At 39.2% G+C, this 60,948-nt stretch overlaps 4 protein-coding genes across 5 annotated transcripts in view; 2 read left to right on the top strand and 2 right to left on the bottom strand.

Annotated features, from left to right (window-relative positions):
* Positions 1–2,677, top strand: part of LOC104000177 (amino acid transporter ANT1) — a 3,595-nt gene extending 918 nt beyond the window's left edge. The window contains exons 2-3 of the mRNA XM_009422163.3: positions 380–1,060; positions 1,920–2,677. Of these exons, the coding sequence (XP_009420438.2) occupies positions 380–1,060; positions 1,920–2,321 (1,083 nt within the window). The 3' untranslated portion in view covers positions 2,322–2,677. The remainder of the gene's footprint in view (positions 1–379; positions 1,061–1,919) is intronic.
* A 27,771-nt stretch (positions 2,678–30,448) lies between these two features.
* LOC135629570 (uncharacterized) lies at positions 30,449–35,693 on the top strand. Its single transcript, XM_065137113.1, has 3 exons — positions 30,449–31,821; positions 32,888–33,574; positions 34,900–35,693. Exons 1-3 carry the CDS (start codon positions 30,694–30,696, stop codon positions 35,494–35,496), a joined length of 2,412 nt encoding a protein of 803 aa, XP_064993185.1. The 5' UTR covers positions 30,449–30,693; the 3' UTR covers positions 35,497–35,693.
* Positions 35,694–37,479: 1,786 nt separating this feature from the next.
* Positions 37,480–45,749, bottom strand: LOC135629571 (gamma-tocopherol methyltransferase, chloroplastic-like). Of its 2 annotated transcripts, none has more exons than XM_065137114.1 (6): positions 45,298–45,749; positions 38,792–38,964; positions 38,515–38,619; positions 38,125–38,328; positions 37,869–37,971; positions 37,480–37,786 (listed from the first exon to the last, which is right to left on the bottom strand). In XM_065137114.1, the coding sequence occupies exons 1-6, from the start codon at positions 45,653–45,655 to the stop codon at positions 37,683–37,685; spliced, it is 1,047 nt and encodes a 348-aa protein (XP_064993186.1). In that variant the 5' UTR covers positions 45,656–45,749; the 3' UTR covers positions 37,480–37,682. The 2 variants fall into 2 exon arrangements, with proteins under 2 accessions (XP_064993186.1, XP_064993187.1); XM_065137115.1 differs by having other exon boundaries at positions 38,792–38,961; positions 45,298–45,746.
* A 12,976-nt stretch (positions 45,750–58,725) lies between these two features.
* Positions 58,726–60,546, bottom strand: LOC104000306 (uncharacterized). Its single transcript, XM_018826855.2, has one exon. The coding sequence runs from the start codon at positions 60,544–60,546 to the stop codon at positions 58,726–58,728; it is 1,821 nt and encodes a 606-aa protein (XP_018682400.2).
* Between the last annotated feature and the right edge of the window lie 402 nt (positions 60,547–60,948).

Raw genomic sequence — 60,948 nt, forward strand, 5'->3', positions numbered from 1 at the left:
CAGTTAACGTAACCTGTTTCACTGGGACGTCGACAACCACCTCATGTAGTTCTCCATGACCTTACGGAAGCTTTCTGATTCCTCATGTTGCAACTCATGCCAAATTTCGTTTCAGTTATGTCATTATTGTACATGAGATTGAATTTTCTAATTTGGACTTGTTTTTATATTCAGTTGGAGAGTAACCATATGTGAAAATCATAGGAAAATAAGGAACTTTTTTTTCTACAAAATTTTCTGGTTAATATATTTGTTTTTGGATCTTCTATAGAATAATGTTCTTAGTTGACAGGACCATAGATTATCCAAGTTATCAGCATGATTATTTTATGTTCTTGTTTTTGAATTTACGTATTGCCTCCTTTCATTTCTTAAACAGGTGCAATGCAGAAAAAGATTATGGGAGGAGGAAGAAGAAGAAGAAGAAGAAGAGAAGGCAAATGAGTTGTTGCATTTACAAACTTATGGGGATTTGGGTGGGAAAGCCTTTGGGTCCATCGGTCGCTACATGACTGAACTTCTTATTCTTGCTGCCCAAACTGGGGGTTCTATAGCTTACTTAGTCTTCATTGGTCAGAATCTCTCATCGATCTTCACATCAATCAAAACCAAGGAACAACACATAAACCCGGCTGTCTTTATTTTCCTCCTTTTGCTTCCCCTTGAAATTGCTCTTTCTTTTATTCGGTCTCTTCCTTCCCTTGCCCCTTTCAGTGCTTTTGCTGATTTGTGCAACATTCTTGCAATGGCCATTGTCATCAAAGAGGACCTTCAAATCTTTGACAATTCCAGGAACAGGAGTGCTTTTAATGGGGCTTGGGGACTACCATTTGCAGGAGGAATGGCAGTGTTCTGTTTTGAAGGCTTCAGCATGACATTAGCATTAGAGGCATCCATGGCTGAGAGGCGAAAATTTCCCTGGGTACTCTTGCAGGCATTCATTGGGATTACTGTTGCCTATGTTTGTTTTGGGTTATTTGGTTATCTAGCATATGGAAATGAGACCAAAGACATAATAACACTTAATCTTCCGAACAATTGGTCTGCTATTGCGGTAAAGGTCAGTGAATTTTCCCTCCTTTGCTGTAATGTCTTGGTGCATGTGATAAATGCAAAAACACTATCCATTTTGAGCACATACTGAAGCACAAAATTTTAGTACAGAAGAAGCAAAATCTTTGGACACATAGATTTGATGGTCTACTTTCAAGTTGGATATATATACTGACTGCTTGGAAGATTCAACTGAGCTAATTTATTCTGGATGTAAAGATATTTCAGCGAGACATTTCGGTTCATTTACCCTTTTTATTATTATTAGATAATAATAATAACTAGATAATAATAACTATGACAAGCTTTGCTGCATGAAATGTTGCTAAAAGGTATATCAATGCGCTGATGCCACATGACCGCTATTTCTTTATATGTTGTTTTCTACCCACCTAAGATCTTGACCCATAAGACCTGATTTTGTTGTAGAACTTTCTACTTTACCTACCTGGCATTTGATGATCACTTATCCAGAAGAGTGATAGATTTTTAATGCCAGTTGTCATTCCATAAAGCATCTACAGGAAGAGAGCAGAAATGTAGAACTTAGTAGGATGCAACAGAAAGTGGATAGAGGAATTAAGGGAAAAGAAATACATCAGATAAGAAAATTGTGGAAGTGAGTAGCCCAACCGAGCTTGAGAATGATGAAATATCGTCTAATACATGTTATTGGTCGCAAGAATTGCAGAGTAAAAAACCATTGTAAAAATTCTGATTGATTGACCAGATAGCTGTATTCAATTGGAAAAGTTAGCTCCATTAACTTTGCACTTTTCTACATAATAATTGTTTGTTTTGTTTGTCTTTCACCAGTTAGACTTCATAGGATGATTTCTGAACTTCGTTTCGTCTTTGTCGGACAGGCTGGGCTCTGCATAGCTCTAGCATTCACATTTCCAATCATGATGCATCCGATCAATGAGATCATTGAGACAAGGCTGAAGTCAAGTAGATGGTTTCAGAAGCTTATTAACACTTTCCGATGTGCAGAGTGGTTAGGCTTGCACGGGAGCCGCATACTTGTGTTGGTGGTGCTGTCTATGTTGGCTTCTTTTGTCCCAGGCTTTGGAAACTTCGTCTCTTTCGTGGGAAGCACTGTTTGTGCACTGCTCTCCTTTGTTTTGCCAGCCATGTTTCACCTCACTATTATTGGTTCTGAAATGAGATCGTGGCAGAGAATTTTGGATTATTGCATAATTCTTATTGGTCTGGCTTTTGCTGGGTATGGAACGTTTAACACCATCTCAGGCCACTCATCCAAATGACATTTTGGCAAAGGAATCGCAGGACAGTTCCATCTTGGCCCAGTATGTATGATGGTGCCTAGAGTCACTAGTCATGTGTTAAGAGTGCCAGCTGAAGTGGGTGAACATGCATTGTGACTATTCTCCCATGCAAAAGAACGGTAGCCTTCATTGATAATTCATCCTTTAAATTTTATGTACTTCTTAATGGACATATAAATTAGTATTTTCATAAAATTTATTGTATAGGAAGCTGAATTATTATTCGGGCCATAAATATATTAGAAATGTGGCTCTTCAAACAAAACCACTCTGCTACTTGATCTTTGAACAAGTATCTTTGAAGTACTCGGTGGAAATTATGTGGTTTTTTGGCATATTACAAGTGTGGCTAATCAAGTTTTGCTGCTATCTCTTGCTATGTTGAAAGCACCTGTGACAGCTTTATGATCCAGCAGAATGTGCAACTCAAAGTAGTTGTTTTCCTCTGGTAAATTCGGACTTGAACTGTACAAGATAGTTTGGCCAACAGTAGGCAAAGGGAAAGGATATATGCTGGTGTTGATTATTGGATTACTACCTTCAGATATTTCATATTTGGTATATCTTTCTCGGTGATTGCTTCTTTCAGATATTGTAAGATCAATAATCTTTTATTTATGCCACATTTGCTAGTTTTCTTGATACAAATATTCTTCCGACTTCCTGAGATGTTCCTAATTGTGTTAAGCTATGGCGAGATTGTGAAAATTAGTCGGTGCTTGTTGAAATTTGACCTAACTGATATGCTGTGTGAATCATAATCATTTTCGTGAAGCTGTATGCATTTTTTTATTTCTTCAAAATTTAATACATCTATTACAATGATTAATTACAAAATTTAGCTTGGCCCTGAATAATTATTTAGCTCTTGCTTTCAGTATCACATTACCTTTGAATAAATCTATGATTATTTTTTTGCATAAATGACTTATAGTGGATATTATAAAGCTAAAAAGGAATGTAACAATATGTTAAATTCATATTAAAAAATATAATAAATCAATAAAAATATGTTTTCTAATGGTCACATATTGATTGTTTGTCGATGCAATAAGAAGGTATCATGCCATGTCTCTTTATCCATGCATGTACTTCAAATCCATATTACATGTTATTTATCTTTATTTTTTCTTTTCTTTATATATATATATATATATATATATATATATTATACGTGAAACATCAATGTAAGCATATTATTCAAGTTTAGGTATGTCTTTGATGAGTTTAGTAGGGTACCATGAATATATAGCATAACAAATATCTAAGGTTCATGTGGTCTTATTGTTATTAGTTTATTTATTTATTACTATTTATTGATCTATTACTGTTTTATTGCTATTACATCCTTACATTTTATTGCTATTATACTATTGTATTACTATTTTATTGTTACATTAAAACCATCATGTGACAAGTTGCCTAAGTATTACTATTTTATAGTTGATTAGTATTATGTTCTAATCATCTCATTTTAGGGATGATATTTTCAATTTCTAATGACATTGATAGTCAAAACCTAGGTGAGAAATCAAGGCTACTTAAAAGTGAAGTGTCTGATAGCTCACAAAGCTTAGAATTGAATAACTCATTTTATGAAGATACTGAAATTGGTGATATATTAGCAAATAAAGTTGCTAGAGAAAGGATAAGATAAGAGGTTAAATGTGATTGTTGATATTTATGGTCCATTTGATGTTATTGGTGAACGAGGAGTTTATTACGTCTAGGTCCCCTACAAAACCTAATTGTCTATATTACATGAAAATTTTTATGATGAAGGAATCAAAATGTTATTATAAAGAAATTTATAAAATAATTTTCTTTTTCTTTTCTAATAAAAAAATTATTATTTTTGGGTATGATGTCAAATCAAACAAAATAGTATATGTTGTGAAAAGAAAAAATTGGTAATCTATTCTCTTTTTCGAAAATAATGGCTTAATATAGTGCTAGCCAAGATGATAGTTTGTTATTAAATGTTATATTCTGAAGACGATGAATTTATCTCTAATGATCTTTTAATTGGTCAAGTATATGTAATATATATGTGTTATTATTGATATTATTTTATATAATATTATATAACCTAATTTTAACTTTCTGCGAGTACTTCGAGACAAAGATAAATTTCAAAAATAATTGAAAGAGCATGTTATTCATAGAAACTTTGAAATCAAACATGTTGCTAGTACAAGATATAAGGTAAAAGTCTGCTATATAGTTTTTTATTATGATTCGATTATAGTAGCCTACAGTGGAACCGATTGTTTTAAAATTATGAAATTTTCTAAAGTACACCTATGTAATATGCCATAAATAAATAGGGATGACATCGGAGAATCATTTTCAAAAGATTTTTTAGCCTTCAAAGCATGTCTTAGAAGTTTTAAGAGATCTATATAACCTGTTTTTGTTACGATCGTAACGACACTAAGAGGGAGTGTAAATTAGTGCTTTCGAAAAGTTATACCGATTTAAAGTGTGCTTGACTTAGAGTTGTTCGGATCGAGTCGGCACTAAGAGTGCTTGACTTAGAGTATGCTTGACTTAGAGTTGTTAGGATTGAGTCGGCACTAAGAGGGGGGTGAATTAGTGTAGCGGATAAAAATGATAAATTTAATCAATTTTAGAAAACTTCGTGCTATGAAAACTAATATCATAAAGATACTTGACTTAAAAACATATGGAAGATACTTGACTTAAAAACATATGGAAGCATATTGAAAGTAAGAATTCAGTTTACAATTAAAATGAAAAGCTTAAAGTAAATGCAAACCATATTTTTATAATAGTTCAGTCGTCTCAACCTTTATCCACTCCTGATTCCTCTTCTATTAAGGCCACCGGTATCTACTAACGATCTTCCTTCAATGGGCGAAGATCAACTACCCTTTTACACTCTTTCTCCTTTTCATGGGTTTAGGAAACAACCCTTACAAGCCTCTCTTTCTTAGACCTCACTTCTCCCTTTAACTTCTCCCTTTAGACAAACTTCTAAATACTAGGAAGAAGTGATCCTAAATCCTAAGAGAGTTTTTTAATTTTTTTCAAGTATTTTTCCCCCTTTTTTAACTCAATTTTATGCTCAATTCTTATTTTTTTATGCAAGAATAGCTGGGGTATTTATAAACCCAAAATGACTTCAAAATTAGAGCTAAAAAAGGTCTTATCCTAAGTTTCACAAGTTTTGGCGGTACCACCGCCTATGCTAGGCGATACCACCGCCTAGTCTGGTGGTACTATCGCTTGACACAGTTTGGGAGACTATGTTTAGGTGGTACGACTGCCCAGACTAGCGGTACCACCACTTGACACTAGGTGGTACCACAATCCAATCTGACAGTACTACTGCCTAACACAGTCTTAGAGATTGTGTCTTGAAGACTAAGCCACTGGTGGTGCCACCGCATGGATCGACGGTGCCACCACCTGATCCAACTTTTAGGTAATTGAATGAGTCTTTCTCTTTGCCTAAAATAGCCCAAACTTGAGTCTAGTTGGCTTAATTACATTCTAAATCAACCTAATTACGACCTAAACTAACTCGATCTAGATAAATTATTACAAAGCATGAATCATGTGTTGTCCGACATGTCATTGGTTCTTCCGACGCTTCGTCCGATCCTTCAGCGCATCATCATCTCCTTCGGCATATTGCCTAATCGGCATGTTGACACCCGCAACTTTCGATCTCCTTGGCGCAATGTCTGATCCTTCGACCCGATGCTCGAATTTACGGCATGAAGCCTTCTCCCGACACGTTGATCAATCCTCTAGCTTGGCGTCCAATCTTCTGACATGTTCAACTTCGGCCCAATATTCGATTCCTCCTGCTTTAATCAATTTGCCTCTCCTGATCGAAGCTAGTCCTCAATAACTCAAAACGTAGATTAGATCATAATATTATCAATTGATTTCATCATCAAAATCCGAGATTCAACAATCTCTCCCTTTTTTATAATAACCAATTGATGACGGAGTTTAACTAAACTCCCCCTATCAATATGCCATATTGATAGATCCTTGAATTCAAGTAGAGTTCAAGTCAAAGCAATTTTAATCATAAATCCAAGCAACATGTCATCATAAAATCATGCATAATCAAAATTTACATCATTCCATGCATGATTGTCATCATTATTGAATCTTAGATTTTGATGATGAAACCAATTAATAAGTGTTTATGATTTGATCTGTGTTTTGAGTGACGCAGGGTGCTTCGATCAGGGAGAGACAATTAAAGCAGGAGAATCATGTTGGGCCGGTGGAACATGTCAGAAGATTAGACGTCAAGCCGGAGGATCGATCAACGTATCGACAAAAGGCTTCGAGCCATGGATTCGGGCATCGGGCCAAGAGGAGCAGAAATTACGTCAAGGAAATCAGAGTTGCAGAGGTCAACTGACCGATTGGGCAATAGGTCGCAAGAGAGGACGATGCGCCGAAGAATCGGACGAAGCGTCAATGACCCAATGACATACCAGACAAGATGATTCAAAGCTTTATAATAATTGTCTAGATCGAAGTGGGTTTTCTGTGTGCAGGATTAACCACGATAGCAAGGCATAAAGCAAAATGAAGTCCCAAAGTCAAGAATGCGATTTCATTGGGAGTTCGAGAGTTCGTTAGAAGTCCGGACGTTCATCAAAAGTTCGGTCAGAATTGACCGAGAAGTCCAGGAGGTTGCCAAAGAAGCTCATCGGAACTTGCAAAGAAGATCATCATGAAGTCCAGGAGCTTGCCAAGAGTCCGTTGGAACATTGTCGAGAGATCGTCGAAAGTTCGCTAGAAGATCGCTGGAAGCTCGTCGGAAGAAACCTAGACTTACGGACTTGTTTAGCTTAGTAAATATCTTAAAATTCGTAGTTTGTATATAATTGGGATTAGAATTGGGCCAACCCATTTAGGGGATAGTTGGGCCCAAGTTTGGGTTGTGTTGGGCCAAGAGAAAGGCCCAAACAATGACTAAACAAGTGAAACCGTTGTGGCACAATCTTCGAGATTGTGTCAAGCGATGGTACCACCTAGACACAATCTTCTAGGTGGTGGTACCGCCAGACTAGGTGATGGTACCATCTAGTGTCAGGCTGCAGGCAGTGGTACTGTCTAGTGTAAGCGATGGTACTACCTAGTGCAGGCGGTGGTATCGCCCATACCTTGAAATTTCAAGGACTTGAAGTTTGGCTCCAAGTTTTGAAGCCATTTAGGGTCTATAAATACCCTAGCTATTCCTTCATGGAGTAGGAAGAAAAGTGAATAAAAAATCTATGTTTTTAGAGTTGAAAACCCTTGTAAAGTATAGAATCTCTCCCCCTAAAATTTAGAGACCATTCTAAGGGAGAGTGTGAGGGAAGCTTTATTGAAAGGGGGTGTAAAGGCTCTCTCTGCAAAAGGAGAATTGAGTTGTAAGAAGGAGGCTGATCTTCGCTTATTAAAGGATCATTAGTGGATGCTGATGGCCATGACGGAAGCGGAATCTGTGGAGTGGATGTAAGTCACAACGACCGAACCACTATAACTCGGTTTGCATTTACTTATTGCAATTTACATTTACTGCAAACTACCCTTCTTTACTCTCACTACTCTACTTCCTTATTACACACTTATGTAAGTGTTTTTAAGTTAAACATATTTTCGATCGGTTTTAATCGTACGAAGATTTTTCAAACCGATGTTTTTACCGCTGCACTAATTCACCCCCCCCCCTCTTAGTGCCGACTTGTTCCTAATAATTGGTATCAGAGCCTTGTAATTTCTCATTTGGTTTAACACCCAAAAGAAATGATACTTTTCGGCTTTCAAGAGTGTCACTTTCTCATTCGTCCTCCCATGTTCAATGGGACATACTACACATATTGGAAAACTCGAATGAGAGTTTTCTTGCTTTCTTTAGATTTGAATTTATAGAATATTGTCGAAAGTGATTTTCGAAGGTCTTCTCTTCCAATGAACCATTGGAATGATTTGGAGAAGAAGACTTTTTCTTTAAACGCTAAAGCTATGAATGCTCTATTTTGTGCCTTAGACAAAAATGAATTCAATCGGGTTTCTACTTGCGAAACGTCTTTTAATATTTGGCACGTTCTTGAAACCACACATGAAGGCACTCGTAGAGTAAAAGTTTTGAAGATTAATCTTTTAATGTATGACTTCGAATTGTTTCATATAAAACCAAGCGAAACCATTGGAGACATGTACACCCGTTTTACGGATGTCGTCAATGGTTTAAAAGCACTTGGTAAAAGTTTTTCGGATTTTGAACTTGTAAACAAAATTTTACATTCTCTTCAATAACAACTAGGATTCAAAAGTAACTACCATACAAGAGGTAAAAGACTTAAACAAGCTTCCACTCGAAAAAATAATTGGGTCTTTAATGACCTATGAAATGACAAATGTGGCACAAAATAAACATGAGGACAACCTTCCAAAGAACATGAAGGATTTCAGACTTACAACAATTGAAGACCACTCGAGCATAAGCTCAAGTGATGGTGAACTTGAACTCCTCACTATGAAATTTAAAAAGTTCATGAAACAAGAATTGAAGAACAAAACTAAACTTAAAAAGAACACAACTACTTATTATAAACGCAAGAAGAACGAAGCACTTTGGGATGAATCGAGCTCATCCGAAGACGAGGAGAAAATCAACAAAGGCGAGGTGGCAAACTACGCCTTAACGGCTTTCGACAATGAGATAATTAAAATGCCCTTAGTTTACTTTGAAATTACTTGATGTTTTTCATGAGTTGTTTTTAATTTAGTTTAAGAAAATTATATATTTCTTTTGAATTGCATGTTTAAAGATGTAATGAAAATGTTAAAAGTTTTACGATCATACTTATCTTTCTAGTAATTTTGAAAAAGATCATGACAATTGCATGTTTTATGATAATACAATAAAATGTTAGATATAAATCTATGTACACTTAGTAAGATTAATCTTATGTATGTGTCTGAGAAGCAAGAATGTGTATTTTGATGATTCCATATAGCTTTTCAATTTTGATTAAAAGATGCCTTATGAAACCATGTTTGATGATTATTCTCAATGAGTTTATCTTTCAAAATTATACATGATGATTCTTGTAATTTATGGCTTATCGGTTTTTACCATAATGAAAGTTGCTTTTTCAATTTTAAAAATGATGCATGTGTTGATTTGGCATAAATGAAAAAGGCATGCTTGTATGAAATAATGTAAGTATCATGCTTGATAATTTTATATTTAATTATGCATGATGATTTGAAGTAATGATGATTTTTAGGTAATTTATGGTTTATTGATCTTGTTGATTCTATGATAAGATTTGCTCTTTCGATTCTAAATTATGATGAATGGTTTTCATATAATAAAACTTATATAAAATCAATCATTTAAAATGAAACACATAAAAAAAAAGAGAAAAATATTTTTCTTGAAAATTTCTTTTTCTCTATCTTATTGATTTTTCAGTAAGAGATTTATAAAGTTGTTTATGTCATTTTCAATCTCTTGAAAATAATTTTGATAATTTGATGATTTGAATTTAAATGAGCATTATCTTAATTTTTTGAGATTTATAACTTGAGATTTACCCTATATATATCGAGATATTTTATCTTCGATGTTTCTTTTTGCTATCTACTATCTAAATGAATCATGATTTTTCGGAATTACAATTTGTATGATTCATGTTGAATTGAGAGATATTACATGAATTGAGATCCTTTATGTGTTCTCTCATGACACCTTTTGTTATAGGAATGTCTTTATCGATATCATGATCTTGAATTCTCGATATTGAAACTTAAAATTTTTCTATGAATCAAGATCTTATTTTTGAGCTCCCATGTTTTTTTTTCTATTATTTACTAAAAGGGAGATTTGTCAAGATAAATCATATCATTTAGTATTCATGGCTTAATCCTTCATGATCTATGGTATTTTATCTTTCATGATATGATTTTTATATATAATTCCTTGTTTTCATGAAGTGTATACCTCATCACCAAATTCTCTTGATAATGTTAATGTGATGATATGAAATTATGCTAGTCATAGGTGCCCAGCAAGCCAATCACGTGAGTGATGGCACGTGTGACTTGATACAGAATCTTTTTGCTTATTATATTTTGGCGTATATCACTTTATAACTATTGCATAAATGCATACATATATTGTGATGTCCTTGGATTTGTGCAATGGGAATCGGATCGTGATGAGATCACGATAATGAGATCGATTCACCTTTAAACACATATCCTAAATAATCCCGGTCATAGGTTACTCGAGAGGGACATCGTGATAACCGGATAGACTGGTGTGCTGTATACCTGTCCATATGATGGATGCAGCTGGTCTCATAGCTGCTCGTGTAGGGACACTAGGGATACAGTACAGGTGCTCATTGGAGAATGAGTTCACTGATTGATCCGCTTACAGAATGCTGGATGGTTGATGATGCCTTATTGTCAGACAGCGATTCCGTAGTCCTAGTGGTGTATCTGGTCCTTAGACTTGAGACACCAAGGATGTCCTATATGAGTGCTCCACTCTTTGATACCAGACTTATAGGTTTGGCTATCCCAGATCTAGTACAGCTGGTCATTGGGAGTGGTAGTCGACCTTACGAGGGCTATTGAGTGTCGATAGAGGATCATCCACTCTCGGCGTCATGAGAGGAATATCCCATGTGTTCTTGCTCAGACAAATCCCTGGCCAGGGCCATTCGGGTTGAGAGAGAAAGAGTTCTCCGGGAACGGCGCCTGCCGCCGTTGGCAGCCCACGGGCAGAGGCGCCGCAGGGCAACGGCGCCTACCGCCACAAGGAAGCGGCGCCTACCGCCGCAGGGCAGCGACTCGCGACGCCTGCCGCCGTTGCTCCCGCGGGCGAAATCCCCCCCCACAGGGGCGGCCGCCCGGCTGGACAGCACCGCCTGCGGAGGCAGTGGCGCCCGAAGGGGGCGCCCACCCGCAGCGGCATCGCCGCCAGCGGGCATGCTAGTGCCACCTGTAGGCGAGGGTAGTGCCCTCGCCCTGCCGCACAGGCCGCCGCCGGCAGGGTGGCGGCGGCGGCAGCAGCGAATGGGGGAAAGGGCATTAGGGTTTTCTGGGCAAAAGACAGTTTTGCCGCTCGGAATTTGAGAAATTCCTGTTTCTGTCTTTTATCCAAATTATGAAAATACCCCTATAAATTCAGAAATTCCCTACATGTCCTTGATTTCAGAAAATATTAATTAATTAAAAGGTTTAGTTGATTATTATTTTTATTATTATCTAGTAGTCCTACATGATGATGATTATTTATACATGTGATGTATGATCTGTGGACGGATGATCTTGGATCGTGTGATGTGTGTACTTGTGATTATTATTATTGAGGTCTGCGAGCCTCCATTATATTTCTCGTTTATTGTCGGGCCTGCGTACTTATGATTAAGTTGTAATCACATGAGGAGACGCAGTAGGAGCGTGGATGTGATAACGGGACCCACGAGACGGACGATCGCGATGCATGAAGATGCATCAAGATGTCGACGGAACCGACGAGGACGAGATGGACGATCACAGGGCATGGAGATGCACCGTTGCACACATAGATCTTGATGTGAGTGATTAGGCCTACTGGCTCGAGCCTAATCACATTAGGTTGTGGTCCATGATCATCTGGTGTAATTAATTATACACATACTAGATAAGTATATATATTTGCATGCGATGTATATATATATTAAATATGTATATGTGTGACATGTCATATTAGGAGACCAAATCTTAGAAACATCTCTCGATAATATTAAGTCGGTAAACGTGAGGCAATTAGATTGACCCACGTGGCCTTCCATCGTTATAAGTAGGAACCGATTCCCAGTGTAGGTTGAGTTGGTCGAGTCCCTCGAGACTCACCTATATCGCGATTCACTATCTTGCTTACGACATAGAGATGTCACCGGTGACCTGAGGGCATGGTACACTTGGTCGAGTCCCTCGAGGGTATCTCATCAAATCAGACTCATCTTGTAACGAAGGTGTTGACTTAACCGAGCATCATGGTTGGTCGAGTCCCTCGAGGCCATGGTGATTCGGAGGCCGAACAGGACGGGAATCACAAGGAGTTGTGATCGGCAAGAGTTGCCTACCTTTTAGGCTTAGTGTGATTGGTCGAGTCCCTCGAGGTTACACTAAGACGCTGATTGGATCATGATCCCCACTAGAAGTCTGCCGGAGACTTCCGTTTCACGTGCTGAGGGTGTCGCGTGACTCGTTAGTAAAATAGTGGGAGCATATTAAGATAGAAGTCCATATCTTGATAGTTTATTTTTTGCAAAATCTGCATGTTATTCATTTCTGCTGCATCTTTATTTTCAGAAAATGTCGCTTTCAAATCCCTTATGTGACATACTTGATGTCAACCGCCTCACTGGTCCAAATTATACGGATTGGCTCCGTAACTTGAGAATTGTTCTCACAGCGGAGAAAATCATGTACGTCCTTGATACAGTGATACCTACGCCCGAAGAAGGGGCAAACGAGGATGAGATCGCTCGCTACGTGAAGTACATTGATGACTCCACTCTTGCTCAGTGCTATATGTTGGGCTCTATGACTCCTGAGTTACAGAGACAACATAAAAAGATGGATGCCAGATCCATTCTCCTACATGTTCGCAAATTGTTTGAGGAACAGGGAAGGACTCAACGATATGAGATATCCAATAGCCTTTTCCGCGCTAGGATGACTAAGGGGACACCGGTTCATAACTATGTCCTAAAGATGATTGAGTGGATAAAGAAACTCACAGGTCTAGGAATGGTCCTAGAGGATAACTTGTGTGTGGACATTGTGCTTCAGTCCCTACCAGATTCCTTTTCACAGTTCATAATGAATTTTAATATGAACAAGCTTGAGGTGACTCTCCCAGAGCTCCTCAACATGTTGAGAGAGGCAGAGAGTACTATTAAGAAAGAGAAGCCAATTCTCTACACTGGTGAGACCATAAAGAAAAGGAAAGCAGAAAGGTCCCTTAAGAAGGGAAAGGGCAAGGGCAGACCAGGTAAAGCAAAAGTTGCTAAGAAAGACCCAGTAAAGGACAAAGGCCAATGCTTCCACTATGGTAAAGATGGGCACTGGAAGAGGAACTGCAAAGAGTACCTTGTAGAAAGGGCGAAATAGAAGCTTGGAGAAGCTTCAGGTATATTCATGATCAATCTCCAATTGGCAGATTTTTGTGATAATGCATTGGTATTGGATACCAATATTGCTTATCACATCTACAATTTATTGTAAATTCTAGCAAAGCCGAGGGGAGATTGACGAGAGGAATATTACATAAAGGTTTGTTTATGCAAGACACTACTCCACATATTATGAATGTAAGTGTCTAAGAGGAAACGAGATGAGGTGAACAGTACATACCTATGGCATTGTAGGCTAGGTCACATCCATGAAAGAAGGATTCAAAAGTTGCTAAATAATGAATATCTAGATCCATTCGACTATGTGTCATATGCAACTTGCGAGCCTTGCCTTCATGAAAAACTGACCAACTCTCCATTTAATGGAACTAGAGAGAGAGCCACTGAGTTGTTGGAACTCATACATAGTGATGTATGTGGACCCATGTCAACTCATGCCATTGGAGGTTACTCCTACTTCATTACATTTACTGATGATTTCTCAAGGTATGGATATGTGTACTTAATGAAGTACAAGTCCGAGGCTTTTGAGAAATTCAGAGAGTATAAGAATGAGGTGGAGAACCAGACTGGAAAGAGTATCAAAACTCTTCGATCAGATCGAGGAGGTGAGTACTTAAGTACAGAGTTTACTCAGTTCCTCAAGGACCATGGGATATTATCCCAATGGACACCTCCTTACACACCTCAGCTCAATGGTGTCTCTGAAAGGAGAAATCGTACGTTATTAGATATGGTACGGTCTATGATGAGTTTCGCTGACCTACCCATCTCATTCTGGGGATATGCCATAGAAACCGCAGCTTACCTTCTGAACAGAATTCCAACTAAGTCGGTAGTGTCTACACCATATGAGATATGGAAAGGGAAGAAGCATGATCTTAAGGTTGTTAAGATTTGGGGCTGCCCTGCCCACATTAAAAGACACAACCCCGATAAGTTAGAATCAAGGATAGAGCGATGCAAATTTGTGGGACACCCCAAGGAAACTAGTGGGTATTATTTCTATCATCTCGAGGACCAAAAGGTCTTTGTAGTTAAGAGAGCAGTGTTCCTTGAGAAGGAACACATTCTTGGCGGAGATAGTGGGAGAATGATAGAGTTGAGCGAGGTTGGAGAACCAAGCTCAAGCACCACTCTACAGCCCGAGTCTGTTCAGGTACCTAATACACAATTTTCAACTTTACGCAGGTCTGATAGAGTATCTCATCCTTCTGAGAGATATGTGGGACATATTAGAGGAGAGGATGTTAAGGATATTGATCCTCAGACCTACAAGGAGGCTATTATGAGTATAGACTCCGGGAAGTGGCAAGAAGCCATGAATTCTGAGATGGATTCTATGTACTCCAATAAGGTTTGGAACCTAGTTGATGCGCCCGAAGGTATTGTACCCATCGGTTGCAAGTGGATCTTTAAGAAAAAGATCGGAGTAGATGGAAAGGTAGAGACTTATAAAGCAAGGCTAGTGGCTAAGGGGTATCGTCAAAGGCAAGGTGTTGATTACGACGAAACCTTCTCACCCGTAGCAATGCTAAAATCCATCAGAATTCTATTGGCTATTGCAGCACACTATGATTATGAGATCTGGTAGATGAATGTGAAAACCGCATTCCTCAATGGGAACCTCGTGGAGGTGTATATGATGCAACCTAAGGGATTCGTGTCCAAGAACTGCCCAGATAAGGTGTGTAGGTTGCTTAGATCCATTTATGGACTAAAGCAAGCTTCCCGAAGTTGGAACATAAGATTTGATGAGGCAATCAGATCTTATAACTTCGTTAAGAACGAAGATAAGCTTTGTGTATATAGAAAGGTAAGTGGGAGCGCTATCACCTTTTTGGTGTTATATGTGGATGACATCCTCATCATTGGGAATGACGTAGGAATGCTATCCACAGTAAAGACTTGGTTATCTAGACACTTCTCCATAAAGGACTTAGGGGAAGCATCCTATATCTTGGGGATTAGAATCTATAGAGATAGATCCAAGAGGATGCTTGGCTTGTCCCAGTCCAGGTACATAGAAACCATTGTCAAAATGTTTGGCATTGAAAATTCTAAGAAAGGACGAACATGGATATGATACCTTATGCCTCAGCAATATGGTCTATTATGTATGCCATGCTATGTACTAGGCCTGATATAGCGCATGCTCTGAGTGTCACGAGCAGGTATCAGGCGGATCCAGGCTTGGAGCACTGGAAAGCAGTAAAGTGTATCCTTATGTACTTGAGAAGGACTAAGGATCTTTTGCTAGTATATGGAGGTAATAGCCTTAAGGTTGAAGGCTACACTGACTCAAGTTTTCAGTCTGATGTCGATGATAGCAAGTCGAATTCAGGGTATGTGTACACCTTGAATGGAGGAGCAGTGTGCTGGAAGAGTTCCAAACAAGATACCACTGCTGACTCGACCACAGAGGTGGAGTACATTGCTGCATTAGATGTAGCAAAGGAGGGAGTCTGGGTGAAGAAGTTCATCACAGATTTGGGAGTCGTGCCGGGTAGCGAGGAGCCGATCTCCTTATATTGCGATAATAACGGGGCGATTACTCAAATAAGGGAACCCGAGTCTCATCAGAAGTGTTCTGAGGAGGTTCCAACTTATTAGAGAGATCGTAACCCGAGGATATGTAGCAATGGAAAGAGTTCCATCCGAAGATAACATTGCAGATCCACTGACAAAGCCGTTGTCTCATTTTGTCTTTGAGCGTCACAGGGGTCTGATGGGGATCAGACACATAGGCGATTGGCTTTAGGTCAAGTGGGAGATTGCTAGTCATAGGTGCCCAGCAAGCCAATCACGTGAGTGATGGCACGTGTGACTTGATACAGAATCTTTTTGCTTATTATATTTTGACATATATCACTTTATAACTATTGCATAAATGCATACATATATTGTGATGTCCTTGGATTTGTGCAATGGGAATCGGATCGTAATGAGATCACGATAATGAGATCGATTCACCTTTAAACACATATCCTAAATAATCCCGGTCATAGGTTACTTGAGAGGGACATCGTGATAACCGGATAGACTGGTGTGCTGTATACCCGTCCATATGATGGATGCAGCTGGTCTCATAGCTGCTCGTGTAGGGACACTAGGGATACAATACAGGTGCTCATTGGAGAATGAGTTCACTGATTGATCCGCTTACGAAATGCTAGATGGTTGATGATGCCTTATTATCAGACAGCGATTCCATAGTCCTAGTGATGTATCTGGTCCTTAGACTTGAGACACCAAGGATGTCCTGTATGTGTGCTCCACTCTTTGATACCAGACTTATAGGTTTGGCTGTCCCAAATCTAGTACAGCTGGTCATTGGGAGTGGTAGTCGACCTTACGAGGGCTATTGAGTGTCGATAGAGGATCATCCACTCTCGGCATCATGAGAGGAATATCCCATGTGTTCTTGCTCAGACAAATCCCTGGCCAGGGTCATTCGGGTTGAGAGAGAAAGAGTTCTCCGGGAGAATTCGATTAGGGCGAAACTCGAGTAGAAACCGTATGGGTTTGACAGCACCATGCTCAATATACGGTCTCTAGGATATTAGATGGATGAGGGATTATAGGTACACGGTAACTGAGGACAAACAGGTCCAATGGATTGGATTCCCCTGTATCGTCTGGGGACTACGGCGTAGTGGCCTAGTACATCCGTAGTCGATGAGTCAAGTGAATTATTACAGAGATAATAATTCACTGAGTTAGAAGGAGTTCTGACAGGTATGACTCACGGCCAGCTCGATATTGGGCCTAGAGGGTCACACACATATGGTAGGCATTGCGATGAGTAGAGGTTCGAATATGAGATATCCGACGGAGCCCTTGTCTTATTGGATGCAGATCCAATATCCACTAGGGGAGGACCCATTAGGGTTTGACAGGGGACCTCTATAAATAGGAGGGATTCAGAGCCTCATAGGCTAGAGTTTTTGCTTGCCTTTCCTATTCTCCTCTTCCTCTCCACTTCAGATCAGGCCTGGAGTTTTTGAGGAGCGTCGTCGCAACCCTGCAATGTGGATCACCGCTAGAGAGGAGGACACTTGACCTCCTTCACCCTTTCCTAAGGATCTGCAAGGAAACAGGGATATACGATCTCCCTAGGTAACACAACCTACTTTATACGCAGTTTTAAGTTTCACGGATTTTGCGCACCAATCTCCATACGACGACGAATATCTCTTTGGGAATCGAGGATTTTGTTTTCTTGTTCTTCTACTGCGCATGTGATGTCCCCCCATGATTTCCCAACAGTGGTATCATTTTGTCTTTGAGCGTCACAGGGGTCTGATGAGGATCAGACACATAGATGATTGGCTTTAGGTCAAGTGGGAGATTGCTAGTCATAGGTGCCCAGCAAGCCAATCACGTGAGTGATGGCACGTGTGACTTGATACAGAAGCTTTTTGCTTATTATATTTTGGCGTATATCACTTTATAACTATTGCATATATGCATACATATATTGTGATGTCCTTGGATTTGTGCAATGGGAATCGGATCGTGATGAGATCACGATAATGAGATCGATTCACCTTTAAACACATATCCTAAATAATCCCGGTCATAGGTTACTCGAGAGGGACATCGTGATAACCGGATAGACTGGTGTGCTGTATACCCGTCCATATGATGGATGCAGCTGGTCTCATAGCTGCTCGTGTAGGGATACTAGGGATACAGTACAGGTGCTCATTGGAGAATGAGTTCACTAATTGATCCGCTTACGGAATGTTGGATGGTTGATGATGCCTTATTGTCAGACAGCGATTCCGTAGTCCTAGTGGTGTATCTGGTCCTTAGACTTGAGACACCAAGGATGTCTTGTATGAGTGCTCCACTCTTTGATACCAGACTTATAGGTTTTGCTGTCCCAGATCTAGTACAGCTGGTCATTGGGAGTGGTAGTCGATCTTACGAGGGCTATTGAGTGTCGATAGAGAATCATCCACTCTCGGCGTCATGAGAGGAATTTCCCATGTGTTCTTGCTCAGATAAATCCCTGGCCAGGGTCATTCGGGTTGAGAGAGAAAGAGTTCTTCGGGAGAATCCGATTAGGGCGAGACTCGAGTAGAAACAGTATGGGTCTGACAGCACCATGCTCAATATACGGTCTCTGAGATATTAGATGGATAAGGGATTATAGGTACACGGTAACTGAGGACAAACAGGTCCAATGGATTGGATTCCCCTGTATCGTCTGGGGACTACGGCGTAGTGGCCTAGTACTTCCGTAGTCGATGAGTCAAGTGAATTATTACAGAGATAATAATTCACTGAGTTAGAAGGAGTTCTGATAGGTATGACTCACGACCAGCTCGATATTGGGCCTAGAGGGTCACACACATATGGTAGGCATTGCGATGAGTAGAGGTTCGGATATGAGATATCCGACGGAGCCCTTGTCTTATTGGATGCAGATCCAATATCCACTAGGGGAGGACCCATTAGGGTTTGACAGGGGACCTCTATAAATAGGAGGGATTCAGAGCCTCATAGGCTAGAGTTTTTGCTTGCCTTTCCTATTCTCCTCTTCCTCTCCACTTCAGATCAGGCCTGGAGTTTTTGAGGAGCGTCGTCGCAACCCTGCTGTGTGGATCACCACTAGACATGAGGATGCTTGACCTCCTTCACCCTCTCCTAAGGATCTGCAAGGAAACAGGGATATACGATCTCTCTAGGTAACACAACCTACTTTATACGCAGTTTTAAGTTTCACGGATTTTGCGCACCAATCTTCGTACGACGACGAACATCTCTTTGGGAATCGGGGATTTTGTTTTCTTGTTCTTCCGCTGCGCATGTGATGTCGCCCTATGATTTCCCAACAAATTATACATGAAAGACTCATGAATTTATGTTGATGCATACAAATGCATGGTAGAATGTAATATAATTTGATATTTTGATAGCATGATGATTTGAATTATTCATGATTTGGAATGATGCATGCAATACTATGATTTGTTGCTAAAATGATGTATCATGAATGCTTGAATATCACGTATGATATGGTCATAGTGTTGATTGTTTTTTTTTTTGGTATCATACATAAAGTAAGGATGAAATGTAAGGTTTTAAAATTATGTATGTTTTAATTTGAAACTATTATGATGCATAAACATATTGAAAAAAGATTGATACTTCAATTTTGTCATGATTTGAAAATTCATGTAAAGGGAAAAATAATTACAAACATTTTATTCTTCCCTTCTTTTTTACAATGACAAAGGAGGAGAAATATTGCTAGCTCAAACATTACAAAGGAAGCAAAAATTTGCTAGCTTGCAAATTGCATGGAGAAAGAAGTGCTAACTTGCACATCTAGCAAAATTTACAAACTTGCATATTTCAAGAAGCAAGAGTTGCTTTCTTGAATATCTTAAAATTTGCTAGCTTGCATATTCTAAAATGATGCATTGCTATCTTGCTAGCTTGCTATCTTGCATTCTTTTTCAAAAACTTATTAACCTTTATACTTTAAAGAGAAGTAACACTTGTCAAATTGCTAGCTTTCATGTTATAAAATGATGTAAAATTTTGTTAGCTTGCGTTTTGCAAAGGAAGCAAAAAAAAATCACACTTCTTAAAAGAGAAGAAAATGCTATCTTGAACATCACCGAAGATTGTTAGCTTGCTTATCTTAAGAATTAAAAATGTAAATTTACAAAATTTACAATCTTGCATATCTTGAAAATTAATGATGATTTGGTGATTATGCATGTTGTAAGGAGATGAACAAATATGCTAGTTGTATGTTGTAAAACTTGCATATCGTAAAAATTGTTGGCTTGTAATCTAAAGAGAAGCAAAAAGTTGCTATCTCAAGAAAAGCAAATATGCTAAACTTGCACATCTTTAATTATTGCTAGCTTGCATAATGATAAAACTGGAAATTATGTTTATTATGTAATGACTTAGAACTTGTTTGTCTAAAACACTTGATAATTGAAATTTTCATTTATGTTGATGACAAAGGGGGAGAAGTATATTGATGTTATGCATGATTTTATCATGACATGTTGCTTGGATTTTTGAATCCAAGAGTTCTATCAATATGCCATATTGATAGGGGGAATTTGTTTAAACTTCGTTATCAATTCGTTGTCATCATCAAAAAGGGGGAGATTGTTGAATCTCGGATTTTGTTGATGAAACCAATTGATAAGTGTTTATGATTTGATTTGTGTTTTAAGTGACACATGATGCTTCGATTAGGGAGAGACAATTAAAGTAGGAAGAATCATGTTGGGTCGGTGGAATATGTCAAAAGATTGAACGTCAAGCCGGAGGATCGGTCGACATATCGACAGAAGGCTTCGGGCCATGGATTCGGGCATCAGGCTAAGAAGAGCGAAAATTACGCTATGGAAATCAGAGTTGCGGAGGTCAACTGGCCGATTGGACAATAGGCCGCAAGAGAGGACGATGCGCCGAAGAATCGGACGAAACGTCGATGACCCAATGACATGTCGGACGACATGATTCAAAGCTTTGTAATAATTGTCTAGATCAAAGTAGGTTTTATTTATGCAGGATTAACTATGATAGCAAGGCATAAAGCAAAATGAAGTCTCAGAATCAAGAACGTGATTTCATTAGGAGTTTGAGAGTTCGTCAGAAGTCCGGACATTCTATCACGGACTTAGCTGGTTTTGCCTAAGTCATACGGCACCCTTGCGTGTCCGTCCGCAAAGGTCAGCCTCCCCGAAGCCTCTCATGTCCCTTAGGACCCACAAAAGAAAGAACGGGTTAGAGAAAACGCCTCATTCGGGATCCACAAGCAAACATTTCCGAAAACACTTCATAGACAATGCAAATTACAAACAGACTTTACAAACTCTGAACAGTTGCACAATAAAGGGTAAAATGGTCTATTATAGATCAAAAATCTCTCACACGTGTCCACATGACACAACCTTTATTTACAAGCCTAAATCGGCCACCAACCCAACTACAATGGGAATATTAAGCCTTCGGTCATCCCTCTACATGCTGTACAAGGTATGAACATACCAAAAGACAAGGACATACATAAGCATTACATCAAACATCTTGTTTAGAAGTTTGTCCGTGACAATTCGTCAGAAGTTCTACCGGAATTGATCGAGAAGTCTAGGAGGTTACCAAAGAAGCTCATCAGAACTCACCAAGAAGATCATCGTGAAATCCAGGAGCTTGTCGGGAGTCTGTTGGAACATTGCTGAGAGATCATCGGAAGTTCGTCGGAAGATCACCGGAAGCTTGCTGGAAGAAACCTAGACTTATGGACTTATTTTAGAATGTTTTAGAATTCATAGTTAGCACATAATTGGGATTAGACTTGGGCCAACCTAATTAGGGGATAGTTGGGCCCAAGTTTGGGCTATGTTAGGCTAAGAGAAAGGCCCAAACAATGACCAAACAAGTGAAACCATCATGGCACAATCTCCGAGATTGTGTCAAACGGTGGTACTGCCAGTCTGGGTGGTGGTACCACCAGACTGGACAGTGGTACTGTCCAATGTCAGGCTGTAGGTGGTGGTACCACCCAGTGCAGGCGGTAGTATCGCTTGTACCTTGAAATTTCAAAGATTTGAATTTTGGCTCCAAGCTTTAAAGTCATTTAGGGTCTATAAATATCCTATATATTCCTGCATAGAGTAGGAAGAAAAGTGAACAAAAACTCTGTATTTTTAGTGTTGAAAACCTTTATAAAATATAGAGTCCCTCCTCCTAAAGTTTAGAGGTCATTCTAAGGAAGAGTGTGAGGGAAGCTTCGTAAAAAGAGGGTGTAAAGGTTCTCTCCTGAGCTTGCAAAAGGAAAATAGAGTTATAAGAAGAAGATTGATCTTTGCCTATTAAAGAAAGATCATTAGTGGATATCAGTGGCCTCGACGGAAGAGGAATCGGTAGAGTGGATGTAGGTCATGACGACCGAACCACTATAACTCAGTTTACAAAATGTCTTAAGAAATATCATAGTTAGCACGTAGATTAAGTTAGGAATGGAAGGTGATCCCATTAACTTAATCTGGAAGCAATTGGGCCCTTGACAGACCCAAATTGGGCCGAATGGATCAGCCCATTCGGACCCAGATTTCCTGGCCGGCGGTGGCACCGCCTAGGAGCTCAGGAAAACTGGGTAGTGCAACCACCCAAGTTAGGCGGTGGTACCGCCCGGGCTTAGTCTCCGAGCGAGACTAGGCTGTGGTACCGCCCTTATCAGGCGGTGGTACCGCCTGGGCTCAATCTCCGAGCGAGACTGGGCAGTGGTACCGCCCCTGTTAGGCGGTGGTACCGCCTAAGCTCGGTCTCCGAGAAGTAGTACTGCCCAGTTATGGCGGTAGTACCGCCATGACCTCGGAAATCCGGGAGATGACACATTTGAGCTCCAAATTCAAATTAGTTGGGGCGTATATAAACCCCACCCTTTCCTGCATGAAAGGGTAACCAAAAGGCACCGAAAATCCAATCTTACTCTGTGATTTTTAGAGCTCAAAAGTGTTGTATAAGTTAAAAATTCTCCTCCCTCTTTTCTTCCAAGTTTCGATCATTCAAGAGAGGAGTGAAAATTCTGTAAGGGTTGTCTCCTAAGCCCGTCAAAAGGAGTGAAACTGTAAAAGGGTGGTTGGCCTTCGCCTATTAAAGGAAGGCCTCTAGTGGACGTCGGTGACCTCGTCGAAGGAGGAAGCCAAAAGTGGATGTAGGTCAAGATTGACCGAACCACACTAAAATTACGGTGCTCTCTGGTTTGCATTTCTTCTAGCTGCTTATGTTACTACAAACCTCCATATGTGCTTTATTTCCTTATTACTTTTGCTGCACTCCCTTACGAACTCGCTTTCAAGTTAAGTTTTCAAAAATGATTTTACGTCGGAAACGATTTCATCATACGAATGCAGTTTTAATCGTCGAAAGTTTTTTCCCTACACTAATTCACCCCCCAACCCCCCCCCACCCCCCCACCCTTAGTACTCTTAATCCTAACAATTAGAACTAAACTTACTTCAATCTAGATAATTATTATAAAGGATTAATCAGATGTTGTCCGACATGTCATTGGTTTATTCGGCACTTAGTATAACCCTTTGGCGCATCGTCCTCTCCTTCGACATGTTGTCTTCCCATAATGTCCGATCTTCTTAGCTTGATGCTCGAACTCATGGCACAAAGCCTTCTACTGACACCTCGATCGATCCTCTGGCCCGACGTCTAATCTCCTCAAATGTTCCACTTCGGCCTAACATTGATTCTTCCTACTTTAATTGTCTCTTCGTGATCGAAGCCAGTCCTATGTTACTCAAAACACATATTAGATCATAAACACTATCAATTGGTTTCAACATCAAAATCCGAGATTCAATAGGTCACACACATATGGTCGATGCTACGACGAGTAGAGGTTCGAATATGAGATATCCGTTGGAGCCCCTATTTTATTGGATATCTAATAAGCCCCTAGATTATTGGATCCTATGGATGAGATCTAATAAGAGACAATGAGAGATTATTGAGTAGAGATCCACTAATCTAAGAGGCTTGGGTAGTTGGATGGAGATCCAGTACTCAATAGAGCAGGATTCATTATGGTAAGTTTATAGGGACCTCTATAAATATAAGGGAACCAAAGGGTCATAGGTAGACCCCTTTTAGCTGTCACCTCCTATTCTCCTCTCCTCTTCTCCTCCTTAGCTAGTAGCCCCTGTTTTGGGCATGTGGACTATTGGCAAATCTGGGGCGACATCATATGAGCAGTGGAAGAATAGAAATAAAAAACACAGATTTCCTATAGAAAAAAGGTTTCTTATCTGTGTGCAAACATTGGTGCACAAAAACCCGCAAAACTAAAAAACATTGGTACATAGAAGATTGTGTTACCTAGGAAGATCATATCCCTGAACTCCTATAGATCTATAGAAAATGATGAAGGAGGTTTAAGTGTCTCCTTCTAATGGTGATTCACATGGTAGGAGCTGCGAAGACACTCCTCAAATCGTTGCACAATCCACTTCGTAATGCACACCATGCAATCAAGAAGGGGCTGCCCCTTCTTGCTGTCCACATGCCCCAAATAGGAGTTGCAGTTGAGGAGGAGACGAAGAGAGGAGAATAGGAGATGGCAACCAAAAAGAACCTAGCCTATGTTCCTTTGGTTCTTTCCTATTTATAGAGGCCTCTTGTCTACTTAACCCCAATGAATCCCACCCTATTAGGTATTATATTTTTATCCAATTATCTAAGCCTTTTAGATCAGTGAGTCTCTAATTTTGATTTGGTCTCTTAATATGATGTGTCACACACATATATATTTAATATACATCTACATCGCATGCAAATATATATACATATCTAGTAGATATATAAGTAATCACTCCAGATGATCATGGACTGCAGCTTAATGTGATCAGGCCCGAGCCATTGGGCCTAATCACTAATATCAAGTTCTATGTATTGAGCGGTGCATCTTCATGCCATGTGATCATCCATCTCATCCTCGACGGTTCCGTCGGCATCTTGACGCATCTCCATACATCACGATCGTCTATCTCAACCTTGTGGGTCCCGCTATCGATTCCTCTTCATGTGATTACAACTTAATTATCGGTACACAAGTCCGACAATAAATAAGAAAAATAGAGACTCATAGGCCTCAATAATAATAATAATAATAATCACATCACATGTACACACATCACATAGTTCATGATCATCCGTCTACATCATACATCACATGCACACATCTTCATCACGTAGGACAATTAGATAATAATAATAATAATAATAATTAAATTTTTAATTAATTAATATTTTTAAAATTGAGGACATACAGGGAATTTTTTGACTTGTGAAGGATATTTTGGTAATTTAGATAGAAAGGACTACCTTTGAAATTTCTCAAATTCACAGGAGCAAAAATATCTTTTTACCCAAAAACCCTAATGCCATTCTCCTTCTCCCCTACCGCGCTGCAGCCGTCACCAAACCGCCGGCGGTAGCCATTGTTGGGGGGCAGGGCCGCTACTTGTGCTCGCAGGCGGTGTGCTTGTGGGCGGCGCCGCCCCTCAGGCTGGTGCCCCTGTAGGCGGGCACCCCTGCAGGTGTTGTCCCTGTAGGCAGCTCGCCCGCATACGGCCTACGCTACAAGCGGCCCTACTTGTAATCATCTTGCCTACGGGTGGAAGGTCGTAGCTTGCTTGCGGGCGGACGACTGTCGACCGCCTATGGCCCCTGCACACAGGTGGCCTGCTACAGGTGGTCGAGACCTCCCTTGGGAGCTCTCGGCCAAAGGCTGTTACCTACGAGGGCAGCAATAGCCTTTGGCCCTCTCTCACCTTTTGCGTCAACAATTTTGACGTCAAAAGATTTTCTAAAACACAACAAGCATAATTCAAAACCAATCTTTCGCACGAACAACTTAGCTCTCATACCATTATAGGGAATTCTGGGAGTGACATCACATGCATAATGGAAAAACAGAAAACAAAAACCCCAAATTTTCCAAAAAGGTATTCGTCATCGTGTGAAGATTGGTGTGTAAAATCCGTGAAACTTAAAACCACGCACGAGATAGTTGTGCTACATAAGGAGATCGTATATCCCTAAATCCCTACAGATCTGTAGGAGAGGGTAAAGGAGGTCAAGCATCCTCCTTTCTAACGGTGATCGACACAGTAAGGTTGCGACGACGCTCCTCAAATCTCTAAACCTGCTATCTGAGGAGGAGAATGGGAGAGGAGAATAGGAGGTGGCAACCAAGAGAACCTCTAACCTATGGGTGTTTGGTTCTCTCCTATTTATAGAGGCCTCTTATCAACTTAAACCTAATGGATCCTGCCCTATTAGGTATTGGATCTCCATCCAACTACCCAAGCCTCTTAGATTAGTGGATCTCTATCCAATAATCTCTTATTGGCTTTTACTGGATCTCATCAATAGGATCTCATAATTCAAGGGCTTATTAGATATCCAATAAAATAGGGGCTCCGACAGATATCTCATATATGAACCTCTACTTGTCGCAATACCTACCATATATGTGTGACCCATTAGGCCTAATATCAATCTGGCCGTAAGTCATACCTGTCAGAACTCCTTCTAGCTCAGTGAATTATTATCCCTATAATAATTCACTCAGACTCATCGATTGTAGATGTACTATGCCACTACGCCATAGTCCTCAAACGATACAGGAGAATCCAATCCCTTAGACGTATCTATCCTCAATTACTGTGTATATATAACCCCTCATCCATCTAATATCCCAAAGACCGTATATTAAGCATGGTGCTATCAAACTCATATGGTTTCTACTCGAGTCTCGCTCTAATTGGATTCTCTTGGAGAATTCTTTCTCTCAATCTAAATGACCCTAGCTAGGGATTTGTCTGAGCAAGAATACATGGGATATTCTTCTCATGACACCTAGAGTAGATGATCCTCTATTAACACTCAATGGCCCTCGTAAAGTTAATTGTTACTCCCGATGACCGATTGTACTTGTTGAATCTCGAATTTTGATGATAATGTCAATTGTCAATTATCATTTGTTATCTAATCCATATGTTGAGATAAGTGTGTAGGATTAACTACGATGAAAGTAAGACATACAGCAGAAGTTACGCTGGAGTCAAGACTATGATCACGTTGGGGGTTCGAGAGTTCGACGAAAGTCCGGACGGTCGTCGGAGGTTCTGCGAGAACAAATCCGAGAAGTCCAAGAGCTTGCCAAAAGAAGCTCGTCAGAACTCACCAAGTGGATCGTCGCAAGTCTAGGAGTTTGCCGGAAGTCCGTCGGAGCATCGTCGAAGGTTCATCGGATGTTCGCCGGAAGTTCGTAGGAAGCTCGCCGGAAGAAGCGATTGATGCACCGGAGCAAGTTGCAGTAAATGCCTTAAGAAATTCGTAGTTAGCACGATGATTAAGTTAGAAATGGGAGGTGATCTCATTAACTTAATCTTGAGGCAATTGGGCCCTTGAAAGACCCAATTGGGACAAATGGATCAGCCCATTCGCACCCAGATTACTTGGCCAAAGGTGGCACCGCCTGGGTTGACGGTGGCACCGCCCAGGGCTCAGTCTCCGAGCTCTGGCTGGGCGGTGCAACCACCTCTGACAGAGGTGCAACCGCCTGAGCTCGGTCTCCGAGCTCTAGCTAGGCGGTGCAACCGCCCCAATCAAGCGGTGGCACCGCCTGAGCTCGGTCTCCGAGCTCTGGCAGGAGGTGCAACCGCCCCTGACAGGAGGTGGCACCACCTAGAGGCTCAGTCTTTAAGCTCTGCCAGGCGGTGCAACCGCCAGACCCCGGAATTTCGGGAATTGACAGTTTTGAGCTCGGAATTCAAACTGGGTTGGGGCCTATAAATACCCCACCCTTTCAGCAATGACAGAGTAACCAAAAACCACCGAAATCCTGATCTTACTGTGTGTTTTTTAGAGCTCAAAAAGTGTTGTATGAGTTAAAAGTTCTCCTTCCTTTTTTCTTCTAAGTTTTGATCTGTCAAGAGAGGAAAGAAAATTTTGTAAGGGTTGTCTCCTAAGCCCGTCAAAAGGAGTGAAACTATAAAAGGGTGGTTGGCCTTCGCCTATTAAAGGAAGGCTTCTAGTGGGCGTCGATGACCTCATTGGTGGAGGAAGCTAGAAGTGGATGTAGGTCAAGATTGACTGAACCACTCTAAATCTCGGTTTGCATTTACTTTGAGCATATTATCTTTACTGCAAACCTCCTCAATAGCTTACTGCCTTCTGCGCATTTACGATCGTGTTTCAAGTTCAGTATTTTATAAATCGGCGTTTAGACATAAATCAGTTTTATCGTACGAACATCATATTTCAGTTTACGCTTATATTCTAATTTCCATCACAACTGCAAACTGCTTTCATAGACTTGCTTTAACTGCATCTTGCTTGATTACAAGTTAAAGTGATTTACAAATCGGATTTTCTATCGAAATCGCTCTTATCGTACGAATGCGATTTTAATCGTCGAAAGTTTTCCGCTGCACTAATTCACGCACCCCCCCCCCCCCCCCCCCCCGCTCTTAGTGCTCTTGATCCTAACAATTGGTATCAGAGCGGGGTTAACTCTCAAACGGATTAAAACCCAAGAGAGATGACATACGCCGGAAACCAAGAGGGTCATTCTATTACACGTCCACCCATGTTCAATGGGACGGACTACACCTATTGGAAGACCCGAATGAGGATCTTCCTTATTTCAATGGATTTTGAACTTTGGAATCTTGTCGAAAATAGATTTTTGAAGTCTTCTCTTCCAATGATCGATTGGAATGAATTGGAGAAGAAGACTTTCGCTCTTAATGCAAAGGCTATGAATGCCTTATTTTGTGCGCTTGATAAAAATGAGTTTAATCGTGTTTCGATTTGTGAAACCGCGTTTGATATTTGGCATACACTCGAAGTGACTCACGAAAGCACAAGTAGAGTGAAAGAGTCAAAAATCAATCTTTTGATACATTCTTTTGAACTTTTCCGAATGAAACCGAGCGAGACTATTAGCGACATGTACACCCGTTTCACGGATGTCGTCAATGATCTAAAAGGACTCGGCAAAAGTTTTTCGGATTTTGAGCTAGTAAATAAGATTATAAGATCCCTTCCTAAGAGTTGGGACCCTAAAGTCACTGCTATTCAAGAAGCTAAAGATTTAAATAACTTCCCTCTTGAAGAACTAATCGGGTCATTAATGACCTATGAAATGACATGCAAGGCTCATGAAGAGTAAGAAGACATCCTTCCAAAGAATAGGAAGGATATGGCACTTAGAACTTTAGATGACCACTCGAGAGAAAACTCTAAGTGATGAGGACTGTGACGATGACTTAGCACTTCTAATAAGGAAATTCAAAAAATTCATTAAGAGAAACAAGTTTAAAAATGACATAAAAAATAAACTTGAACCCAAAAAGGACTAAGTTATTTGCTACGAGTGTAAAAAGCCGGGACACTACAAAAGTGATTATCCACAAGCCAAGAAGAGAACATCAAAGAAGAAGGCGCTCAAAGCAACGTGGGATGACTCGAGCGCGTCCGAAGAAGAGGAGTCCAACACCGAGCAAGTTGCTCATTACGCCTTAATGGCCATCGAAGAGGAGATAACAAATTTAATTAATGCAGATTTATCATTTGATGAGTTATTAAATGTCTTCCATAACTTATTTGATGAATGTAATATTATTAGTAGAAAATATAAATTGCTAAAAAAGGAACATGATAGTCTTACTTGTAATTTCGATAAGTTAAAAACTGAATATCATGATAGTTTAGGTTCTTGTATAAAATGCCATGATCTAGAAACTATCCAAAAGAAAAACTTGTTACTTAAGGACACCTTAAAGAAATTCGAGGTTGGTAGCAAGTCTTTGAACATGATCCTTATAAACAAGGGTCAGGTTCCCAAGTCTTAAAATGCTTTCAAAAGTACGATAGAAACAAGGAACCCCTGAAAATTTCACACAAATCCCTAAAACGATATTACAATCAGATCGATAATCTTTATGAATCAATCCTAATTAGATCTCATGATAATATAAATCATCCTTGACAAAAGTTAGATCATTTTCCAACATTTAACAATCTTTTATGATTTAATTGATTTGAATAAGTTTAGTGCTTAACATAAGTCTTTCAAACACTGCATTGAAAAAAATTTAATTCAGCGCTTTAATATCATAGTATATGATTATTTATTTTTTAGATTATTTTTTTTCTCACATTTTTGCTCCACTTATCCTTTTGTTTTCTCTATATTATTCTCTAGTACTAAACGTTAATTTGTTGTAACCAACTATTAGCCAACCATGATGGATGATCGGGTCTATGTTCAGATCGTTAAACTGAATCAACCCATTGCATCACGTTGAATTATTTATTTATTTATTTATTTATTGGCCACCACCTTTCGATTTTAGCATCACCGTTCCTCCGCCTGGGTGGTGAAGCTGGGTCGATGAATAGGGTCGAGTTCAGGCGTTCCGCCTCAGCAAACCAACTGGAGATCGTCACACCACGCGCCGCCCCTTCGCATGTATGCAAGTCCTTGGGATGATGGGGGCGTTAAAACTAGATAATTTTACGAACAGTAGATCGATCGCGCGGTGACATTCATCAAATCGACTGCTTTTGGCCTTTGCTTCCCCTGCGCTGTCTCTTTCATGGCGTCGTCGTCGGAGGGCGGAGGTGATGGGTCTCTTAATGGTTCCCTCTTCGATGGGATGGTTCTTTTCACTCCCTCTTCCTTCACCGATCCCTCGCTGCCTCAACCTGCTGCATCGCCGCCGCCCGATGTCGCCGCCGCCGCCCAACCTCAGCCCGAATCCCAACCCTTCGATGAAGACCTCTTCTCAGATCTCACTATTCAGACCCCCCCATCCCCAACCGCCACCCTTCGCGATCCACCTCCTCCAACTCTGCCTCCTCTTCCCTCTTCGCCTCGCCAACCGCCGGCCCTCCTACCTCGCCAACCCTCCCGCAAGAAAAAACGAGCCGTTCGGATTGGGTACGCCCGAGAAACGGCGGGCGCCGCCGCCGCCTCGTCGGACGATTCTCATCATCTCTCCGATCCCCTTTGTAACAAATCTCCTCCTCCTTCCTGCGGCGCTACAGCAATTTCGGTGGCAAATGAGTCGATGGCAGATGAGTCGCTTACTTCTCCACATGATGCAAGTGTCGATTCCGCTGCACACCACGATACGGTCATGCCGGCTGTAGAGGACGATCTGATTCCCGCACCCCCCAAACCTCTAGAACAACCCGGAGAAGAGGCGGACGAGGGGAGCTCGAATGAAGCTGTCGTCAAAGAAGGCAAGGGTGACCAGCGCCCAACGGAAGGAAGAGGTGAAGAAGAAGAAACTTGCTCCTCGGGTGGATCGGCTACTGGAGAAGGCGTCTTTGGTTCTGCAGAAGAGAGACTGCAGCTGGTCAGGACCCAGATCTCGAAAAAGCTCGAGTCCGTCCGGCAAAGAGCAGCTTCAGCTTATGCAGAGAGAAAGGACTTGGAAAGGAGTCGGAGGAAGGCGGTTGAGAGCGTGAATGCAGCATCAACCAAACATAGGGACCTGGAAAAAGATCTTGAGCTAGCCTGTGAGGCCGAGGATTTTGAGAGGGCTGAGAGGGTCAGTGAGAACCTCATGACCGTGGAAGAGGAGAAGGCCAAGCTCCTGCTTTCGTTGAGGGAGGCAGAGGCAGATTGTGAATTAGCTGAATTGAAGATGCAGGAGGTGCTAGAGTTGCAAATAGCAGTGGAGGAAGAATGTATTGATCTGCTGGAACAGTTTGCTAAGGTAACAATGTCAACTTCGAACCTCGATTGAAAGATAGATAAGAATCTTCTTGACTAATAGATAAGAAACTTCGAGTAACTAATCCAAAATCCAGGGAAAATTAAGTTACACATATAAGTCGAGATACACATTTTAATTCTCCTCGATCTCTAGTATTCGCTTTCTTTTATGTTATGGATTTGGTATAGTCTTTTATTTGTTTTGTTTTTTCTTGCACATAGACATCTACTCTGTAGTAATGTTCTAGATGCAAGTTTGTACCTCATGTAAATTTTGTCTTGTGATTATGCTAACTATTTTGTGGACTTGGTCCCATATTGGAGTACAGATTGTTCACTGAATCTACTTCTTTCTTGTTTTTCTCCAACTCCACCATGTAACAATTTGCATGTTGATGCTGATGCCTTGTATGTACTTGCATGTGATTCAAGACACCTATTGCCCCTCTTTGTTTGTATTTGCAGAAGCATAATTCAATGTTGTACCTTAATCCATTGTTGTTGTTGTTTTTTTTTTTTTGGTTGAAATGCACTTTTGATGTCAGCCATATGAAGATCCTCCTAATGTTCATCGGTGCTGTATTCAACATATCATTTCTGCAAATGGAATTTAGTCCCTTAAATTTTAGGAATATTTTAGAAGGATATCATACAACTTGTTCTCGTCCATCTCCAAACTCAATATTCCTCATTGTTTGGATAATGCAGATGGCTAAATATGCCTTCCTCTTTGCAGGCCTTGAATAGGATATTTTCTAACAGTTTAAGGAGATATGAAAATATTGTCCATTGTTAACCCCAATTGTCATACTTTGTCCCGTCAACTCACACACCTTGATATGTCTTCATTTTTTAAGGCTAAGATTTATTCTCATGAGGTTTCCAGTGTTGCATAAGTATGATTCTCTTTAATCATCTATCCTGAACAGCTAATGGTATGTTTTTGAGAATCAATTTGCATTTGTTCCTTGTTCCATCTCCCTTTACCTGTGCTTCTACATTTCTATTAGTAAACAAGAACCAAAAGAATGATGGATTTTCTGCAATTTTTGTCTCCCTTTGCACAGGATGCAGCTGATTGTGCAGAATCAATTCTTAAAAATGCAGAAGAAACATCTTGTAAAGAAATAGAAGAATGGCAATCATCAGTTGAATTGTTAGAAGTTAAGAAGCTAGAGATGGATATCGAGTTACAGTTAATATCTGAAGCACATTCAGGATTGGAAAATGCAATAGAAGACCTGGTTAAAAATGACAGGGAAGAAAAAGAAATGCTGGCAAGAAAAGGTGTCATTTTGGAAAAAGAGTTGGATGAACTACTAGAATTGGTCAGGCTGAAGGAGGCAGAGATTGCTGAAAACAAGTCTCAAATACAAGATGTTGACAACAGAATATCTAATGTGGCTTCTAAGTTTCATGAGACACAATCAATTATTGACATGAAGCATAAAACATTGCAGGAAGCCTTTCTCAAGGTAGAATCTGAAGATGGGGCATTGTTGATAAGGAAGGAGGAAATTGATGAAGTTATCTCTTCAGCTGAAAAGAAGAGGAGAAAGCTAATAGAACTTTCAGCCATTGCCTCCGATGAAGCAAAAACTTGTCAGGATTTGCTTCAGTTGAAAAAGCAGTTGGCATCTTTCATTTTGAAATCAAGAGAGGACAGAGTGAGGTACTCAAAGACCGAGGAAAAGATATCAGAAGACATTCAGATACTCAGACAAGAAATTTCAGCTGCAAGAACTGCTCTACAGGTTAGTCATTACTTGGCAATTAGCCTGAACAAAATACTTGAGAAATAGAAATTTCTCCATACATGTAGTCTCCTTTCAAGCTCATTGACCATGGCCTAACTCAGATGATGGTCACCTCAGGTGTGGTCCAGCCAACACATGTTCTTTGGCGACCATATCCCATCCAAAGTCCACAAAATAATTTAGGTCTATGCCCAAACCACCCCTCAATCCCAAACTCTTCCAAATCTATAGTAGCAAGTACAAATTCTGCTACAATATGTCTAGTTACTATCAATATGGTAGGTAATGTATGACTTTCTTTCCAAAAGAACTTTTAGGATGGAAGTATCTTTTCTTTCCATACCACTATCCTAGCACAAATTTTAAGCCCAAGCCTGGTCCTTGTGGTAAATGTATCACAAATGTCCCTTCGGCCAGTCTGTATAAAGTAGGCAGCGCTTGTCGGGTTCCATTAACTCCTAAATCACACAAGAAAATATATGGATTTTCTAATAACATGTATACATCATTGCGTATCTTGTTTCACTCTCTTTCCTTCCAATACAACAACAACAAAGTCGTAAGTCCCAACTATTTGGGATTGACTATATGAATCTTTTGCCACCATTAAGATCTGTAAAAAATCATATGTTTAGTTAAGTTTAGAGTATTTAAAATTTTATTTAAAGTTTCTATTAAGGTCGTTTTAGGTTTTCCTCTGTCTTTCCTCTTACTACTAACATTAATCATTTCGCTTATTCTAACTATCGCATTCATAGGTCTCATAAGTACATGCTCATATCATCTTAAATGATTCTCTCTATCATTTAAGTACATGCTCATATCATAACATTAATGATTCTCTCTATAAGTACATGCTCATATCATCTTAAATGATTCTCTCTATCGTACCCTCTATCAAAACGATGCCCAATTGTTCACGAATAAAAATATTTTTTTTTTATCTTTCCTGGTAACTCCACACATCTATCTCAACATTCTCATCTCAGCAACACAAACTTTTTATATATATTATTTTTTAACTACCCAATACACAGAATCATAAAACATTTGTTGGTCTCACAATTGTATTATAATTTTTTTTTAATCTTAAAAGTATCCGACGATCACACAAACTCCTGACGCTTCTTATCATTTTAACCATCTTGTCTTTATACCATGAACATCAATCTTTTCATCTTGCTGAATAATTAATCTAAGATACCTAAAGTTTTTACTTAACGAACATTTTTTCATATAACTTAACATCTTATCCAACTCTCTTTCCTGTCAATGTGTCATGTTAAGTCCTTTAACAAACTTTTTGAGTTTTTATTTTATAGGAGCTATCTTCAACTAGGGCAAGCATCCAACAGGAGGTTACTTTGTATAAACAAAGAATAGGTTTTATTGAGAAGAGAGGGCCCGAGCTGGAGGCTGAAAAGAAAGTTGCTGCCGCTGCTAGAAATTTCAGGGAAGCCGGGAGGGTAGCGGCTGAGGCGAAGTCATTACATATTGAAAAGGAAGACTTGCAACATAAGAAGGAGAAGGCTGTTTTACACCTAGAAAAGCTAGAGGAGGAGATCGGAAGCAATGTGGAAACAATTCAGAAGAACGAAGAGTTGGTTCTGCTCAAGGAAAAAGAGGCCGCATTGGTAGGCTGTAACAGGCTCCAATTAGTTGCGGCAGCTGCTAGGGCTGAGAGATCTGTTGCTCTTAAAATGGGTGACCTCGAAGAAGGCAGCTTACTACTTAAAGAGGCCGAAGCTCTAGAATCCAAAGTGATGGAGCTTCAAAAAGTATACAACCTTGACACAGAGATGGATGAAAAAAATCTAGTCTCCTTGGCATTCATTACCAACCTCGTTGGAGATCATTTGAGTGAAGCCGGCCAAGTGGCTTCTTTCAACCTTAATGCTATTGTTGGTTCACAGAGTTAGCACGCCTTGCAGGAGTGACTTGTATTTAAGTGGTACAGAAAGTGTCTACAGATATTGAAACAGCAGAACAAAGTTTTGGGTTTTTTACCATCAACTGCAAAACGAGAGAGATTTCTCTTTTGGTACTCCAGCATCTGTTCATCTATCTGCTTTTTAAAGATGCGTGAAGTGCGATAATAGTACGTTCTATGAGATGAGATACTTGATGTTAGATTGCCTTCGCTGGTACGTGCCTCCGAGTTAATTCTTTTAGGGAGAAATTTTGTGAATCACCTTACATACAGCACATACTGGCATTTTCTACTAATATGAAGCAGCAGTAAAACATAAAATGTCTAGCAAGTTCCCACCTAATTAAAGAAATGAAGAACTTTTTCGTGACACGAATATTGATGCAATATCATCGATTGACCATAATAATCATCAGTTAGATAAACCATGCAAGTTTAACACCATAATGCAGAATAATACTAAACATTTAAATACAGCAAATCGATCATCTTCATTCAAGCATTATACTGATTATTGACAAAGAATCACACAAACAAACAATATTCATGCAAATAACAACAGAAAAACATCAAGTCTTGTAAACCTTTATTTGCAACTTCCCTAAATATAGAAATGCAGTAACCATAAAAAAGAGTGTTAACGAGTCCATTATAATCTGAAGCTATAAAATTGCCTCGTAGAACCACTTAATTTTACCAATGTGCACTTTTCATTTCAAGCAACATGTTTTCAACAGTGTGTTATTTCCTCCAAAGCATCAAAATTACAGAAGCTGTCATAGCATTGCACTCACTTGAGGAAGAAAAGAAAATATTTTATTTATAGGAACAACAGAAGAAGAAAAAACAAAAATAAGCTAGAATAATTATCAGAAAATAAAACTAAGTGATCATGTACATATACCTAGCAAAGCATAAGAATACAACCCTTCTCAGGGAACAACAGAAACTCACAAGAAACCAGTAAGCTTACCTCCATAGTCCTTGTTTTCAGCATCAACATAGGAATCTGGAAGCACAAACAGAACACCTGTCAGAAACACAAACACCTGTTACAATGTGAAAAAGCTCTAACCGAATAAAAGGTTCTTTTTTCAGTATCGACTCGATAACTATCATGCTTCTCACTTAGAAGGGAAGGAAATCTCTTGGAATGAATTAAATTCGTGAATTGGCAGAGACCGATGCGGATGAGATGGGTTGGACTTTCAGAATGATTTTATTTGAGATTGAGCTACACAGGTTTCCATTTATCAGCAGCAACTAAACGGGAAAAACGAAGAAAATTAATTCCAAGAAGGAGACTATACAATTACCTTCGAGCTTGTCAGATATCTCCCCATCTATTTCGCACCCAAATCCAAAGTAACGCTCACAAGACACGTTGTAAATTTTCGGGCTGTGGCGGTGGCGCCGGGCGAGCCGATGAGTGCACGGCCATCGGAGCGGCGGAGGGGAGGGCTTCAAAAGAAAGCAAAGCCACCAATTATTTGCTTGGGTATCGCTTTGGGTCACCACTCGTCCGCTTATGCCCCCAGAGACGGTTTACTGTCACATAAGTTGTTGTAGTTAGGGCCAAAAGTACAAATAGGAACCCGATAAACTTTCAGAATTCATATCCATTTGGACGACCATAGGATTTCTCCGTCACTAAAAATAAATAATTTTAATTTTTTATCCGTCACTAAAAATAAATATTTTTTTTAAAAAAAAAGATAAATTATTTCAACCCCCCACTACGATATCTCTGTATGATTTAGCTAATAGTCTCAATTACTGATGTGAGACTACAGAAAAATTAAATTTGTTCCATCAGGATGACTTACGACCTCCTCCTCTTAATGCTAGTTCGCATCTTAATGAGGCGCAACGGACTTCTCACCATCAGCATGTGTTGGAGACTGAAGTCCGCTACCCAAAACAGTGGAAATCTATATATATGCTCGTAAAAGCAGATGGCGGTGGCAACAAATGCAAGTAAATGATGCCTCCTTTGACCACATTCATGTTGGACTTTCCACTCGGTCTACATGTATAAATAAGAGCTCAACATCTCACATTAAAATTATAAGGTCCGTGGAAAAAGCAAATTTAGATGAAATGTGCTATATCTGATCAACAGCTATCCTCTGTATCAGAAAACATAACCTGCTTATTCTTTATGATCTACCATACTTATTCTGGTTTACGGCACGTAATGATGGCAAATTTAATTAGCTTCTTGTTGTAGCCTTTGATCATCAGGGGCATCGCTAGTGCTCCCTTTATCGTCTTCCATCCTGGAAAACCGCAGCTGTTAGATATACTGAAGGTGATACAACATGTTACCAGAATACCTAATATGGTGGGAGTGGAGATTACCACTTTGCAACAGAGATGTAAAGCCCCGCCACGTCAAGGCAGATCGGATGACAGCAGGCCAAAATGGTGCGACATTCTCCGACCAATCAGCTGTCTTAATGTTCTGCAACATAGCAACGAGCGTGTGTATGATAAGTATACACGTCATTACATCAACAAGCCTGTACATTTGGGCATTATCATGAGAACCAATGAGCTACCAACTCAAACCATGATCCATATGGTTCTTTCTGTTATCGTTTGAGAAAGTAATTACCTCCAGCGATAAGGATTGAGCTATTTCAATGTAGTCTGCAGCTGAACACCAGGATGGCAAGTAATAGGCATCACATATCTTGTTCAAGAGATTCAATTCTTCAGGCAGCAGAGTGTCCTCAGATGGCAGGAGATCTCTGTGACACCATGTCACAATAATGATCGTGGCTCCAGGTGCTGCAACACGTGCCAATTCACCTACAAACTGATACATAAGTCAAGCTAATTAGATAAATATCCACGAGGAGCCTCCAAGAGAAATCATATGGCAAGCTGATCACTGAGTTGTAAAAGTTTTTTGTAAAATAATGCAAGCTAAATTGCATCAAGATCTCATGCATGATGTAAGTAATTCGAGGGCACGTACTCTCAGATACTCGAAGATTGTTACCTTTTTCTTATCCGGCATATGCTCTCCGCTTTCCATGGACCAAACCAGGTCGAACTGCCCATCAGAAAAAGGTTGCTCCAAAGCATCTGCAACTTGGAAAGTTACCTGTTTCCAGCTTGTGAATAGTAAGTAAATCAGCGTCTTCTTTCTCATATTACCAGCCAAGTATACGAAAAATGTCAATAATTAATAGGCTTCTAAAATAATAGTCTATGCTTGGTCTTATCATTAAAGTAAAAGACCCAAAAAGGAGATGGAAAAGGGATTATCCGCGTACCCTGTCTGCCAGCCCCTCAACAACAGCAAGATTATGTGCTCTCTGTGCTTGGACAGGGCTCAAAGTAATACCCTGGCATTGAGCATCAAACTTCTTTGCCAGATATCTGGAGCTGCCTCCAATGCCACAGCCAACATCCACTACCTTCTTCGGTTTTTTTGAAGGATCATCTTCTTGCAGGAAAAAAAGGCAAATTCTAATCGTCCTAACAAAAATATTGATATATGCAGAATATGCATAGTACTTTTTCCCCATATAAACATTGGGATGTTAGATGGATGTGTGGTCAGAACGTATTGGCTCTCGAGAGTACACATCCAGTTTACAGATACAGGTACCTACCTACTTTGCACAGCAAATGCACTACACAAGGCATGTGATGTGGGACATGGAGCACATGAGCATTATGTACAAACACAGTAGCAGAGGACAATACAGCATTTTTTGTTAGGTTTTTGAATAAAAATTAGAGAAATTACAAATTTTAATCATGATACAATTGTTGGAAGGAAAAAAATAGCTTGAAACAAAAAAAAAATAGAGATCAACAAATAAATAAAATATCAAAAAGTCAAAAAAAGATTTATGTGGTCTAAAACTCTCAACCTATTCATGAATTAAACCAAATCCTTCTGTAAGATGAATTAAACCCAACTTTAGCACAAATATTCCTATATATCACCTCACATAAACTCGAGCAATTTCTGTCACCTTTTTGCTTAGTCTCTCTAGACTTATCAAAAAGAAACCCAAGGGCACTCGAAAAATTCTTTCACATTTTATTCCATAACCAAGATGCAAAGATAAATTAGATATATATAGAATAACTAAACCATAATTTCTACGGTTTTTCTGATACTTGTATTTCTTGTCATCCTAATACATTTTGACTCTAGGAATCCAAAAAATATTTGAAAAACTCAACAATCACATAGAAACGTGTAAGGGTGAGGCTAAAGCAGTTGTAAAGTTCAATTTATAGTCAAATAATGCATGTTGAACCACATTCCTAGCAACGAAGATGAGCCTCTTCTCAGTTTCATCATCCCATTCAAAAGCTCCTTAAAAAATCAAACTTTTTTCTTGCAGTTGTCTTTCATTGGTTTTGAGAGAAAGAGCCAAAGTGTTATTCGAATAGAGGTTATTAGATCTTTTCGGTATAGTTAAATCCGTCTAATATTATATATCAACTAAAACTAATATTTTTATTTGATTCATTGGTTATTTGAATTTGTTCATATACTTGATCAATTCATCATCGTCTTTCAACCTTAATTTGTATGTTTTTTTTTTTTGCTTCATATACAATTTATGGAGCAATCTTTCAGTCAAATAAAACTATTTTAATCTATTTAAAATAATCATGATAAAATCATCCTCTATAATATTATTAACAATATTATCAGTTATACAGATCAGGTTTTACGTTAACCCTTCATGTCCCAGGGGTTCACTCGGTGTAAAGATTCCATGGACACAACATTCAGACAAGGATATCAAGCTGATAAATATTGGATGAATTAGTATAACTATGCTTTAAAAAAAATTATGTTTGTTTTCAACTCCAGTACCTATCTGTCTTGCACACACCTCAACAATCAACGATATTCCTCTATCATCTCAGACCAGCATGTTTCTCCTATCTTTCGTCTTACAACATCATGTCACATCATTTCATGAGGGTCTCCATGTCTTTATTCTTAAAATTAGCTATCAGCTACCTGATCAATGTAGCCTTTTCCTTTAGAAAAATGAGTTCCTGAAAAAGAAAAACTTTTTTTGGACTTTTCCTAGTTCCTAGTTTTCTTTTTTGCTAGTAGTGTCCTTCATTTACCTCAATTCCCAAAAACCTCATGACATCACAAGTACAGCAGCTCCAACTTTACCTTCCACCTTTACCCATGGACCCATCCTGGATGAGAACTCAACAGCATTGTTCCTATGGATCCGTGCTTTTCGCACTGAATTACAGTCTTTTTATGGTATTAATAAAATTAATGTAAGTCAATGTAAAGATATTGTAACAGAGTTATTTTCATAAATTCGCTAAAAAGAAATCTATGTAGCCATTTATTTGATTGGCCATCAAAGATTTTAAGAGGGCTTGCATCATCCAGCTCACATGAGAACGAAATAAAAAGTCATGAAAAGCTCCACAAAAACAATCTCATGGAAGTACTAGTAGCATCAAAAGAAAAACACTAGTCGTATGTGTTATGGAAAAAATGACGTGGCTAACGTGTCAGCACTATATGACGACTCCTTGGCAACTCAATTTCACGTGATCGACATGACAAGAGCCACTTGGCCGAGACATCAGGGCCACGTGACCGACGAGCTGACCCCACATGGCTGACACCTCAGTTTCACATGGAAGATGTGTCAGTTCCACACGGCCAACCAGCTAGCTCTACATGGCCGACACGACGGAGCCACTCTGCCAGCCCCTCATCGTATAACTTCACACAAACTCCCATTAAGGTAAAGCCAACTAGCTGTGCTCGGTGAATGCCACGTGAAGAGAAGCTATGCAATCATGGGTTTAGTGCAAACCGATGGTAGTTACGGTCGAACTTAACACCCCCATTGCTACACGAACCACACAATAAGAAGGTGTAACTGTTCCAACGTCCACTATAAAAAGGGGGTGAACATGTACATCTAGATACAAAACAATCTACATCCGACTAGACAACTAAAGCATCAAAGGGGCATTTATCGAAAATGCCCCCAATGTAGTTTTGTAGGATTCAGACATTCGACTTGTAGAGTTTCGCTCTAAGACTGGCTCGAAGAAGAACAAGATTGGATTTGATTCGTCTTCCAGCTCAGACAACCAAAACCAAAATTTTCTCTAACAAATTGACGCTAGAAGGAGAGCGAACAATGTCTCTGGGAAACTTTGTAAGTCCATCTCAGTTAAATCCCGAGGACCCGAACCCACCAAACCCAAACAAAGCGAGCCTGATAGTCCCAAGCACTCCCTTACCAAATACCTCAATTACAATGGTCCCGAATCAAGGACAACTTGGGGTGTCATCCGGTCTGAATCCACCTCTCTCGATACCGAATCCCAACCTTTTCTACCAACTCCTTCAGGATTCGGCTTTCATCTAGCTACCTCCACATCAACGACCTACACAATCAACTCCTGCAAAAATGACTATTCTCATCGAAGCCTTTCACACTTTAGCCCAATAAGTGTAGGTTTTACCTAAAACAGTTCAAACTGTTGACCCATACCTTCCTCAACTCACTCGGCTTACCCAATAAACACCACCTGCCCCATTCACTTTGTCATTCTCAGCTCCTATTCCACCACCAATTTCCATCCCAAGCTTAACAACAGAGTCTTGTTTGACTCAGGCCCAAGTCCCACCAAAAGTGCATTCCCCTTCGTTGGCCCAAAATTCAATTCTTCCACCAAAGCCAAAATTCCTTAATGAGTCGATCGCTCGATCAACCGACCTCCTAGCTGAGGTCCGAGACCATCTTAAAAAATGAACCAACGATTAGAGGATATTCGAAAAAAAAAATAAATCAAAAAAAGCAGCCAGGTGGAATCATATTTATAATCCCCTTTTACGAAGAGCATAAATGAAGAGCCAATTCCTCAAGGCTCTAGCCTTCCTACATTGGATGTCTACGACAAAAAGTCTAACCCGTTAGAGCACATTACAATATTTACCTCTCAGATGGTGCTCTGTGGAACCACAGACTCCCTCATGTGTCGAACTTTCCAAACCCTAAGAGGAGCAACACGAGAATGGTTCGCCAAGCTCCTCCTTAAATCAATATCCTCATTAGGGCAATTGGCCAAAGATTTCGACTGACTATCAGCAACAGGCTCCCAAAGAAGTCCACCACTTCTCTCTTAGCCATACACCAAGAGAGAATCCTTGGAGAATTATACAAGGAGGTTCAACAATGAGGTTCGTCTGGTCGTGACCTGATCCCCTCTGTCCATATGAATGCATACATCACCAATCTCCAACCCTCAAGGTTTTTCTACAAAGTTATCACTCAGACCCCAGCGACTTTCCAGAACTCTTCCAAGAGGCCAGTCCACATTGTTGTGGAGTTAGTGATCACTAGGAAGAGAAAGGCCAAGCCAAAGAAAGCAATAAAAGAATAAAAGACTCAACGTCAAGGCCCCATTGGAAAGGCCATGAAGTGATAGGCAGAGTGATTGGATCCCTCCCCAGTGAGATTTTACACCACTCAATGCTTCTCATACAGAGGTATTTATGTAAATCCGAGATAAGGGGCTCTTACACGCACCCTGCTCCTTAAGAGCATCGCCAACGAGAAGAGATATAACAAATTCATATTGTTTTCATCAAAACCATGGGCACAATACTAAAGACTATTATACCCTGATGGAGCAAATTGAGTCAATTCAAAGAGGGCACCTCAATAAATTCTTGCTAGATTTTGAAAGGACTCAATCACTACACTGGGAACAACAGATCTATACGTGACTTTTGGATCCAACGCCTATTTGAAGACAATAAAAACTAAGTTTCTAGTGGTGGACATCCTCTCAGCCTACAACACAAACATCAATCAACCCACATTTAACCATATACGAACCATTGTATCCACTTACTACATGACGTTAAAATTTCCCACCAATTCAGGACTTAGGAAAGTGAAGAGCGATTCAAAAGAGTCAAGGCAGTGCTACTTGACTACAGTTGCTCTACCCAAGAAAGCCACACTCTCGGTTCAACAAATGGATCCACAAAAGCCCTCACCAAAGAATCCTCATCCTGAGGCAAGGGAGCCATTAGAGGAGATCCCTTTGATAACGAACGGTCATATCATACAATTAAAGTTGGATCAGTATTATACAAGGAGAAGAAAGCGTTGGTCAACTTCCTACACATGAATTCGAAAGTATTTGCATGGTCCCCCAGCAACATGCATGGGATAGATCGAGTGTGGCTCAACATCGACTCAACAATAACCCAAAGCATTGTTAGAAACCCCAACAATTTGCTTCGAACCGACAAGCAATAAAGGAAAAAGTTTAAACTCTTGTATATTGCCTTTATCCACGAGGTCCATTACCCAAAGTGGCTCACTAATGTAATCCTTGTTAAGAAAAATAATAAAAAATAAAGGATGCATGTTGATTACACTGATCTCAAAAAGCTTGTCCAAAAAACAGTTTTCTTCTCCCTCAGATCGACTAGTTAGTCGATTTAACTTTTGGTCATGAATTACTAATCTTTATGGAGGCTTTTTCTGGGTATAACCAAATTAAAATGGTGCAGGAAGATGAAGAACACACCACATTCATTCTTGATAAAAGCTTGTACTACTGCAAGGTCATATCGTTTGGACTCAAAAATGCTAGGGCAACGTACCAGAGGATGGTCAAATAGATGTTTCAACACCAAATCAAACGAAACATGGAGGTATATGGATGATATGCTAGTATAGAGCTGCTTCGCATATACTCATCTATCCAACCTGGGAGAAACATTTACAACTATCAAAAAATTTCAGATGCAGTTACACCCCGCTAAGTGTACATTCGATGTAAGTTCTAGAATATTCGTCGGCTTGCCATGAACACAACATTCAGACAAGGGTATCAAGTTACAAACATTGGATGAATTAGTCTACCTATGCTTTAAAAAATATGTTTAAAAATCAGCTCTAGTACCTATCTGTCTTGCACACACCCCAACAATCAATGATATTCCTCTATCATCTCAGACCAACAAGTTTCTCCTGTCTTCTTATAACCCTACGTCACGTCATTTCAAGAGGGTCTCATGGAAGTACAGATAGCATCAAAACAAAAACACTAGCAGTATTTGTTCTGGCAAAAATAATGCGATCGACGTGTCAGCATGGTGCTGACATAACGACTCCTTCTTGGCACCTTGATTCCACATGGCTGACATGATAAGAGCCACTTGGTCGACATGTCTACACACAACAATTTACGTTCGACTAGAGAGCTAACTTTCGAAAACGACTCTCACACAGTTTTGCAAGGTTCGGACATCTGACTCGGAGACTCTCTAAGATCGGCTCGAAGAAGAACAAGGTTGGATCCTATTCGGCTTCCAGCTCCGACAATCAAAATCAGCTCTAACAGTATGATTATCCAAACAGCCAATCACCGATCGACGAAACTGGTCTATGAATCCGACGACCTATTATAACGGGAGTAGATGAAAACCAGTTATAACTTTGTAACGCTCCCAAAGGATCACCTATAGGAACTCCGTAATGTTCTCGAGAGCTAATCACTGAACTGGTCCGTGGTTTCGAGGATCTATTACACCGGTGGACATGGACAACCGTTATAAATTTGTAACAGATATGTTGAAAAGGTAATATCGGGCGAAAGCTCAATAACATCTATGATCGTAACACGGTCAAAGATGGGTCGAGAGATGTCTAGATCTACAGCCTACAGGTAATCGAAAAGGAAAAGGTAATGAGTGAGAGGAGTCAGGAGGAGGAGGAGGACGAGTTAGTCGTACCTGAGACTCCGGAGAATCGTAGGGCCTCCTCGACCATGCGGATCTGGGCGGCGCGGTGATCGTCGATGGACGCGGTAACTCCCGGGTCATAGAAGCCGTGGTGCATGTGGTCGCCCCAAATGTCCTCCCACAGCCCCGATGACTGGTCGTAGAACTCGGCGATTCCCTTTTTAAGCCCCTCCTCCGCGGTCGCCGACGCCGCTGCCGCCATAACTCGAGCAGGGCGGCACGATTTGGGTCGCAGCCGGAGGGCGGATGGCGGCCGATTCGCCGCCCCGAGGAGGCAGCTGCGTGATGCGGAGAGCCGGAGCGGGAGGGACGGCAGCTCGCTGGCGTGGCCGTGGAGCCGTGCGGCCATTTCTTGAAATGACGGAGGGTTCCCAAGCAACAACAAGGCGCCCTCGTTTGGTTGCTGGATATTTTGAAGGAGAGGTAGAAGTGGCGCGGTCCAAGGACAAGTGGCAAAGAAAGAACGGAGTGAAGTCGAAAAGAATGACGGAACAAGGCAGCGGGTAAAGAGTAGTGCTGGATAATAAAAAATAAAATTGGTTGATTTTTTAAATAAAAAAAATTATATTTTATATTTTTTTAATCGATACCTTCTTTTTTTTTTATCAAACTAGTATTTTTAATTTAAAAAATACTTAAATTATCTTCAAAAGAAATTTCATTATTTTGACGATGACAACAAAAATATTTTAAGACCTAATTGAAAATAATATAAATAAGCAAATGAAATTGAAACACAATAAAAATCATTTAATATATCATACTATGATTTAAATATATATTTATAATAATATATGAACCACATCACCCAAAGACAAATCAAAAATTAGTTTGTTAAGATGTTTTGATCACCATAATAAAAACACTAAAAGTTCTACTGAAAGACATAAAAAATTATTTAAATGGACTCCTAACTTTGATTAAACTAACTACGATGCTAAAAATATGGTATTGTAATGATCTAATGGCAATGATAACAAAATAGACACAATTTGACATCATTCATAGTATTTTTTAATAGTATTTATGTTATTATATTGATGTATTAGAAATACTATAAATATTATTGAAAAACATTATAAACGAGCCAAATAAAAATATCATAACAGTTGAAAATTGGTAAAAAAAAATGAGCAAAAATATTTTTGAGATATAATTAGATATTTTTCAAATTAGGTGTATTATTTGAAAAAATATTTTTTTATGGGTAAACACAAAATATGGGTATTTTTTATAAAAATTATCTAATACTTTAAAAAATTAAATATTTTACTGTATTGACTAGTTTGATTTAGAGAATAAAAAAATAATGGGTAATTTATCATAAAAACATTTCACTATTAATTTTTTAATCAAATGATGCCGCTCATAAGAGTTTTTTTTTTTTTTTTTTTTGAAACAAGACATACTCATTCTTTAGGTTAAATGATATCATGACCCATACAAAATTCATGATTTAACTTTTTCTTTATTTGTTGAATTTTCTGTTAAATTGATTTGATCTAGTCATCTACTCCCAAATTAACCCTCCTCTACCTCCTTTTCGAATGCTGCTTTTTTCTCCTTTTTCTATTTTGTCTTCTGCTCCACCTTTACTCTCACCTCTCTCTCTCCTTCTCTTCTCCAACAATATTTGTAAAATTCAAATTATATAAATTCAAATTATATTTTAATTTGAATTTTAGAAATTATATCTCAAATTCAGATTATATTTGAATTCAAATTATATTTCAACAATCCTTTTGCCTCCTTTTTTCTCCTTCACCAACAATATTTCTAAAATTCAAATTATATTTTTTTAAAGATCCACCAAAAATAAAAGAAATATTACAATGAGGATATACGAGTCCAAAGTATTTCAGATAAAGTTTACCAAAATACATCCAATTTTGAAGTAAAAATTTCTTGATTACAGAATCCTCAATTGGATAGGCTATGTGAATAGGTATATTTTAGTTTATTTTTGAATGTAATGAGTTAACTTTAATCAAATAATCTCAATCATTCACTAATCTACTACGATATCATTCTAACATTACTAGTAATTTTTATTTTTAGATATTTTTATGATAATTAATTATTAAAATTTAAAATTTTAAATAGGTTCCGTAATTGAGTACTTCATCTTGGTTTACTTTGGAGTGTGACTTCATTAACTTTAACCAAACAATCTCAAACTTACACCACTCTAATAGGATATCATTCTAACATTATTAATAATATATTTTTATGCTAAAAAAATAAGATAATTAATAGCTAAATTTTATTTTATTTATAGTTTACATTAGTGAGTTTATTTTAGTAAATTTTCGAGTGAAACATGGTTAAGTTCAACCAAACCATTTCAAAATGTCACCATTATCTTAGAACATGATTATAACATAATTAGTAACATTTATTCTATTTTATAAGATTTTAAGATAATTAATTATCAAAACATAAATTTTTTTATAGGTTCTTTGAATAAATATATCTTATTTTATTTTTTTGAGTGTAATATAATCAAATTCAATTAACTGATTTCAAACTTTCACCTATCTACTTTGATACATTTTAACATCATTAGTAACATTTTTATTTTTAGAGAATTTAATGATAATTAATTGTCAAATTCTAGATTTTTTTATAAATTATTTAAACAATTGTATTTTAGTTCGTTTTCAAGTGTAACATAGTCAACTTCAATCAAACCATCTCAAAATTTTACTACTTAATAGAACATGATTTTAATATTATTAGTAATAGTTTTTTACTTTTAAAATATTTTATGATAATGAATTATCAAAATATTACTTTTTAATAAGTTATATGGACGAGTGTTCTTTAGTTTATTTTTGAATGTAATAGAATCAACTTCAATTAAACCATTTCAAACTTATACTAATTTATTAAGATATTATTCTAATAACATTAGTCATATTTTTTATTTTTAGATTATTTTAAGATAATTAATTATCAATTTTTAAATTTTTTGAATAAGTTCTATAAACAAGTGTATTTTAGTATATTTTCAAGTGTAATAAAGTTAACTTCTACCACACTATCTTAAACGTTCATAATTTTGCTAGAATATAAATCTAAACATGATTATACTAATTTTTTATTTTATGACAAATATAATATTATTTTTAATAAAAATAATATATTTTTTAATATATAATATGGACAAGTGTTTTCCAATTTATTTTTGAGTGTAATGAAAATTTTTTTAAATAAATTATGAGGAGGAGAGAGGAGGAGAGAGAGGAGAAGATGGTAGAGGAAAAGAAAACTAAAGAAAAAAAAGACAAATGAAGAGGAGTGAGAGAGACAAGATTGAAAAAGAGAGAAAGAGTGTGAGAGAGAGACAAGATAAAAGAAAAAAAAAAAAAAAGAGAGAAAGAAGATAAATAAAGAGGAGAGAGAGACATAAGATTAAAAAAAAAAAAGACAAACGAATATGAGAGACACGAGATAGATGAGGAGTGAGAGACAAGATAGAAAAAGAGTGAAAAGAAGACAAATGAAGAGGAGAGAGATGAGATAGATGAGGAGTAAGAGAGAGATAAGATAGAAAAAAATAAATAAATAAATGAAGAGAAGTGAGAGAGAGAGACCGAATAGAAAAATAAAAGAGAGAAGAAGACAAATGAAGAGGAGAGAGATGCGATAGACGAAGAGTTATTATATCTCGAATTTTGATGATGAAATCAATTGTTATTTGTTATCTAATTCATATGTTGAGATAAGTATGTAGGATTAACTATAATGAAAATAAGACATGCAGTAGGAGTTGAGCCGGAGTCAAAGACTATTATCACGTTGGGAGTTTGAGAGCTCGACGGAAGTCCGGACGGTCGTCGGAGGTTCTGCGGGAACAAATCCGAGAAGTCCAGGAGCTTGCCAAAAGAAGCTCGTCGGAACTCGCCAAGTGGATCGTCGCAAGTCCACGAGTTTGCCGGAAGTCCGTCGGAGCATCGTAGGAGGTTCGTCGAATGTTCGCCGAAAGTTCGCCGAAAGCTTGCCGGAAGAAGTGATTGACGCACCGGAGTAAGCTATAGTAAATGTCTTAAGAATTATCGTAGTTAGCATGTAAATTAAGTTAGGAATGGAAGGTGATCCCATTAACTTAATCTGGGGATAATTGGGCCCTTGACAGGCCCAAATTGGGCTGAATGGATCAACCCATTCGGACTAGAATTCCTACTAGGTGGTGGCACCGCTAGGGTCGACGATGGCACCACCCAAGAGAGGGTCTCCCAGGAAAGCTTGGCGGTGCAACCGCCCCAGGCAAGTAGTGGCATCGCTTGGGCTCAATCTCCGAGTGAGACTGGGCGGTACAACCGCCCTTGACAAGTAGTGGCATCGCCAGGGCTTAGTCTCTGAGTGAGACTGGGCGGTGCAACCGCCCCTGTCAGGTGGTGGCACCGCCCGAAGCTCAGTCTCCGAGCTGCCAGGCGATTGTACCGCCCTAGTTAGGAGGTGGTACCGCCAGGACGAAAATCCGGGAAAAGACATTTTTGAACTCTAAATTCAAACTAGTTTGGGGCCTATATATACCACACCCTTTCCTGCATAAAAGGGCACCGAAAATCCAATTTTACTCTATGATTTTTAGAGCTCAAAAGTGTTGTAAAGGCTAGAAGTTCTCCTCCCTCTTTTTCCAAGTTTTGATCTTTCAAGAGAGGAGAGAAAAGTTTGTAAGGGTTGTCTCCTAAGCCCATCAAAAGGAGTGAAACTGTAAAAGGGTGGTTGGCCTTCTCCTATTAAAGAAAGGCCTCTAGTGGACGTCGGTGACCTCGTTGGTGGAGGAAGCCAAAAGTGGATATAGGTCAAGATTGACCGAACCACTCTAAATCTCAGTTTGCATTTACTTTGAGCATTTTATCTTTACTGCAAACCTCCTCAATAGCTTACTACCTTCTGCTCTTTTACGAACTCACCTTCAAGTTTTCGAAAACAGTCTTACGTCGGAAATCAGTTTTATCGTACGAACATCATATTTTAGTTTGCGCTTACATTCCGATTTCTATCTTAACTGCAAACTTCCTGCCTTACTTTACTTCAAATACATTTCCGTAAGCTTTCAAAGTTATTATCTGCACGAAACGACTTTTACGTTGGAATCGGATTTCAACATACGAATGCAGTTTTAATCGTCAAAAGTTTTCCGCTGCACTAATTCACCCCCCCTCTTAGCGCTCTTGATCCTAACAATTGGTATCAGAACGAGGTTAACTCTCAAACGGATTAAAACCCAAGAGAGATGACATACGTCGGAAACCAAGAGGGCCACTCTATTACACGTCTACCCATGTTCAATGGGACGAACTACACCTATTGGAAGACCCGAATGAGGATTTTCCTTATTTCAATGGATTTTGAACTTTGGAATCTTATCGAAAATGGATTTTCGAAGTCTTCTCTTCCAATCATCGATTAGTATGAATTGGAGAAGAAGACTTTCGCTCTTAATGCAAAGGCTATGAATGCCTTATTTTTTGCTCTTGATAAAAATGAGTTCAATCGTGTTTCGATTTGTGAAACCGCGTTTGATATTTGGCATACACTCGAAGTGACTCACGAAGGCACAAGTAGAGTGAAAGAGTCAAAAATCAATCTTTTGATACATTCATTTGAACTTTTCCGAATGAAACTGAGCGAGACCATTGGCGACATGTACACCCATTTCACGGATGTCGTCAATGGTCTAAAAGGACTCGGTAAAAGTTTTTCGGATTTTGAGCTCGTAAATAAGATTCTAAGATCCCTTCCTAAGAGTTGGGACCCTAAAGTCACTGCTATTCAAGAGGCTAAAGATTTAAACAACTTCCCTCTTGAAGAACTAATCGGGTCATTAATGACATCTGAAATGACTTGCAAGGCTCATGAAGAGCAAGAAGACATCATTCCAAAGAATAGGAAGGATATGACACTTAGAACTTTAGATGACAACTTGAGAGAAAACTCAAGTGATGAGAACTGTGACGATGACTTGGCACTTCTAACAAGGAAATTAAAAAAATTCATTAAGAGAAACAAGTTTAAAAGTGACATAAAAGATAAACTTGAACCCAAAAAGGACCAAGTTATTTGTTACGAATGTAAAAAGTTGGGACACTATAAAAGTGATTGTCCCCAAGCCAAGAAGAGAAAATCACAGAAGAAGGCGCTCAAAGTAACGTGTGATGACTCGAGCGCGTCCGAAGAAGAGGAGTCTAACATCGAGCAAGTTGCTCATTACGCCTTAATGGCCATCGGAGAAGAGGCAACAAATTTAATTGATGCAGATTTATCATTTGATGAATTATTAAATGCCTTCCATGATTTATTTGATGAATGTAAAATAATTAATAAAAAATATAAATTACTAAAAAATAAGCATAATAGTCTTGTTAGCAATTTTGATAAATTAAAAACTGAATATCACGATAGTTTAGTTCAATGTGAAAAATGTCATGATCTAGAAACTCTCCAAAAGGAAAACTTGCTACTTAAGGACACCTTGAAGAAATTCAAGGTTGGTAGCAAGTCTTTGAACATGATCCTTGCAAACAAGGGTCATGTTCTCAAAAGAAGTGAAATCGAATTTGTGAGAAGTCCTCACCAAAATCCAACCACCTTCATAAAAGCAAATGCAACTTTTGTTGCAAACATGGACATAAAACGTATCATTGTCCATTCAAGAAAATTAGTCTGAACAAACTGATTTGGGTTCCTAAAGGAACCATGATAAACTCTATGCAACATAATAAACAATGTAGATCAGTTTTTGAGACACCCAAAAGTAAATGGATACCTAAAAATTATCCTTTCTTGTAGAGACATTCACCATCACAAGCTAAGAGCAAGAGATGGTACCTTGATAGTGGATGCTCAAGGCATATGACCGGAGATCCATCTAAATTCTCTAAGCTCACTAGCATAGACGAAGGCTGTCACAACAACAAGGGTAAAATCATTAGCAAAGGAACTATAGGTAACAAATTCAACTTCTTTATTGACGATGTTTTGTTAGTTGATAGTTTAAAACATAACCTCTTAAATATTAGTCAATTATGTTATAAAGGATGTATTATCAAATTCGAATCTAATGCTTGTATTATTGAAAAACCATACCAAAACACATCTATGATTGCATTAAAACATAATAACGTATACACCATTGACATCAATGATCTTTGTAATGAAATGTGTTTCTTAGTTTTGAATGAGGATACTTGGCTTTGGCATAGGAGATTAGGTCATGCTAGCATGAAACTAATCACTCAAATATCATCCAAAGAACTTGTACGAGGAATTCCTTATATCAAGTTCATCAAAGATAATGTGCGTGATGCTTGTCAATTAGGAAAACAAACTAAGAGTAGTTTCAAATCTAAGAATCAAATAAGCACCTCTAGGCCCTTACAATTGATCCATATGGATTTGTTCGGACCAATCTCTACATCAAGCCTAGAAGGTAGAAAATACGCCTTCGTCATTGTAGATGACTATAGTAGATACACATGAACTTACTTCTTGAAATACAAAAATGAATGCTTTAAATATTTCACCAAGTTTTGTAAACTTATTCAAAATGAAAAGGGTTTTATGATTTCATCAATTCAAAGTGATCATGGTGGAGAATTTCAAAATCGTGATTTTCAAGAATTTTGTGAACTCAATGGATACAACCATAATTTCTCTACTCCAAGAAATCCTCAACAAAATAGAGTAGTAGAAAGAAAAAATAGAAATTTAAAAGAAATGACAAGAACCATGTTAAATGAACATAGCCTACCCAAATACTTTTGGGCCGAAGCCGTAAACACGCGATATTCTGAATAGAGTTCTAGTAAGACCCTTACTCACAAAAACTCTCTATGAGTTGTGGAAAAATAAAAAACTTAATGTTTCATATTTTAAAGTTTTTGGGTATAAGTGTTTTATCTTGAACGAAAAAGATATCTTAGGAAAATTTGATGCTAAATCCGATGATGGAATTTTTCTTGGTTATTCTTCGGTTTCTAAAGCTTTTCGTATCTTCAATAAAAAAACTTTAATTATAGAAGAAACCATTCATGTTGTTTTCAATGAGACTTCCAAAATCAAGAAAAATGATTTTGATGATAATGTTAATTTTAATTCTTTGAATTTAAATGAAACCCCTTTTCCAACTAGCAACTTGGATACATCCACTTCCGAAATACCCTTACCCAAGGATTGAAAGTATGTAGATGCTCATCCTAAGGAGGTAATCCTAGGATATACATCTAAGGGGGTTCAAACACGTTCTTCTCTTAAAAATTTCTGTGCCAACGCCGCTTTTCTCTCCCAAATTGAACCTAAATATATTGACGAAGCTATGAAAGATGATTCATGGATTATCACAATGTAAGATGAGTTAAATCAATTTGAGAGAAATGAGGTGTAGAAGCTTGTTCCTAGGCCAAATAACCATTTAGTTATTGGTACTAAATGGGTCTTTAGAAATAAGCAAGATGAATCTAGTATCGTGGTTAGAAACAAGGCTAGATTAGTGGCCAAAGGTTTCAACCAAGAAGAAGGTATCGATTACAAAGAAACCTTCGCTCCTATGGCTAGATTAGAAGCCATAAGGATGCTCCTTGCCTATGCTAGTAATAACAATTTTAAGTTGTTTCAAATAGATGTTAAAAGCACTTTTCCTAATGGCTTTATTTCTGAAGAAGTTTATGTTCAACAACCTCCCGGATTTGAAAATAAAAGCCTCCCTAATCATGTATTTAAATTAACCAAAGCTCTCTATGGTTTAAAACAAGCCCCAAGGGCTTAGTATGATAGATTAAGTACTTTTCTTATTGAAAATAATTTCACAAAAGGCAAGGTCGATACCACATTGTTTATCAAAAATTTTAAAAATAATTCTCTCATTGTTCAGATTTATGTTGATGATATTATCTTTGGTTCTACAAATGAATCTCTTTGTGAATCTTTTGCTGAAACCATGAGTCTCGAATTTGAAATGAGTTTGATGGGAGAATTAACCTTTTTCTTAGGCTTACAAATTAAGCAACTAAGTAATGGCATCTTTATTAGTCAAACTAAATATGTCTTAGATTTGCTAAAAAGATTTAATATGAATAGCTCAAAAGCTATTAACACTCCTATGACCACCTCCACTAAGTTAGAAGTTGATGAAAGTGGAGAAAGCTTCGATCAAAAAACTTATAGGGGTATGATAGGAAGTTTACTTTACCTCACTACAACAAGACCAGATATCATGTTTAGTGTAGGACTTTATGCTAGGTTTCAATCAAACCCTAAGATATCTCATTTTAAAGTGGTTAAAAGAATACTTAGATATCTTAAAGGTACCACAAATCTAGGATTATGGTATCCAAAATCCGAGAATTTTGAGTTAATTGCGTGTGCTGATGCGGATTTTGCTGGGTGTAAATTAGATAGAAAAAACACATCAGGATCATGTCAATTTTTGGGACATTCCCTTGTTTCCTGGTCATCTGAGAAACAAAACTCAGTTGCACTATCAACAACCGAAGCTAAGTATATTGCAGCTAGTGCATGCTGTGCACAAGTTGTGTGGATGAAAAACACCTTAGAAGATTATAAAGTCATCTTAAAAATATTCTCATTAAATGTGATAACACAAGTACAATATGTTTAACAAAGAATCACATTCAACACTTAAGAACAAAACATATTGATATTAGACATCACTTCATATGAGATCATGTCACTAATCATGATGTAATCATATAGTTCATTGATACTATGTATCAACTAGTTGATATTTTTACAAAACCTCTAAGCGAAGAACAATTTGATTTAATTAGAAGAGAATTAGGAATGTTAATGTGTCAGAATGCATAAACTTGTTAAAATCATTTTTTGGACTTTATTGATTGAATGATCAAATCACTTGATTGCCATTACATGCCTAAAATTACGTGCTGAAAATTATATTTTTTGGATACAAAAATTTCCATAACAATGAGCATGTTTTGTCTTCATGATTGTATTTGAAAATCTATAGTATAGTCTTATCCGAATGGCATGAAAGTGTTAATTTCATTTTCGGATTCTCTTAACAGTGGTATCCTAACAATCAGATTTTCTCTATACATTATCCTTTTTGAACTTAATAAGCATATGTATATCGAGTTTGATTTTCATCATTGATTTTTGACATATGGAATCAACTAGCAAAAACATCTCTCATACACTTATCATGTGAAAAATATTTTTTGAGAAATGGATTTGATTCCTGCGTGTAAATTCCTTTTTGAAATATGGATGATAGTGTTTTTACTTGTAAGGATTTGTTTCACATGCATATCTTGATCCTTGTAAAAATGGAATATGATTTAATTTCTCATTGATTTTAACTTCATTTAAAGTAAACTCACAAATAACTGGTATCACAAATAGCCTTCCTCCTTCACGCAAAAAGATAATAACAAATGAAAAGGAAGAAGTATTAAAAGCTATCTCCATGTCATGTTTTCCTTTAGATGTTTGCATAATTGGTATCCTATCGCTCACTGTTGGAAAATAATATGAACCTAGTTATGGTATGAATAAAATCGCACTTATGTTTAAAAATTGTTTATATCGTTTTTCTTTTTGTTGATGACAAAGGGGGAGAGATATATGAATTGATGCTATGATTATGTCATGCTTGCATCATAAAAAATATATGAATCAATGATAACTATGATTGCCATATTTGCATTATGCCATGTTTGCATCATATTAAGATATCAAGAACTTGCATCGTAATTTTACATGTTGATATCTTATGTTGAATTGCTACAATCATTCATATTTGAAATGTAAAACTTGAGAATAGATGTCAAATCTTGACATCATTTTCAGTAAGATACATCATGATAGGAATCATGATGGGAGTAATTGATAAAGTTAAGAGTTCTTAACTTATAAATAAGTCTATTAATTTCAAAGGCCTTGAATTCAAGAATGACTTATCTCAAGTATGGCATATAGATAGGGGGAGTTAAGGTTAACTTCGTTATCAATTGATTGTCATCACAAAAAAAGGAGAGATTGTTGTATCTCGGATTTTGATGATGAAGTCAATTGTCATTTGTTATCTAATCCATATGTTGAGATAAGTGTGCAGGATTAACTATGATGAAAGTAAGACATGCAGCATGAGTTGAGCCGGAGTCAAAGACTATGATCACGTTGGGAGTTCGAGAGCTCGACGGAAGTCCGGACGGTCGTCGGAGGTTCTACGAGAACAAATCCGAGAAGTCCAGGAGCTTGCCAAAAGAAGCTCGTCGAAACTTGCCAAGTGGATCGTCGCAAGTCTAGGAGTTTGCCGGAAGTCCGTCGAAGCATCGCTGGAGGTTCGTCGGATGTTCACCGGAAGTTCGCCGGAAGAAGCGATTGACGCACCGGAGCAAGCTGTAGTAAATGTCTTAAGAATTGTCATAGTTAGCATGTAGATTAAGTTAGGAATGGGAGGTGATCCCATTAACTTAATATAGGGGCAATTGGGCCCTTGACAAACCCAAATTGGGCCGAATGGATCAACCCATTCGGACCAGAATTCCTACTAGGCGGTGCAACCTCCCCAGGCAGGCGGTGGCACCGCCTGGGCTTAGTCTCCGAGCGAGACTAGGCGGTGCAACCACCCCTGATAGGCGGTGGCACAGCCAGGGCTCAGTCTCCAAGCGAGACTAGGCAGTGCAACCGCCCTTGTTAGGCGGTGGCACCGCCCAGAAGCTCAGTCTCTGAGTTGCCAGGCAATTGTATCGCCCCAGTCAGGATGTGGTACCGCTAGGACCCCGAAAATCCAGGAAAAGATATTTTTGAGCTCCAAATTCAAACTAGTTTGGGGCCTATATATACCTTACCCTTTTCTGCATGAAAGGGCACCGAAAATCCAATCTTACTCTGTGATTTTTAGAGCTCAAAAGTGTTATAAAGGCTAGAAGTTCTCCTCCCTCTTTTTTCAAGTTTTGATCTTTCAAGAGAGGAGAGAAAAGTTTTTAAGGGTTGTCTCCTAAGCCCATCAAAAGGAGTGAAACTGTAAAAGGGTGGTTGGCCTTCGCCTATTGAAGGAAGGCCTCTAGTGGACGTCGGTGACCTCATTGGTGGAGGAAGCCAAAAGTGGATGTAGGTCAAGATTGATCGAACCACTCTAAAAAGGAGTGAAACTGTAAAAGGGTGGTTGGCCTTCGCCTATTGAAGGAAGGCCTTTAGTGGACGTCGGTGACCTCGTTGGTGGAGGAAGCCAAAAGTGGATGTAGGTCAAGATTGACCGAACCACTCTAAATCTCGGTTTGCATTTACTTTGAGTATTTTATCTTTACTGCCAACCTCCTCAATAGCTTACTGCCTTCTGCTCTTTTACGAACTCACCTTCAAGTTTCTGAAAACGGTCTTACGTCGGAAATCGATTTTATCGTACGAAACATCATATTTTAGTTTGCACTTACATTCCGATTTTTATCTTAACCGCAAACATCCCGCCTTACTTTACTTCAAATACATTTCCGTAAGCTTTCAAAGTTATTATCTGCACGAAACAACTTTTACGTCGGAATCATATTTCAACGTATGAACATAGTTTTAATTGTCAAAAATTTTCCGTTATACTAATTCACCCCCCCCCCCCCCCCCCTTTTTAGTGCTCTTGATCCTAACAAGAGTATGAGAGAGATAAGATATACACTAATGGAATGATTGAATTTTGATTATGTATTCAATTTGAGTTGACTTTTGGGGTTCCTACTCAGTGTTGTTGAATTTTTTTTGTTTTTGATTTTCAGTGTAGCCTCTCTCTAGTACTAAATCGGATTTTAGTAAAGAACGAACCTTTTTCTATCACTATTTATGATTTGATGAATAAATAAATTATAATAAATATTTATAAATTATGAATAAAATGATGTTTATATACTTGGCTCTTTGGAAAGATATGAAAAAAAAAATTCAAGATGTGATATTTTTTTATAGTATCAAGTAAGGTTTACAAAAAAATTTTTATGGAGAAAATTTGAGTTATACAAGTCAAAATTTAAAAAATTAAAGAAAAAGACGGACTCAAATTGGATGAAGCTAACTTTGTGAACGTACTAGTGATATTTTTATATGAGTAGAATATATAATTCATGAAAATACTATTAATATTTTTATAATAAAAAAAATTTATGAAAGTACTAGTGATGCTTCGATAAACTTTGTGAAAGTACTAGTGGTTTTTAGTGAAATATCACTCCCACCTTTCTCGAAACCACGCAATGCATCAATGTGAGAATTAGAAGAACCTTTCAATTCCCACGATGAAGAATTGGATAGGATTCTCTCTCCGCAACCGTGCAATGTACGCCAGAAAACAAGTCAACCGTGCAATGCAGTTGTCACGTAGCTACGCTGCTTTGTTACTAAACACGACAACAGATCGGTCATCGAGCTCAATCAGAGAGATCAGGTTTTGCGGGTGGCCCTGCCGAAACCCAGTCTGAGACGTGGCATGGCCAGTCTCGCCCTTCTCCCTCGCCGTCTCAACCGTTGCCACCAGCGTACTCTCTTCGCCTTCCCTGCCCGGACTGGCTTGTTGGGCAGGACCGCCTTCCGTTTCCTCCGCGCCAATATTAACACCTGCCGGATCACCCCTTCCAGGAAGGCGTACAGGTGACCATGCTGACGCTGTGTTGGCGCCCTCCTCCCCGTCCGTCCCACCTGGTCGGCTTGGCTCGTGCGGCGGATGATGTTCCAGAGGTGCTCCCGGGAGGACCTGTGGCGGCGCTCCACGCCGTCGCCGTCCTCGCTCGAGTCGTCTCCGCTCACCTTGCCTTGGTTGAGATGGTGGTGATGGTGGTGGTGGAAGATGATGGAGAGTTTGTTCCTGATCCTCCTGAGCCGTCCCTCTTGTGTCTTTGTCTCCTTCGGGTGGCTCGATCTGGTTGTTCCCACCGCCGCCGTGGTTGAGACCGCCGGTTGGTGGTGGCGGCTCAGCGCTCGGTGATGTGGATGCTTGTCGGTGACTGGCGCACTGTGTTTGATGGGTCTTCTGCTGCGGCCCGGGACCGTTCGACTAGACACCGTCGAACCCTCGCGACTCGCTACCCTGCCGGTTTCGCTGCTCGACTCAGAACTCTTGGCCGAGGCAGACGATCGAGACGTGCTACTAGGTGAGTGGTCGCTCGACTGCCTGCAGGTCCTTCGGCTTGATGCTCTTCTGGGCGGCAGCTTCCTTCGATGTGAGACGCCCAACTCAGCCTCACCACTTCTCTTCATCTTATGAACTTTCTCGGCGTGGCGGGTAGATCGCAGAGTTAGCTGCTGCTGTTGCTGATCTACTTTCGTCCACGTATGACTCGGTTGATTGCGACGCATGACACCGGGCGTCCGCTGACCCCGATTGCTGTGGTGGCTCCGCTGCTTCTCCAGTCGAACTTGCTCTCGTGGCTCCATCTTTGTGTTTGCCTCAAACTTGTGCGCCGTCTCATCCGGTGTCACGCACCTTTTGATGCCCGGAACTGGTGATTGCATCACATCTACTGGTCCGGGCTGCCGGTTACTCCACTGCAGTTCTTTTGATTTAACTGGTACTGTAAGTGGTGCAATCTTTGAGCGGACATCCTTCGCCGACCCACTACCGGGAAGCTTCTCCTCAGCCGAATCGGCGTCGAACCGGTAAGTGATCACACTGGTCCGGTCCGGTCTAGTGACTGGCCGATCTGAAGCAGTCTCCACACAGTTGCGCTTCTGCGAACCACTCGTTGCCGCGTTGGACGGCGACGTCCCCACCGGCAGCGGATGGCTCTGACGAGACGCCTTCGTCGAGCGTTCTGCGTGTAGATGACAAGGATTCTCGTTACCCTTTGACGAACGATGATTGCTGACTCTATCGAAATGATCATGGTGAACGGGAAGGTGGCGACGTGGTAGACCGTGCGCCGACGACGTCGCATGCAACCTCTTTTTCTTTTGATCTCGCAGGATGAGGCTTCTTGAAGATCTACAGGAGTTGAGCCGCTTCAGGTCGCAAGATCGGCGTCGAATTTGCTCCGTTTGCGGCACTGCTGTCGAGACCGCACGAAAGACGATAGTTTGTTGTGGTGGCGGCGGTGGCTGTGGCTCGCAAGCTCCACTCTTCTCCGGCGCTTGAAGGCATTCCTCCAGGTTCTCTTCACGTTTAGAGTCTATTGGGTGCCCCTCGTCACGTGGCGGTAGCAGCAACCTGTGCTCCTGTTGAGCTGTTCCCGGTGATGTATGATCTTGGTAGGGCGCTTCAGACGGCATAGTCTACCGCAACGAGGAACGACGTCATAAATTAGATATATCGGCTTTGACCATGCATTCCATGTTCGTGAGTATATGCATCGGCGAGGAAACGATTTATCTGACGACGAAAAGGGTAGAACGGAGGGTGGTCGGATATATATACCTTGGCGTGGTGATGTTGGAGAGCCTGCTGAGTAGCGCCGTCCAACAGCCTCCTCATTAAATTTCTGGATTTTTCACCCAACTAAAGTATAAAAGTAGATCAGGAAAGTGGATCTCGATAGCCAAATAGAAGCTTTATTTATCGAGTGACAATGCGTCATAACTTCGTTTGAAGCGAAGTAAAAAGGACATTAGAACGCATATATTATAACATAAATGAAGCAGGAGTAATCGGAAAGTGATGCCCGTACCCCCTCC

Source organism: Musa acuminata, chromosome BXJ3-1 (assembly GCF_036884655.1).
Source record: "Musa acuminata AAA Group cultivar baxijiao chromosome BXJ3-1, Cavendish_Baxijiao_AAA, whole genome shotgun sequence".
Lineage (NCBI taxonomy): Eukaryota > Viridiplantae > Streptophyta > Magnoliopsida > Zingiberales > Musaceae > Musa > Musa acuminata.

What these genes read in the sequence shown, in the direction of transcription:
- LOC135629570 (XM_065137113.1), top strand. Translation starts at nt 30,694, where the DNA reads ATGGCGTCGTCGTCGGAGGGCGGAGGTGATGGGTCTCTTAATGGTTCC. An exon ending in TGCTGGAACAGTTTGCTAAG is followed by an intron (nt 31,822 to 32,887) that starts GTAACAATGTCA and finishes CCCTTTGCACAG; the next exon opens with GATGCAGCTGATTGTGCAGA. An exon ending in CTGCAAGAACTGCTCTACAG is followed by an intron (nt 33,575 to 34,899) that starts GTTAGTCATTAC and finishes TTTATTTTATAG; the next exon opens with GAGCTATCTTCAACTAGGGC.
- LOC135629571 (XM_065137114.1), bottom strand. Translation starts at nt 45,655, where the DNA reads ATGGCCGCACGGCTCCACGGCCACGCCAGCGAGCTGCCGTCCCTCCCG. An exon ending in ATATGCCGGATAAGAAAAAG is followed by an intron (nt 38,329 to 38,514) that starts GTAACAATCTTC and finishes CTTATGTATCAG; the next exon opens with TTTGTAGGTGAATTGGCACG. An exon ending in CTCAATCCTTATCGCTGGAG is followed by an intron (nt 37,972 to 38,124) that starts GTAATTACTTTC and finishes GCTATGTTGCAG; the next exon opens with AACATTAAGACAGCTGATTG.
- LOC104000306 (XM_018826855.2), bottom strand. Translation starts at nt 60,546, where the DNA reads ATGCCGTCTGAAGCGCCCTACCAAGATCATACATCACCGGGAACAGCT.